This window comes from Geotrypetes seraphini, chromosome 2 (genome assembly GCF_902459505.1).
Source record: "Geotrypetes seraphini chromosome 2, aGeoSer1.1, whole genome shotgun sequence".
Taxonomy (NCBI): domain Eukaryota; kingdom Metazoa; phylum Chordata; class Amphibia; order Gymnophiona; family Dermophiidae; genus Geotrypetes; species Geotrypetes seraphini.
Genome location: NC_047085.1, coordinates 261,120,245 through 261,192,333, shown reverse-complemented (window position 1 = coordinate 261,192,333; position 72,089 = coordinate 261,120,245).

Sequence of the window (72,089 nt, the reverse complement as noted above, 5' to 3'; positions counted from 1 at the left end):
TTCCTTCCTTTTGCCTGTCTCCAACGTATTGATTTTTCCCATTAACTTTCTTAACTTTTTCTTTTCTTTTTTGCCTTTGTCCACTGAAATCTTGCCCTCTTTCTCACCCTTCTTTTTAAATTTTCAGTTACTTCTCAATTCTCCATCTCCTCTCAGTCCCTAGCTCTCCCATTTCCTACCTCACTCCTTTCCCAGACTCCTATTTCCTTCTATCTACTCCCCATTACCACATCTCTCCTCCTCTTTCCCCGTGGTCCAACATTTTGCTCCCTCTTTTTTCTGTTGTTCTTCTTCCCTCCTCCCACCGCCTGGTTTTCTGCATGATCACTCATTTACTGTTCCGTCCATGCAAATAAGCTGGTTAATATTAAAATGCCATGTAAACTACTAGAGTGATTGATGCTCTAACATGGCTTTCCGATGCACTAAAAAAAAGTGATCGCTTTCAGTGATCCAAAAAAGTGACTAATCAAGACCAGTCGTTTACCTGTCAAACCTTTTTTTTAATGGCCACAGATGTGCATGTTACATATACACAATATCTACCCCATTAAAAGAAAAAAAGAATAAAAATGCACCCCCACCCGCCGATGACAGCTTTCGCCACAAACTGGCACCATGAATCGCCCCCCCCTGGCACTAATGAAAACGGCATGAGGAATGCTCACTTCCTCCTGCCATGCCAAACCAACCCCCCCAAGAAAAAAATTGGAAGGAGGGATGCCCACTCCCTCCTGCCATGGCAACTCCCCCCCATAGCAGTAAAATGGCAGGAGGAATGCCCACTTCCTCCTGTCATGCCGACCCCTTACCCTGTGGCAGTGAAATGGCAGGAGAGATGCTCACTCCCTCCTGCCATCAAAGTCCCACCCATGCACCAGGTGCCCCCCAATCATCCCCTACACCGGGGAGTCCCTCTGGATAAACCTGGCAAGAGGCAGAGAAAAATGCCTGTATCTAGGTGTGGTATACAGACCCCCAAGACAACTGGAAGACATGGACGCAGAATTAATTGAAGACATAGAGAATATCACTCTACGAGGAGAAGCTGTACTGCTAGGGGACTTCAATATGCCTGATGCAGACTGGAACTCATTTTCAGCGACAACCAGCGGTAGCAGGAGGCTCTTAACCTCCATAAAGGGAGCACGTCTCAAACAAATGGTAACGGAGCCCACTAGGGCCCAGGCGATCCTCGACCTGGTATTCACCAACGGGGAAAGCGTCTCAGAGGTCTCAGTAGATGATACGCTAGCCTCCAGCAACCACAACATAGTATGGTTCAACCTTAGGAAAGGCTTCCCTAGATCAAACACGAAAACAAAGGTACTCAATTTCCGGGGCACAGACTTCACACGCATGGGAGATTTCGTCCATCAGACGCTGCAGGACCAAGCGGAGACCGATGATGTAGAAGCTAAGTGGTTAACACTGAAATCAACCATACATGAAGCAACTAGCCGCTTCATAAAATCAGTAAATAAAAGACAAAGAAACAATAAACCCCAATGGTTCACCGCGGAGATCTCGCACCTCATTAAGGAGAAGAAAAAAGCGTTTCTCTCCTACAAGCGCACGGAGAAAAGAGAGGCAAAAGTAGAATATAGGACCAGGTCTACAGCGGTCAAAATGGCAGTTAGGGAGGCACAACTTCGAGTGGTAGAAATTCTGGCAAAAAACATTAAAAAGGGGGACAAATCCTTCTTCAGGTATATTAGTGACAGAAAAAGGAACACAGGCGGGATAGTACGCCCTAGAAGACCAGACGGAAGTTACGCGGAAGCAGATTCCGATAAAGCCGAACTACTGAATGAATACTTCTGCTCAGTCTTCACCTGTGAGGCACCGGGACACGGTCCGCAGTTGAAGGCAACACAAAGCACAGAAGACCCGTTTCAGAATTTTGAGTTCACACCAGGTGAAGTTTACAGTGAACTGGCAAGACTCAAGGTGAACAAAGCCATGGGACCAGACAATTTGCACCCAAGAGTGCTCAGAGAATTGAGCGATGTGGTTGGCTGAGCTATTCAATCTCTCCCTAAGTAAGGGGAAAGTTCCCCTGGACTAGAAATTAGCTAATGTCGTTCCTCTGCATAAAAAGGGTTGCAGGGCAGAGGCTGCGAATTATAGACCGGTGAGTCTCACATCAATAGTGTGCAAACTCATGGAAACACTAATTAAAAGCAAATTGGACACGATCTTGAATGAAGGGAATCTTCGGGATCCCAGACAGCATGGATTCACCAAGGGTAGGTCCTGCCAATCCAATCTCATCAGCTTCTTTGACTGGGTAACAAGAAAGTTGGACTTGGGAGAGTCTTTGGACGTCGTGTACCTGGACTTCAGTAAAGCTTTTGACAGTGTCCCACACCGCAGGCTGCTAAGCAAGATGGAATCGATGGGGTTAGGAGAGACACTAACTGCATGGGTCAATGATTGGCTGAGTGGCAGACTTCAGAGGGTGGTGGTTAATGGTACCCTCTCTAAAACATCGGAGGTGACCAGTGGAGTGTCGCAGGGCTCGGTCCTGGGTCCACTCCTTTTCAACATATTCATAGGGGATCTGACTCAAGGGCTTCAAGGTAAAATAACACTATTCGCCGATGACGCCAAACTATGTAATATAGTAAGTGAATACAGTTTACAGAATTATATGGCGCAGGACCTGCTTACATTGGAAAGTTGGTCCTCAACCTGGCAGCTAGGCTTCAATGCTAAGAAATGTAAGGTCATGCACCTCGGAAGCGGAAATCCATGCAGGACATACTTCTTGAACGGAGAAACTTTAACTAGGACTTCAGCAGAACGAGATTTGCACATGCTCAAAGCCTTCTGGTCTCGCTCTCTCTGAGATAATCTCTGAAAAAATATGGTCGAGAAAAAGGACAGATTAAGACATCTGGCTTTTACTTCCATTGAAAGCAATGGAAGTGTAACCTGTGGTTAATATACTGTATATAATTTTTTTTATATATACATAGGAGGCCCAGTGGATGTGAGGGCCTTTTAGGTCACCTCCAGTTGGGAGCTGTATGATTCTGATGCAAGTGTTGGCAGTCCCAGCTCTGCTTGAGCTTGGGGTTAGGTTGTGCTGATGTTCATGCATGCGTGTCATGTCATCACTTATGCACATGCAATGATGTCACTGTGCGCACATGTGTAGAATTCCAAAAATTAGCCAAAGACAGGGGAAGCCTGGGGATAGTAATTTGGAGGTCAGGGGGGCCCAAAATTTAATAAATTATATATTTAAAGGTGGCCTGGTGGCAGGAAAGACTTGAGAGCAGTGTCGTGATTGGCGTGATCGTGCCATAGTGCATGTGAAAAAGACACATATTTTTAGTAAACAAGCCCCAGAGGTTTCTGGGAGTACAAGGGGGGAGCTCGGAGATGCCCACAAGGCCCATTTTTAGTGTAATTTCCTGCCCATGCTCAGTGCAGTCAGTGTAGACTAGCACTGACACCTGTAATTTAAATATTTGAAGTGTTTTAAGAGAGTGGGAAGTGAATTTAATTGAAGAATTTAGGTGTTTTAAGGTGCTCAGTGAGTGTTATAGCCTTAGTTTGGGTCATCTAATGCTGAAAAATGTTAGATCTCTGTTGATTACAATGGGTTTTAAGAATTTAAGGGCTCCATTTCCTAAGGTGCGCTTACATTTTTAGCGCATTGCCGCGCGCGTTAACCCCGCGCTACACGCCAATAACTAACGCTAGCTCAATGCTGGCATTGGCGTCTAGCGTGTGTGGCAATGCAGTGTGCGCTAAAACCACTAACGCAGCTTAGTAAAAGGAACTCTAAACTTTTACATAATTTAAAATGGTTTTGTCCAAAAACAAAGGTTTTTTTTATTAATTTGATGTGATTCTGAGAGTTTTCTGTAAATGTGCAGACAGGAACTTTCCATAGAATCTCAGTGCATGAATCTGTTGAGGGACCTGTTTTTCAGTTGTATGCTGGAAGTGACAGTTGCAGGAGAAGCTTCTGGACTGAGAAGAAGCTTGTAAGAGGTTGTGTGTGTGTGACGTGAATAATTTAAAGTAAAAGAGATAAATTCTGTAGAGTTTTATGGGAATGTAATTGAAGAACACTGTTTCTTATTTGACCTTTGAAATATAAGGAGAAAATTAGGTTTTTCAGTGAAGACTAATACTTCCTGGAAAGGGAATAAGGAATAAGCAGAGTAGTAAGAAAAATTAATTAAAGTTAAATTTACTGCTTCTTTTACTAAGGCGCACTAGCTGATTTAGCGTGCGCTAAACGCTAACATGTCATTTAGCATGCGCTAAATCGGCTAGCACACCTCAGTAAAAGAACCCCTTAGTAATTTGAAACTTTAAAGAAAGGATCTTCTTTTAGCCCCCTTTTATCAAGTCGCATTAGGGTTTTAATCGCCCATCACTGCGGTAAAAGCTATGAGGCTCATAGAATTCGTGCAGTGGCCGGCGATAAAAAAAACCTCTAATGCAACTTGTTAAAAGGGGGCTATAAGTAGGTATTTATGGTGAATTTGGCAGTAACCTTCTGTTAATTTAAAAAGAGAGTTTGCTGATAAGATTACATCTTATTTTTGTGAATTACACTGGCTACCTATAGAAGGGAGAATACTTTATAAGTTCTATTGTATTCTACTTTGAATACAGTTTGGAGAAACTCCTGATTATATACCGGTTCATAGACAAAACCGCGGAAGACAAAGGCGCGCGCCGACAACTGAGCGCAAGATGGAGGCGCGCGCCGAAGAAAATGACAGTTTTTAGGGGCTCCGACGGGGGGTTTTGTTGGGGAGCCCCCCCCCCACTTTACTTAATACAGATCGCGGCGGCGTTGTGGGTGGTTTGGGGGTTGTAACCCCCCTCATTATACTGTAAACTTAACTTTTTCCCTGTTTTTAGGGAAAAAGTGAAGTTTTCAGTAAAATGTGGGGGGTTACAACCCCCCACAACGCCCCCACAACGCGGCGCGATCTGTATAAAGTAAATTGGGGGGGTTTCTCCCCCACACACCCCCGTCGGAGCCCCTAAAAACAGTTATTTTCTTCGGCATGCGCCTCCGCGCTGCGCTCAGTTGTCGGTGCGCGCCTTTGTCTTCCGCGGTTTTGACCTGACACCTTATATACCACATCTCATTAAATTTTCTAATAATCCATCTTTGAACCTAAGAAACAATTATACTTTTTGGTATCCAGTCATTAGCAACATTAGATAGAATAGAACTTTTAACTTCACGTGGGCATATCAAGCAGCAAAACTGTGGAAAGCATTCCCAACTAATATTAACCAGCAATCTAATTTTAAATGTTTCAAAAAAGACTAAAGACATCTCTATTTCATGAATTTGTTACTAATAATTCCTAAATATTGTAACACTAGTTTTTAATTTGCATCACCCTAATTACTTATGTAAACCGCTGTGAACTTCATAGAGGTATTGGCAGTATACAAAGAAAAGTTGTATTGAATTATTTTAATAGAATCTATGGAGAATTCTATTAAAGGTTGAGAAGATAAATATAGATTTACCAGAGAAAAATAATATTTTTTTAAGGAAAGAAATAACCTCCACCCCACCCCCTTTTTACAAAACGGCGAAAGCATTTTTTTAGCGCAGGCTGGCATGCTGAATGCTCTGCGCTGTTCATAACACTCATAGAGTCCCTATGAGCATCGGGAGCAGTGCAGAGCATTCAGTGTGCTGGCCTGCACACACACAAAAAAAACCTTCCATGGTTTTGTAAAAGGGTGGGTAACTTCTGTTAAGGTCATTGGTAAGAAAAAGAGAATTTTTTTTTAAAAATAAATCTTTATTAATTTTCAAATGTTAACAGTGTCATACAATGAATTTACTCGTGTTCTCCACAAACAGTACTTCATAACATATTCATTTATAATTTTTACTTATTCATTGGTCTTCAGAAGTGCCAGTATTAGGCAATTGGTTTGAGTGGCCAAATACTATGTGTCACTAGCCTCCTCATCAGACCGTTATGTTTTATATAAAGTGCTTTAGTGTTTTTATACTTCAGTGCTTGAGTAAATAAATAAATAATCTTTCAACTTATCTTTTTTTCCGAGTTTTCCCTTTGTCAATAGTTATCGGGAAGGGACCTGTCATTCCAACATGTTTAACCCGAAGGCTGTATCAAGAAAAAGTCTCTCCCCCCCCCCCCTTCTGCTTTAGCTCCACACCATCCCGATCATTGGATCTTTGTCACAAAATTACCAATGATCGGGATGATGTGAAGCTAAAGCAGAAGGGGGGGGGGGAGAGACTTTTTCTTGATACAGCCTTCGGGTGAAACATGTTGGAATGACAGGTCCCTTCCCGATAACTATTGACAAAGGGAAAACTCAGAAAAAAAGATAAGTTGAAAGATTATTTATTTAGTTACTCAAGCACTGAAGTATAGAAGCACTAAAGCACTTTATATAAAACATAACGGTCTAATAAGGAGGCTAGTGCCACATAGTATTTGGCCACTCAAACCAATTGCCTAATACTGGCACTTCTGAAGACCAATGAATAAGTAAAAATTATAAATGAACATGTTATGAAGTACTATTTGTGGAGAACACGAGTGATAGCATAACAGTACAAAGGACTGCTGTACACATTACTTATACAATGAATTTAAAAATAAACACTACACAGAACACAATTTAAATGCACAAATAATTCAAAGAGCAATCATTTTCTCCCCCACCTCCTCCCCATAATTAATAGAAGAATTTTAAAGTGTTCTATTTATTGAGGGGAACAGGTTTTAAACGAAAGTTTAAGTGGCCAAAGATGGTCTATATAAGAATAAAATGTCATTGGAAAACATAATTTGACCTGGGGTTTCAGAGAATGTTACAGTCTGTGTGTGAGTGAATGGTGAGAGTGTGGGTTCCAAAGTATGGCAGCCCTGAAACTGAAGCACCATTGAAGATTTTAGCTAGTTCAAGGAAATAACCCTCCCCCCCCCCCCCCTTTTACTAGCTGTGGTAGAAGTTTCTACCATGGCTCAGAGCGCTAAATGTTCCAATGCTCATAGAAGTTCTATGAGTGTCAGAGCACTGTTGGAACATTTAGCGCTTCTAGTCACGGTACAAAAAAAACTCTACCGTGGCTTAGTGAAAGAGGGCCAAAGTTTTAAATAAGAAAAGTTCCTAGTTAAAGATAAAAGAAATGTACTTTATTTTTCAGTAAAAGCACACAGTCCTGTGGATATCCAGTCGCTGTTAGGAACATAATAGAAATCAGAGGCTAAAACAAAGGATTAGGGAGTCAGTTCTTCCTTTGTCTGAAGTTTAAGGTTGCATTTTCTACAAGCTGCAATTGATCTTCAAGGGCCCCACCATTTTCAAGACAGGAGAAGAAATGAAGAATGAGGCATGCAGGAAGATCTTCAGGTAAGTGATCAACATCTGCACAGGACTAACCCCACAGTCAAAGAGTGAAACAAATACAGTATACTTCTCTCTCCATATTTGCAGTTCCTGCACTCGCGGTTTCACATAATCGCGATTTTTTTGTCGGGTGACTCTGCCCCCCAAATTACATCATGATTAAAGTTCCTTTCCTTTTGCTATAATGTATAAAAAGTTAAACTTTTACCAATAATCACTCTGCTTCCATAATTTCTCCTATAAAATTGAAGTTTCAAAATTTTCACCCTGAAAATCACTGGTTCACATCGTGCACAGAGATAAACGCTGCTTCCCAGCAACCGCGAATAAGAATTGTATTTGTTAATTGCGGTTTTAGTAACAAAACCACTATCTTTTACAAAAAACGCGATTAACAAATACAATTCATATTCGCGGTTTTTCCATATTCACGGCTATAGCTGGAACGTATCCCCTGCGAATAATAATAATAACTTTATTTTTGTATACCGCCATTCCCAGAGAATTCTAGGCGGTTCACAGCAATTAATTAAGATTACAGACAGTGAAAAACATTGGAGTTACAATACAATAAGTGTACAATAGTAAGGTAAAAAATTTATTTACAGGGAAAACTGGTCGTTGAAGTTAAATTGGTTTGGTGGGCACAATAAGAGGGGACGGTGGAGGTTCACGTGGATTGAGGGGTATTAAGGACGTGAGAGGGTGTATTAGGGGTTCGGTTCGTGGAATAAGTGAGTTTTGAGTTTTTTTCTGAAGTCAAGGTAGGAGGGGGCGTCAAGTACAATTTGGGCAAGCCATGAGTTTAGTTTGGCTGCCTGGAGGGAGAAGTGTACATACATTTACAGAAATTCTCCAAATGCAGTAATGCTTCATACTTACCTGAGTTAAAAAAAGAAGAAAGCAGTAGTCTCCTGTAAGACAACACAAACAGAGGAAAGAGTCTATTTTCTTTAAAATCTCACACAGAAGAAAATTTGGAAATATAGGTAGCAATGTTGTAATAGCATTTACTTATCTGATATTGAAGTGTGTTGTTCAATAGTCCTGGTATAGCAACTCTAACCCTTCTTTATACTAAGCCGCATTAGAGGTTTCTACCGCGGCCAGGAGCACTAAATGCTCCGATGCTATTCTGATGCTCATAGAACTCCTATGAGCAGTAGAACAGCATCAGAGCATTTAGCGCTCCTGGCCACGGTAGAAACCTTTACTGCGGCTTAGTAAGGAGTGGGTAAAGAAGGTTGTGGTTTTAAAAATATTTTGGGCTGTTAAATTGATAAAAACCAGAAACTTTATGTCAAAAATTTACTATTTTTAGAATTCTAATGTACTTTTAAATTATTTATTGAATTTTAATACTCATTTTAACTTATGTGCACATTTTTAAATTAATCCTTTAAAAGTTCTTAAACCACATTTTTAATTAGCTGGGTTTAAGAAAGGTTTGGACAATTTCCTGGAGGAAAAATCCAGTCTGTTATTGAGAAAGACAGGGGGGAAGCCACTGCTTGTCCTGGATTGGTAGCATGGAATGTTGCTACTCCTTGGGTTTTGGCCAGGTATTAGGGACCTGGATTGGCCACCATGAGAATGGGCTACTGGGCTTGATGGACCATTGGTTAGACCCAGTATGTTCTTATGTTTCCTTGATTTATTGGTAATTTAATAATAAAATATTCAACATCAAATATACATACATTTTAACATCAATCTCTTTTAATGAGATTTCTAGTGCAATGGGTGTGTCATTCTGAACAAGCAGATTATATCCCAATGCTCATGAGCCTTGCAGAAGGAATCCACTCCAGATTTTTTTTTCTGTATCCCTCCTACTTCACAGAGGGCTCTGCTGCCCCCTACTGATTTTTCCTTCTGCACAAGAGCCTGAAGGAATATTTCTGATCTGCTCTGCTTATTTCTGTATTTTTGATTTTTTTTGTGTGTGCGCTTTCTTCATTGAGGGGATTACAGAAGTAAGGAGGACACATTGGAAGTAAAACCCGGATGTCTCAATCTATCCTCCTGAGAAAAAAAGTTACCAAAATTCTTCTGGCCTTAAGTAATCATTTTTTGGATTTGGATTTGACTCATGCCTTTCTTAGTAGCTCAAGGTGAGTTACATTAAGGTACAGTATATAATTTTACTAAACAGCAGGAAAAAGTGCCCTTAGCACTCCCTTAGGTATGCTATTCCCATGTCCTAAGGCCATTGCTACCACTGGGATAAAATGGCTGAAATTCCTATTTTTGGTACTGATGGCCACATATATGCTAATTTTGCCAATAGCATATAGCAAATAAAATAGATTAACATATGAACCTTTACCATCACCCATTATGTAGGTGGTAAGGGCTCATGCTCTATGCATGCACTAATCAATTAGTGGCAAGTATCTGCAACCAATTAGTGCAGAAAACACTCAATTCTTTGGTTAGTTAATGGATTGAGACCTTATCTAGCAGCCACATTGTTTAGGAAGGTGTTACAGTTGATGGTTTTGTCCGTTTTCAACTATTGCAGTCTGGTGTTCTTGGGAGTACCAGAATCAGTCTTGGGGGCGCTTCAGGTGGCCTAAAATTCAGTGGTGCACTCTCTGTTTAAATTGGACAGATGTGAGCATGTAACAGAATATTTTATAAGGTTGTATTAGCTGAAAGTAAAGGATAAGATCCAGTACAATCTATTGGTGAATGTCTTTATGTGCTTACAGAAGTTGGCCCCTATACACCCGGTCCAGAACATCTTGCCGCATGAGCCGGCTCGACTGCTCCGCTCAGTTGAGCATTGTGATCTGTCTGTACCATCTGTGCGGGAATTAAGGCTTTCCTCTTCCAGAAACAGTGTCTTTCACTGCATCGTCCCCTGGGAGTGGAACAATCTTCCAGGATACATTCGCCAGCAGCAAAATGTTCAGAGCTTTAGGAAACTGCTGAAAAGACATCTGTTCTGTAAAATGAAATATAGGGTATGAGTTTGGTTGAGGGTGAAGGAGTGATGACTCTTGAATGCTGGTCACGGAGGTGTTCGATGATCTGGTTTGTTTTATTTGGTTTATTGATGTCTGTTATTGAGGCATTTTCTATGACTTATGGAATTTTATATTTTGATGTATGTGTGGTTTTGGCCAGTTTTGGCCTTAAATTGAAATTTGTCGTTGATGCAACATGTATGTTATATGTAATTTGATTTGATATGTAAGTACATATTTTGTTATAGTGTTTCTCTGAAGTATTTTGTACGATAAATGTAAATTTTTTATTTTGTATGTTAATATGTAACTCGCCCTGGATAAGGGCGGGTGAGAAATAGACAAACAAATATGCCCCTGGGCCAAAAAGTAAATTTTATTTTTTAATGCATGGGTAATGCACACACATGGCAAAATTACCATGGGATGCCATTTTTGTTGCTTCAGTAAGCATGCATTAGTGCTTTATAAAAGGGCCCATAAGTTTGTACCTGAAGCAATGGAGGGTTTATTTATTTATTTTCTATTTAAAACATTTTAATCCACCTTTATCGAAGGCGGCTTACAATAATACATACATATTTCAGGACTTGCACAACACAAAGATCCCCTATGTCAGCAAAAATCATAAGATTATACTATCTCAAACCATAAATTACATCTCAACCGCTCATCCACTACATCAATCAAGCAGTACAAATCCAATAACCTACAAAAAAAATGTTATTCAGATTCTCCCCTATCTCCTCCCCTTCCCCACATCCCTTCCCTCCCCCTGAATAGAAGATGACACATATTACTAGGTATTGTGATGCAATGAATGAATACCAAAGCTTCAATGTAGAATATTAATAATCATACTTCGTGCTTGGGAGGAAAGATTTTGAATATAGGGGTCCCATATTTTCAAAAAGAATCGTGTTCATCTAGGAAACTTACACACTTCCCTAACCTCAAACAAAATTAAATGAGGATCTTTCTGTAACCAATATTGCAAAATACATTTGTGACCAATCATGCATGCCTTTTGAAATAAAATACATCTTCCTTGTCCATATACCCCACAAGCAGCAGCTTTACCAAATAACACCCCCTTTGGGGATTCCACTAATGGACTATTCTATAATGAACCTAAATATAATAGGATGGTAGACCAGAACGACTTAATAAGAGGACATTGCCACAAAGCATGAGCTAGTGTATTAGGAGCTATATCACATGTAATACAATTGGGAGAATCAACTAATCTCACATGGAATGTTTGCACTTGTGAGAAATATGCCCTATGTAGCATTCTAAATGTACATTCCCTCCAAACATAGCCCTTAATAATTTTAGGCAATCGATGGATAGCTTGACTAAAATCATCAAGTGATATTTGAATTCCTAACTCATCACACCATTTTTGTAATATACTATCATAAGTTCTATTGGGAACTAAACTCCACCACCACTTATGTAACAAAGATACAGAGATTGAGACATCCTTACATTGATTAAAAAAATCGAGAAGCCTTTCACGAACACCACAAGAAAGATCCAATCTTCGTATTTGACTAACATAATGTTCTAATTGCATATATCCATATAATGACCCTGGTCCACTTCCTACTTTTAAGGAAAGGTCTGGAAATCTCTTTATCTTCCTTGTCTCATCCATAATCTGTGCAATAAAATGAATTCCTGGAGTACATAAGAACATAAGAACATAAGCAGTGCCTCCGCTGGGTCAGACCATAGGTCCATCCTGCCCAGCAGTCCGCTCCCGCGGCGGCCCAAACAGGTCACGACCTGTCTAATCACCAGAAGGGGCCCCCATGCCTCCTTGGTTTCCTAATTGAGTCCTATCTTCCTATCAAAGTCCTAGCCCTCCGGTCTTGCACCTGCACGACCTGGTTGGGTTTCTACATTTATTTTCTGGTTAACTTTCTCAGTATCCTACAATCCCTTTATCCCTCAGGAATCCATCCAGTCTCTGTTTGAATCCCTGTACCGTACTCTGCCTGATCACTTCCTCCGGTAGCGCATTCCAAGTGTCCACGACCCTCTGGGTGAAAAAAAACTTCCTTGCATTCGTTTTGAACCTATCTCCCTTCAGTTTCTCCGAATGCCCCCTCGTACCTGTTGTCCCCTTAAGCCTGAAGAATCTGTCCCTATCCACCCTCTCTATGCCCCTCATGATCTTGAAGGTCTCTATCATATCACCCCTGAGCCTCCTTTTTTCCAGAGAGAAGAGCCCCAGCCTATCCAACCTCTCAGCATATGGGTAGTGTTCCAGCCCTCTTACCAGTTTCGTTGCTCTCCTTTGGACTCTCTCAAGTACCTCCATGTCTTTCTAGAGGTACGGCGACCAATATTGAACGCAGTATTCCAGATGCGGACGCACCATCGCTCGATACAGTGGCATGATGACTTCCCGCGTCCTGGTAGTTATGCCCCTCTTTATAATGCCCAGCATTCTGTTGGCTTTTTTTGAGGCCGCTGCGCACTGTGCAGATGGCTTCAGTGATGCATCCACCAGCACACCCAAGTCTCTCTCAAGATTGCTTTCTCCCAACAATGCCCCCCCCAATTTGTAGTTGAACAACGGGTTCTTTTTCCCTATATGCATAACCTTGCATTTTTCCACATTAAAGCGCATTTGCCATTTGTTTGCCCAGTCTTCCAGCTTGTCTAGGTCCCTTTGCAGGTCCTCACACTCCTCCCTGGAGCTAACTCTACCGCACAGTTTGGTATCGTCTGCAAATTTTATAACCTCGCACTTTGCCTCCTTTTCCAGGTCATTGATAAATATGTTGAAGAGTAATGGCCCCAGCACCGATCCCTGCGGCACACCGCTCGTGACTCCCCGCCAGTCAGAATATTGGCCCTTTACTCCGACCCTCTGCAGTCTACCCGACAACCAGTGCTCGATCCATCTGTGCACATCCCCTCCCACCCCGTGGTTCCACAGTTTCCTAAGCAGCCTTTCATGTGGTACCTTGTCAAAAGCCTTTTGAAAATCGAGGTAAATGATGTCGATGGGTTCTCCATTGTCCACCCGACTGTTTATTCCCTCAAAGAAGTACAGAAGGTTCGTTAGGCACGACCTTCCCTTACAGAATCCGTGCTGGCTTGTTCTCAGTAGGCCATTTCTCTCAATGTGCTCGCAAATGCCGTCCTTTATCATAGCTTCCACCATCTTCCCTATAATTGAAGTCAGGCTCACCGGCCTGTAGTTCCCGGGGTCACCTCTCGATCCCTTCTTGAAGATAGGTGTGACATTCGCCAATTTCCAGTCCTCTGGTACCTCTCCAGCTTTCAAGGATAGGTTACAAACATGCTGGATTGTGCCTGCTATTTCTTGTTTTAGTTCCTTCAGAACCCTTGGGTGGATCCCGTCCGGACCTGGTGATTTGCCGCATTTTAACCTGTCTATCTGTTTGAGGACATCCTCCTTACTTACCTCTATGTGCTCCAATTTTTCAGCCTGTTCCCCACTCATGAGCTCCTCTGAGTCCGGTATATTAGATGTGTCTTCTCTCGTGAAAACCGACGAGAAGAACGTGTTCAACCTCTCAGCTACCTCTTTATCCTCCTTAATCACTCCCTTCCTATCCCCATCGTCCAACGGCCCCACCTCCTCTCTCGCTGGTCGTTTCCCCTTTACGTAACTGAAGAATGCCTTGAAGTTTTTTGCTTCCCTGGCCAGCCCCTCTTCGTATTTCCCTTTTGCTTTTCTAACCTCTCGGTGGCATTCTTTTTGGCATTTCCTGTGCGCCTGGTGATTTTTCTCCGTTGGATCCTTTTTCCATCTCCGGAAAGATACTTTTTTGTCATTTATTGCATTCTTTACTTCTGCTGAGATCCAAATCGGGTCCTTTGACCGCTTGTTCTTGCAGCCTTTCCTAAAACTGGGGACGTATGTTTTTTGTGCTTCCTGCAGGGTGTCCCTGAATAGGGTCCAGGCGCTTTCCACAGTCTCCATCCTAAAGATGTTTCTGAGCTTCCTCCCCACCATTTCCCTCATAGCAACATAGTTCCCTTTCTTGAAGTTGAGCGCAGTTGTTGCGGTTCTCCTTACTATGGGTGTCCCCCTTTCTAATGTGAATCTGATCGCATTGTGGTCGCTGTTGCCTAGTGGTCCTCCCACTTCTACCCCTCTTGCAGGCCCCCCTAATCCGTTCAGGATGAGGTCAAGGGTAGCACTCCCCCGCGTCGGTTCCCTGACCAGTTGTTCCATGAAGCAGTCCCTCACAGCTTCTACAAATCCTGTTTCCCTAGTGCAGTTGGAGTGACCCGTACTCCAGTCTATCCCTGGGTAGTTGAAGTCCCCCATCACTGTTACACTTCCAGCCCTGCACTCCTGTCTCAGTTCAGCTTCCAGGTCGTGTCCGAGTCCTTCCGGCGTGCCAGGTGGGCGATAGTACAGCCCCAGTTTTATGCCTGCACCCTTGTTTCCCGGCAATTTGACCCATAGTGATTCCAGCCCCTCTGCCTTCGTTGCCATATCCATCCCGACTGAGTAGATAGAGTCCTTTATATATAGTGCTATGCCTCCCCCCTTCTTGTGGGTCCTGTCTCTCCTGTAGAGCTTGTACCCCGGCAGCGCCACATCCCATTGATTCTCCTCTGTCCACCATGTTTCTGTAATTCCAATTATATCCAGGTCTTCCCCCTTGGCCACGACCTCTAGTTCATCCATCTTGGCCATGAGGCTTCTTGCATTTGCGTATAAGCACCGCAGGTCCCGTCGTTTTTCCTCCACCTCTGCATTCACCTCTGCAATCACCTCTGCATTCACCTGGGCCGCCTCTCCTGCTCCCTGTACTTCTGTTTTGCCCTTTGCCTTTACCCTTGTAGCTTTCAGCTTCCCCACATTTCCGCCACCCCACTTCCCCGCTTTTCCTCTGGGTTTTCTTGCCCCCTCCTGGGCCCCGGCCTCTGTTTGGTCCCCCTCGCCTTGTGTAGCCCCTATAATGCCCTCAGCTTTCGCCCTCTTGCCACCCAGTCCCCTTGTGTCTCCATGCCCCTTAGTCTCCACCCAGCAAGCTCCCTTTACCTGTTGTTTCCCTCGCTGTCTGATCCTGAGATCCACTGGTCTCTCTACTTCCTCCGTGCAGTCAGCCCGTTCAGCATCTGTTCTGGATACTGTTGTCCGAAGCGTCAACATCAGATCAGCTGTCGGCTTTCCCCCTCTCCTCAGTTTAAAGCCCTCTCGATCTCCTTCCTCACATTGGCAGCCAGTAGTCTAGTTCCCTCTGTGCTCAGGTGCAGGCCGTCCCGCCGGTAGAGCTTACTCTTTCCCCAGAAGGACGTCCAGTTCCTTACAAAGTGGAAGCCCTCCTCCTGGCACCATCTCCTCAACCATGCATTCACAGCCTGGAGGTCTGCCTGCCTTTTTGCATCTGCTCTCGGCACAGGCAGGATCTCTGAGAATGCTATCCTCCGGGTACTCCGCTTCAGTTTTCGTCCCAGGACCCTGAACTGGTCAGTCAGCGTGGCCATGCTGAAGTTCCTCCGGCTCACATCATTTGTTCCGACGTGGATTATCACCGCAGTCTCCTCTGTCTCTGCTCCGTCCAGGATCCTCTCGATCCTATCATTGATGTCTCGTGTCTTGGCCCCTGGGAGACAAGTCACTAGCCGATCCTCCCTTCCTCCAGCTACGTGACTATCTACCTCTCTCAAGATTGAATCTCCCACCACAATAGCAGACTTCCCTTTCCTCAGCAACCTCCTCTGTCTCAGGTCCGTGTCCTCGGTGTAGTGAGGTGTCTCACCCTCGGGATCTCGGTGAGTCACGGTCTCCTCCTCTTGTGTGGTTCCTCCGCTAGGTCCTTCCCCGGTGTCGCCTTGTGGATCCTGGGTCTCGTCTGCCGACATCCGTCTGTGCAGCTGCTGGTCCTGTCCTTCTGCCTTCCTATAGGCCTCCTCGATGAATCTCTCAAGGTCCCTCACCTGGTCCACAATGAGGCCTGCTCCATCTGTGTCCTTGGTTGACCAGCTCGTCTCCTCTATGTTGCGCAGTCCCTCCAGTCCCTCCAGTTCCTGGACCTTGACCCTCAATCTGCCGACCTCCATCCTCAGGCTTTCCAGTTCCTGACACCGACCGCATATGTATGCCCGCCTCCCGGAGGGGAGGTAGTCATACATATGACACTCAACGCAGTAAACTGGGTAGCTCTGCTGGGTTCCTGTTGCCTCCATTTCTTTCTCCTTGCTCCTACGGTCCCTCGGTGGTTGAGAGTGGCTTTTGGCGTGCAGCTAGTTGAAAGAGTAGAGAGAGAGAGAAGAGTGAGAAGCTGAAAGGGTAGAGAAGGAAGAAAGTGGTGAGAAGAAATATTATTATTATTTTTTTTTTTTGAAGTTAGGTTTGCTGCTGGGTTGCCTGGGCTCCTTCTCAAGGCTCCTTCGCGAAGGCGCTCTCGCTAAGGCGAGCGCCTTTACCGCTCGCCTTCGCCGCGCGCCGAACGGCTGGGCGCCGTTGGCTCCCTTCCTCTTCTAGTGGAGCCCGGGCCGATGCGACCTGTGACGCGCGGGGTGGGCGGAGCTAACTCTCGCCGCAACCCCGATCTGCCTGCCTCCCCAGTCCTCCTCTCCTCAGCGTCCCCGGCTCACCTCTCTGCCTGGAAACTAAAAAGACAAAGAAAAAACAACTCCAACAGCCACAGAAGCGCCGCTGCAGGTCTCCTCGTGTCCCGGCTCCTTTCCTTGAATAGGTAAAAAATCTGTTACACTCGGATGATACTTCCATAATTTCAACATTCTACTCCAAACTGATCTTAATGGAGTCAAGATAGAATTATACCTGAGATGATCTTGTAATCTTGACCTAGGCACTTGAATTAAATATAATAAATGTAATGGATGAAAAAATGCCTTGTCATAAGATAAAGGAGTAACAAATCATCCTCAAGAACCCAATCCCTTATATGTCTTAACAAACAAGTCCAATTGTATATACGAAGATCTGGAAGTCCTAGTCCACCTTTCATCCCTGATTCCAATACGAAATCAAAAGATAACTTTGGGTTTTTACCTGCCCAACAAAATTTTGTAATTATTGTTCGTAACTTCCACCAATCTCAATTATTTTTATTTAATTCCAAAGGAATCATCTGAAAAACATATAACCATTTTAGAAATATAATCATTTTAAATAAAGCTACCCTACCCCCCCCCCCAAAGATAATGGTAAATTCTGCCATTTTTGTAATTTTTGTTTAGTATGACTGAGCAAAATAGGGACATTTACTTTATATAATCTTCTAGGATTCACTGGTAAATAAATACCTAGGTATTTAAATTGACTCTCCGTCCACTTTAATGGAAAATCTGGACCACATTCTCTACTTAATGTTTCATTAGTTGCTATAGCCTCAGATTTGTCCATATTTAATTTCAATCCAGAAAAATCTCCAAATTCTGTAAAACTTTCCAATAATATTTGCAAAAATAAATGAGGATTTGTTAAGTGGACTAAAATATTGTCTGCAAATACAGCTATTTTAAAGGTAAAAGCCCCTATATTTACCCCCTAATGTCATTGTTTGAAATAATATCACGAATTAACGGATCCAAAGTTAAAATAATGGTGATAAAGGGCACCCCTGAGAAAATAAAGGGCACCTCTGAGAAAATTCCATTTACACATACCCTAGCCTGTGCATCCAAATATAAAGTTTTAATAGCTTCTTGAAAAAAGCCCGTAAAACCATATTTAGTCAAAACAGCAAAAAGAAACTCCCATCTGACCCTATCAAACAGTTTTTCAGCATCAAAACTAATAAGTAATGAAGTAATATTCTTAAAATGCACTCATTCCAATGAAGACAAAATTGAACTGATATTCTTAACCACTGTTCATCCCTTAACAAACCCTACCTGAGGTTCTGCATTCAAATCAGGTAAAATTTTAGCTAATCTATTACCCAGAATCTTAGCCAACAATTTTGCCTCATAACAGAGAAGAGAAATTGATCTATAAGACCCAACCCTCTTAGGGTTCTTTCCAGATTTTGAAAATACTATAATTTGAGATTGACGGAGTATATGTGGTAAATTTTTTCTTTAATCTGATTATTAAACATTGAAACCAAAGAGGATGTAATATTTTGTCCCATTATCTTATAAAATTGAGCCCTAAATCCATCAAATACCAGTGCTTTACATAATGGACTTTGTTGAATAGGTAATAACAATTCAACCCTTCCAATAGGACGGTTCAAATTAACTTGGACATCCTGCCCTATACAAGGTAGGTTCAAGCTAGATAAGTAAATATCACTAAATAAACCATCATCATTGCTAGGAGCAAACAAGGAGGAATAATAATTTTGAAATATTTTACTAATATCCTTTTCTTTGTATAAATTTGACCCTGGGAAGATTGGATTTTCAAAATTCTAGTACTGCAACTAGCATCTTTAACCAAACGAGCCAACAAAGCACCTGTCTTATTACCATGTTTGTATAACTTATATTGATAATATTTAAATGATTTGATGGCTCGTTGATGCAAAAGCTCATTCAATTGATGTTGTATTGCAAATAAATTAGCATTATTATCCTCCGTAGGACATCTGGCATGAAGACGTCTAATTTGAATTAATTGTTTTTCTAATTGCAAAATAGCTCTATCTCTAGCTTTCTTTTTTTGGCTTGAAAATGCTATGATTTCCCCCCTCAGAACCGCCTTTGCAGCTTCCCAAAACAGAGTAGGAGTTTCCTTATGCTGCTCGTTATTAATTTGATAATTATTCCAACATCTAAGAATATGCTCCTTAAACTTTTCATCATAATATAAATCTAAAGGAAATCTCCATTGTGGTGTACACAAAGGTTTGGAAGTTAAAGTAAATATAGCCCAAACAAATGCATGATCTGATATCTCTGTTGGTCCAATATCCGCCTCGTATCTTTGAAAATAATATATCTGAACAGAGAATATAATCAATTCTAGAATGAGTATTGTGAACCCTCGAGCAATGTGAATAATCCCTATCTAAGGTATGCATCACCCTCCATATATCTAGTAATTTAAGAGAATCACAAAATAAAGGAACCCCTTTTGAATCATCAAGCCTATCTATCCTCCTAAGAACTGATTTGTCAAATTCTGGGTCTGCCACCCTATTGATAGGACATGAATCTTGTTGAATTAAGTAATTCAATATATTGGCAAAAAAGTTTTTATCATAAGTACTAGGAGCATATAGGTTACAGACCAAAAATTCCATCCCATTGATTTTAACTTTTGCAATAATATATCTACCCACCAGATCAACATGAGTATGTATTTTTTTCCACTACCAAAGATTTATGAAAAAGAATAATTACCCCTGCTTTTCTATTAATAGCCGGGGCTTCAATATAATCACCTACCCCATGTGCCTAAGGCCCCACCCACAGGAGGGACCTAAGCCTACTGGGCCTATTCCAGTTGGCCCAGGCATCTCAGGCCCCATCTGTGGGCGGGATTTGAGCTGCCTGGGCCAATCAGGTCCTAAGGCCAGCCATTCAACGGATGGCTGGCCTGTCGGACAGACGGGCTTGGCATCCGTCCGTCCGACCAACGTTATTGAAGGTATGGGGAGGAGGGGTGGGGTGAGGGGTCGTGAGGTTGGCGGGGGGATTCGCAGGTCGGCGGGGGGGCAATCGGGGTTTGGGGAGGCCCTTGCGTCGAGGGCAGGCGGGCTTGGGCTCCCTCCTGCCCAATCCTGTCAGGGAGTTCGGGGCTTGCCGCGGGGCAGGAGGGCTTGGGCTCCCTCCTGCCCCAATACCTATCGGGGAGGTCGGGGGTGCCGCGGGGCAAAAGGGCTTGGGCTTCTTCTTGCCCCGATCTTCATCGGAGGTTCGGGGCTGCCGCGGGGCAGGAGGGCTTGGGCTCCCTCCTGCCCTGATCATTGTCAGAGGAGGAGGGGAAGGGTGGATCGCGGCAGGAGGAGATGAGCCATCTCTCCTGCCACGATCATTGCTGTATGGGGTAGGCAGGTTGCTGGGGCTGCTGAGCTGATCGCAGCAGCCACGATCAGCTCAGTGGCCCCTTTTCGGCACTTATACCTGTTTTGACTTGGTCTAAGTCAAAATGTATAAGTGCCGACTAGGCAACCTGCCTAAAGTTTTGGTTATACCTGCTGCGCGCCTAGGTCTAGGTCGACTGGTTTCAGATTTAGCTGTTTGAGGATGTAGTTTTCCGCAGAGTGACATCATTCATGACGTCAGCAATGGGGGAGTATTTTAGGGGGTGTGGTCTGCTGGTGTGCAATGCGACACCAGTAGCATTCTGTCTGCTGGACGGAGGAGTCTTCTTCCCGGTAAGCTGTAGGCAAGAATTGAAAGCAGCATTATGAGTATGACAATAGTTATTATAATTGTATGAGTTTGTAAACATAGATTGTTGTGGGTTGTAATGGGTGTTTGATTAGGATCACTTTGTTTTTGTAGTACCCCTCCTGAAGAAGTCAACCAGTGAAACCTAGGTTGGAGGGTCGGTGAAAATGCATCAGTTCAGTTGAAGTGATTAAGGAGGTGCCCGGAGCAGCTGTAATGGCCATATTCCACCATATACCAAGATAAGTTGAGGAGGACTGTCATTGGCAAAATTATATGTGACATTAAATATGAAAAAAAAACAAACCAGGCAGACCTGTCGTTTTTTTCAGATTGCTAAAACCCTTGCTTTTTTATTTTGTGCTTAGGCAAGCGATGTTAGTGCATCAATCACTTGGCTAGTTTGCATGGGGTTTTAGCTAATATGCATGGCCAGATCAGAAAACGGTTAATCGAGGGGAAAAACACTTGGTGAGCCATTTTGTGCATCAGGTCAGCAAATGGGATCATCACTAAAACTGTTAAAACAATCGTTAGCTTTAGTGCATTTGGGCCTAGGTGCCTAGGTGCCTACAATTATTTAAAAGGCTTAATTGGCACTGATAATTACAAATTAACACCTCATAACTGACATAAATTCCGTCCTAGATTTAGTCATACTGCATGTATAACCGAAAGTTTTACAACACTGCCTAGACGGAACCTGGACATTGTGACTTAGGCCATCTAAAACCAGGTCTAAGTCACAAGAAGCTATCCAAAGTGACCAGCTAAGCAATGCAGACACAAAGTACAGACCCCCACACACTGCCCCAGTGATCACTGACACCCCCCCCTTTAATAACAACTTTACATATTTGCCTCCAGAACATCAGCACCTGGCAGTCTGGCATAGGAAAGCCTAGTAGAGCTGCACAAAGGTGGCATAAGTGGTCTTGGGAATGGGTTAGTGAACCATAGATAGGAGGACCCAGGCCCATAAGCCACTCTAATCACTGCATTCATGGTGAAAAATGTGCACCCCCAAAAAAAAATCCCTAACCCTTTTGTATTGCCATATAAGTGGCTCCTGCAGCCATAAGGGCTATTGGGGTGGTAGATAGGTGGGTCTAGTAAGTTCTGGGGGTGTTTTGGGGGGCTCACCATGACCTATAAGGGAGCTAAGGTGAGATGTTTATGTGGGACCCTTTTTGTGAAGTTCACAGCAGTGCCCTGTAAGGTACCCCACTGGTGCCATGTCTGGGTGTCCAGTCCATCACTTTTTATGGCTCCTCCCGCACCGAAAAGGTATTTTTCTTGACATTTGTGAGTTGGATGAATTTTTGGACAAAAATAGGGTATAAAGATGGACGACTTAGTGGTCTGGGCGATCAGATGGCTGGACCTACAGTTGGACGATTTTTTTTTTTTTTTTTAATCTTGGGCGTATTTTTCGAAAATGGACCTTTTCCTGTGCCCGACTTTGGGCAACTTGCGACTTAGGCCCAAAACAGACTTAGATGTTTGTTTTGATTATGCCCCTCTAAGTATGTAAGTGTGAATCCCACCCATCTGACACTCATGCTGTATATGTACGAACCTTCATGTAAAATATACAAGATACAGTAGACTCTGTTAACCAGAACTCAAGCAACCAGCAAAAAAAAATCAAAGAAATACTGTAATACTTTAAATAAAAATGAATATAAAATCAATTTCTGGCGGAAATGTAAGTGTAAACTTGGCACGTCACACCTGAGTACGCCCACGCTTTGTCTACCACATGTCCGGTAGTTTGTCTGGAACAGTTTATGGTATGGCATAGTACGAGTACAGTATTAGTTAGGCCTATTTTTATAGTAACTCTCAAGCAACCAGAAACTGCATTTAGCCAGCATCTATCAATCTCCATGAGTGCCTACTGAGAGTCTACTGTATATGGATATTTACAAAATAGCACTTAGGCAGAACTGTGTCCTTTTATGTGCATATAATCTATTATTGTAATCATTTATACATGCAATTGGCGTGTAACTGTTAGCATTTATTTTAGAGTTATCCCCTTAGTCCATGGCTACCAAACATAAAAGCCCCATTGAATAACAGCCCGATAGCGATGTGTTATCATACTGTGCCTTGCTGTTTACTGTTTTTCTGAAATCAACATGTCATACCCATGTGACCATTTCCAGCTCAGTTTTGCAGAATTTGCATCTGTTTTACCATCTTTTCCTGTGCTGGCTGTGAATCCACTATTCTATATGGGAGTTATCAATCTTTAATCCTTAAGTGTAGTAGATTCACCTCTCCTTTCCTTTCCATTGTCGGCTCTCCATCTTTCTGGCTGTATTTGTGCTTTAGCAAGGGTTTATCTTATTTTGCTTTGCTAATTCTTTAAAGTTTCTTTTCTTGTCGCTTCCTTCCCTAAAAGGTGGATTCAACCTCATTCTTTCTATGTTTGGAATGCTTATCTTAGTTTAAGGATGGTAGACTGAGATATTTACTTCCAATGCTTGTTGTGTATTTGGATCCATAGATGCTGTTAAGATGGCTGGAGACCTATGATTGTGGTGCTGTACGTGTTATCTACAGTATGTCTGTGAAACTCACTCCTCTTTCAGCTCTCAGAATGTACAATCATGGCATGTACTTATTGTTATAGATTACCCAAGATACAGAGGAGTTCTCTTGTTTACATCCAATTTTTCAAGGTCTTTCTGAGGCCAGTGTACAATTCCAAAGCTGTATGAAAGTAAGAGGATTGCACACTGATTAATGGTTTGTATCTTATGCCATACTGTTAAAGCAGTTTTCAGACTCATCTCTTATATAATGCTCTTTGCTGCTCTTTTCTTTCAGCAATTTGAACTAGATTGTGGCTCCTTCCTTTACTTCTAGATATTTATATACAATCCTGTCCACGTTCCTTTGGAGTTGTTAGTTGGTCAATATTTTCAGTTTTACTTAGCTTTCTTGGTATCATCCTGATATCATCTGAAAACCTTTTATCATTCTAAGTTGGTTTGAGTGTTGATTGCTGGAGCTATAAATTTTTAAATCACCTGTAAATACTAGGTGTATTGTTTTCTGAGGGTCCTTAGTATTTTTAGAGGTAAGGTGAAATCCATAGAGTTTATCCCCCTGATATTCAGCCAGCGGTGATATCATTTGTTTAAACACTGATTGCTACCAGCTAAATTATGCACTGATATTCTGTGCCAGGACATGCACTGAACATCAGTGCATAAATCTGGGCGGCCTGACTGCCTGGAGCTTATTCATGCTTGACCGATATTTAGCTGGGACCACATAAAAGTTATGCAGCCCTCTGGCTGAATATCAAGCCAGTGGCCCAATAATTTCATAAAAATAAAATTAAAAAACAAACACCCTTGCAATACCCCTTTTATGCCCCCTCCCATCCATGCCTCCTTGCCTTACCCTTCCCCTCAGCCCATGACAGCAACCCTCCCCCCTGGAAAGCCCCCTACCCTCCAATGTCCAGGTGGGCCCCTGCCAGGCTTACCTGGATATGGTAGGGGGTCCAGGGGGGGATGTTGTCATTGGCTGGGGGTGGGGGACATGGTCAGGGAGTCAGGAGGGAGGCATGGAGCAGGAGAGGGATTTAGTTATTTGGGTGCTAGCCCAATATTCAGTGCTGATACCTTCATAGCTGAGCTGATTTAGGACAGGCTTTGAGTTGTCCTATATTAGGATGCTTTGCTCTGTAGGTGCTGGCACTGAATATTGCTGTCACCCATATAAACTGAGGCTCCTCCCCAGTGCCACTCCCAGCACCACCTTGACTTGCCCACTTTTAATTAGATAGTCTGAAGGGATATTTAGCGGTACTCTCTGGTAAAGTGCTGCTGAATTTCCCCACTAAGTAATTTAAGCAGGAAAAAGATCTTCCTACCTACTTAAATTACTTAGAATATCATTATCTATAGAACTGAGTGGATTTATTGCCATACAAAATAAAATTGTGATAGGGAATTTTCCTGGATTATTTCTCTCTGGATCTTGATGTTAGGAATAATGAATTACCCATGGAATATAGTTTGTCACATTTTCATGGTAATCTTGATGTACTCAATCAGTCCAGGGTTCATTTTGCATATTTCAATGCTATTTATTATCCATAATTGTGAGATGCTGTCAAAAATCTTTCTTGTAGCTTTTCCAGAGATTTTACCCTGCAGAGGAGTGGAGGTGTAGCCTAGTGGTTAGTGCAGCATCCTAAGAACCTGGAGAATTGGGTTCAATTCTCACTTTAGCTTCTTGTGACTCTGGGCATAAGAACATATGAATATCCTTATTGGGTCAGACCAATGGTCCATTAAGCCCAGTAGCTTGTTCTCACGGTAGCTAATCCAGGTACTTAGTACCTGGCCAAAGCCCAAGGAGTAGCAATATTCTATGCTATCAATCCTGGGCAAGCTGTGGCTTCCCCCATGTCTTTAGTTGGTCTGAGAATTAGTGATGATAAAAATTGATTCCAGGAGAGTTGGCTGAAAACACCCCCATACTGTTTGAAACTTTAGTGCCAGCAAAATGGATATGCAAGTTACATGAATATATGGAACCTATGATGTTGGGAAGATGGAAGCAGTGCTTTTCCTCATACAGCTAAAGGTAATTCTTTTTAGAGTCATAATTGTTAGGCATCCTTATTATAAAAAAGGAACAGTGTTTGTGCTTCTGTTCATTCTAGCTGTTATTCTGAGACTGTGCTGTGACATATTCTCCCAAGACTTCTGCTTTTTATTTTTGCCAGAGATGTCTTTGTATATTTCCCCCTATTCTCTTGATTTCAGGTTCCTAGAGTGGCTAATAACTCCCCTTGTGTTTCCCAGAGGCCAGAGCAGGTCTGTTCAAACTGGGTTCAGCACACCAGCTTGCACCTGGCCAAAGCTCAAATACCAAAAGAGAAAGAATAGGTGAGAATGATGTACTGCAACCTTTGTTTGCCCTTGTGATGGATTATATACATTTGTACAATACTAACATGTTTTACTCTTTTTTCCTTCAGAAGGGTGTAGTTATTGATGATTTTCTTAGAGAACAGTAAATTGGTGAGTTTTAGGCTCTCTTTTACAAAGGTGCGCTAAATCAACACATGCGCTATTAATGCGTGCATAGGATAACATGCATGCATTAACATTTACCATGCACTTAAGCAGCAACATTTAGGGTGCCGTCAGCGTGTACTAAATGTTAATGCTTGCATGTCATCCTATGCACGCATTAATAGCGCATGCGTTGATTTAGCGCACCTTTATGAAAGAGAGCCTAAAACTCACCAATAAAGTCTTAATTTGTCTCAATCCATCTTCCTTTTTCTACAGCTTGCCTTCTCCTACCAGGAGCAGATTATGAGACAAATTAAGACTTTATTGGTGAGTTTTAGGCTCTCTTTCATAAAGGTGCGCTACAACTTGGCTCTAGGAGTGGCTTACTCTGCATACCAGTCATCCATCTCATCGAACTGCAGTTGCCTGATATTACACTTGCATGCTGATTTCCTGGACTGTGCAATAAAAATCTTAAATCATTTTTACCTTGTGCTTATTTACATTGAGTAGCAGCTAGGCATTAGTGTTTCCTTAATAAGAACCACTTCAGCTACTTCGTCACATTGACCTTTATCTTATCTAGTGTTCCATGATGCCCAGGCTGCAAAGGGGGGGGGCAAACAGGGTAGCTGGCATATCTCCTGCCTCACAGCCTGTAACCAGCATAATATTTGAGAAAATGAGATTATATGAGAGCTGGAGAGGATGAAAAGGTGCAACGAGGTGCCTCAACTTGATGAGCCAGAAATGGCTTCTTTCAGTCAGGGGAGAGATTTCCTACCCTGACACCATGAGATATGCTTAACTGCAGCCATTATAGCGTGCTTCCAGTACAAAGCTACGGAGCCGCAAGCATGCCGAAGCTAAAGCCATAACGATGCCTACATGGAACAGTATAATAAAACCTGAATTGCTATGATTTTATGGCTTATTGTATAGCACAGTGATTAGAATAAAGGTTGGGGTGTGAGCATGGTCTAGGTTCAACTCCCTCATGTACTTCATCTGACACAATACTCATTTTAATAAAAATTACATGCTACAGACCGATCAAATCTCATTTTCATCTCAAACAGCACAACATTAGCAATACTAGAAGTAATCAATTCCAAAAGTGGAGTATGCATTTGATAAAAACAGCAATATTTGACTCTATGTCACATTTATTGAACCATACTTGAGATTCTGGCTTTTGGGACAATTAAAGCAGTGCTTTAAACCATTGAGCTACCAGTCTTTTGTCTCAGCTAACTGTGATATGATAACTAAGCAGCTCATACATAGGCAGGTCAGTAAGCTATGATATGACAGGGAAATCAGAAAAACTAGAGTGGAAGGTGGTGTAGCTCAATGAGTAAAAGTACTGTGCTCATCTTGCAGAGGTTATGAGTTCAACTCCCGGCCCTTCTTTTATTTGTGGCATTGTACCTTGCAGGTGCACCTTGATGAGCTCACAATGAGGTCAGCATTGTGCAGCTGCTTACCTCCCATTGCAATTCAGGTCTGTTCTGTGTTTTATTCTGTTTTTAAGCTTGGCCAAATGAAGTTAAGGGCTTTCTCTTTGCTTTGAAGAATGAGCTGATTGTAACAATGTTTAATGAGAAAGAGAGTGCTATCTGGAGCAAGGAATCATTTTGGAAACATCTAAAAACATCTCTCAAATAACGTCTATAGGATACCCAGAGAAAGCTCATTAGATGACCTAGGCTGCCTAAATAGCATGTAACCTGCTAAAGCCTTTCTGGAGCTTAAACCATGTCTATCCAAAGCCTATATGATGTGCAAACTCCTATGCTTTACACTTCTTATAGGAGCTAATCTTACTATTACTATGCAAGTTTCTGTGTAGCACATGAGTAAAGCTTCCACCCTTCTATGCTGATGTTTCCAGTTCAGCTCCCACTCAGTACCTCTCAGTCAATAAGTAATCTTATACTTATCCTTTTAAACATGGCATACTTTATGACTTTTTTTGTTTTTATACTATTGAAGTATACAATTCTGAAATAATAAAGAAAAAGGATATAACAGGGCAGTGAGATCTATCCTATTCTGTCTTCCAGCAAAATTAATTGCTATTCACTACCTATAAGGAGCAGTATAATCAAATCAGAATTGCTATTATTGTATGGCTCATTGTCTAGCACAGCGGATTAGAATGAAGGTTAGCGTGTAAGCATGTCACATTTTTTCAAAATTCACACTGATGTTCCCAGATCAACTCCTACTGAAACTAATATATTATAAATATATTTTTAAACATGATATACTGTGTTTCTATTATCCTTTTAATGATGGTATACTTTGGGTTTATTATGTTAAAGCTTACAATCCTGAAATAGTGATAAAAAATCAGTAAAAAACACATTTTTATATATGTAACTAACATCGTAGGGACGTCTATCTGGCGTCTATATGAGAAAAAAGTTGATTTTTGGAAACAAGTATCAGACGCTTTCCCAATGCTTAAGTAACGCTGATTGCAACTTGCACTACGCGGACGTCTAAAGCACGTGTAAAACTAGGTGCAGTTTACAGAATCGGGGCCTGAGTGTATATCGCAGGCCATGTTATAGCTTTTAAAATAACCCCCAGTTAAAGGCTGAGAACATTTGGCCACCAAGTTTCAGCCCAGTGCTTCCAGGCTGTCTCTAAAAGGGTCAGCAGCTGTTTAAAATAAATGTCCCCTGTTTAGCCCCCACTAATCAAGACCCTTCTAATAGTACCCCACTCTAATACTATCCCACAGGTGTGTTCCCCACCCAGAAAGGCCACCCTCCATCAAGACCCCCCCCCCCTTCATGGTTCCCTCTCCCCTAAGTCTGCAAAAAGCTCCTGGGAGTCTAAGGGTTGGGCAGGAGCTATGTTCCCTTTAAGCGCATGAGCAATCATTCATACATTTTCCATGGTTGTTACATGGTTGCTCACAAAAATACTGACCCGACCCAACTTTCAAATAAAATTTAAACTATAAAAATTAAACTAAACTAAATTAATTACCATATGTGTGAGAGGACGTGGCAGTCATTATAGCAGCCACAAGAAGCAGGAGCGAGGAGGCTTTACTCCTGCCCCCAACACCCCCACTAGATCACCAGGGAAGAAAGGTAGGCCCAAAAGGAGTTTCTGACTAATGGCCTGGGGGAAGGGAAAGAAGAGGGGGCTTTTCAGGGGATCTGGGGCTCACATAATGAAGTGGGCTAATTAAGTAATAATAATAATAATAAATTTATTTTGTATACCGCCATAACCATGGAATTCTAGGCGGTCACAGCAGTTGGATTCAATACAAACAGTGCAGTTGCAGTTGACAACAAAAAATGAACAAAGCAATTATAAAAGTTAACATGCTGGTTATACGTCTACAATTTAAGTGAAGGGAACAAGGAAAAATACATGCATATGTACAAAAAGTACATGCAATAAGGACATGCATAAATACATGCAATAAGTACATGTAGCAATAAGTACATGCAGCAGAATACATGCAATAGATATAATAGATACAATAAGTACATGCATACAATTTAAGTGAGGAGAAATGCATACACGCCATAAGGAAGGAGCATACAAGGAAAAATGTATACAAGCCGTAAGGAGTGGGCAACAATCTTAGAAGAGAGAGAGTGAAATACCTGCTCACACTGCTTCCAAACAGACTTACTTCATGATAGGATTACCAGGCATCCGGATTTCCCTGGACATGTCCTCCTTTTGAGGACATGTCCTCCTTTTGAGGACATGTCCTAGGATCTGGACAGCTTTTCAGAACCCAACACTTTGTCCAGGTTTTGAAAAGAAATTGCATTGGGAGGAGGCATCTGCGCATGCACGGATGCCTTCCTGCCCAATAAACCGGAAGCGGGGGTGAGATTGGGGGCAGAGCTGAGGCGGAGCTGGGACATAATGGGGCTGGGATGGGTGGAACTGGGCGGGCCTGAGGGTCCAGATTTTACTGACAAAAAAATCTAGTAACCCTACTTTATGGCATTTTATTGACTGAGAAATGACTAGCAAAGCCAGTTAGTATGTCACATTACGTTGGTTTTTGTTTTTGGGGTTTTTAAAAAAATAATTTTATTGTTAGTTCAATCAACGGCATAACAAGAAAACAAAAGCCATCTCACAAAATAGGCTATAACAGGGCAAACTGTCCATGGAGGAGAACACCACGTCATCAGTCTCCTAAAGTGTCCAACATCAGTTTCTTGTACCCAAAATATTTCATAACAATTTTTTTGTTATGTGATAATAATAATAATGCTATTAAAGATTCCAAACACTTTGAAATATTTTACACTTGTCTTAAAGTTAGAAGTGGATTATATGGCCATGGCCCAGTCAAGGGCCTCATTTTGAAATCTGCATCAGAGATCTTTACACTTTCACCATCCACATGAAATCTTTGAATGACTTATGTTCCAAAATGCAGTCAGGCTTACCAAGCACAAAATGAAGACTCTTCTTAGGCTGCATCTAGAGAAAAATGAGGTGCATGTCATTAATGTGATGATGTCAACCACAAAACAACTTTATATGTCATGCTAAAACATGCAATAACACAGTAAAAGGCAAAAAAGTGCACCAATAATTATGCAGCTTAGATAGAGTTCCATTCAACTGCCGTCTTGAGGCTAATCTGTTACGGCTGCTAATGAAAAATCCAGCATTGTTCTCGTAATGTTAAACATGTAGTCTGTCTCCACCAATAGGCAACATTAAAATCTGTTCAATGACAACAATTTAATCTGAGAAAAATCATGATGTTGCTGTAGAAAATGTTGAACCATAGGGGCTGCCACTGATTTGATGTGGTGTTCAATTAACCATGTCTTTGTTTTTCTAATGGTCTGCTCTACATATATTTTTGACAGAGACAGATAATAACATGAACCACAAAATTAGAGTCACAAGTGCCAATACAAAGAAGATGATAGCTCTTTTTAGTATGAGGATGCATCCACTCTGAAATCATCAATGTAGACATATAAAAATGCCACCTTCCAGAAGGACTGTGCGTACCTTGAGAATTCTGCTGAGATTCTTGCATGAGGGGCTTGACAACATGGTCTCTAATATTCAGACTGTGTTTGAAAGCTATGCAAGGTCCTGCCTGATACATAAGATGCAATTGTTAAACGTGCCAATATCAATAAATAATCCAAACTACTTGAGATGCCTTTACAAAATGATTTATGATACAAACCTCGTTGTCCATGTCTTCATATTGAGATGATTGTAATAATTCTCGATTAACATATACCCACAGATTCTATAAAGGGTGCTTAAACTTATGTGCCTATATTTGAGTACAATTCTGAGATAACATACAAAACTAAATTGGGTAATCAGCTAATTAACATCAATAATGAGGTACTCGCAATCAATTATTGAAGTTAATGGCACCAATTTGGATTTGCCCACACATCTTGCTATGCACTATTCTATACAACTGCATACCCAAATCTCATCATGTGCAACCCAAAGAGGAGCATGGCCATTGGTGGGTCAGGGGCATTCTGGAAATTTGTACCCTTATAGAATACTGTGGATGTGTGCCCAAATTGGGGGCCAAGAATTACACCTGATTTCGGCAGGTATAAATCCTGGTACCCAAAATTGGTTGCTGGAATTGGTGCTGGAAAAGGTGCTCAACTAGGAGTGCCTTTTATAGAATAGCATTGGGTGCTGATTTTTTCCAGAGCCCAAATTTGGGCACCATTTACTGAATCTGGTCCATAATTCTCTCAGATAAGCTGTAGATCTAGGACAGAGGTGGGGAATGAGGGCCGCAATCCAGTCAGGTTTTCAGGATTTCCCCAACAAATATGCATGATTTCTATTTGATGCACAGCCTCTATTGTATGCAAATACATCTCATGCATATTCATTGGGAAAATCCTGAAAACCCGACTGGATTGTAATAAGTCTGCTTGAATCTTGTATTAGTCTACTGTAGATCAGATCCTATTGATCTTCAAATAGTGACACACCTCATCAGAATCTCTTAAACACTGAAGATGGCAACTTGAATAATGTAAATAATTATTTCAATCAGTTGGTTTTAAATACTCTGTAGTAATTAGATTATCTTCCTGTTTATTGACCAATATATCCAAAAAAGCAATTTGTTTGTTGCCATAATGCATCTCAAATTGAAGATCGGGATCCAAAATGTTCAACCATGCAATAAACTGATGAAGACACATTATGGTAGATAATCAAATAATGAAAACATCATCAATGAATGGTAGCCATTCTTTAATATAAATACACCATGATGAAGAATATATAAAGGTATCTTCAAATTAATCCCCCCCCCCTTTTTACAAAGCTGCTCTAGCAGCTGCCACGTGACAGTGGCACCGAAGCTCATTAATTCCCAGTGGGCTTCAGTGTGATCGGCTTTGTAAACAAGGGCCTAAATTGCATACAAATTGGCTACAGCATAATCTAAGGAAATACATTTTTTACAGAAAGGGTGGTAGATGCATGGAATAGTCTCCCAGTAGAAGTGGTAGAGACAAAGACTTTGGGACAGGCACATGGGATCTCTTAGGGAGAGGAGGAGATAGTGGATGCTGCAGATGGGCAGACTGGATGGGCCATTCGATGTCTTGTTTCTATATTTCTGTGTTTCACTAGGAGCTGTAGCTGTCCCCATTGCTGTACTGTGTACATGTAAATAAAACTGGTTAATATACATAAAAAAAATTTTGATGTAGAAATAATTTAGTAAAAACAACCACCATGTCAGTGGGGAGTCAAATAGGGTCCAAATGCTAATCCAAACTTTGTTTGCCGCTAACTGGTAAATATTTATATAATGCATGTAGATTCAAAGCGGCTCATAATAAAAAAAAATTAAAACAGTCAAAAAACAACCTAAGTTGGCACTTGGATGTCCTAATCGCCGATATATCAAAACCATTTTCCTGGACGTCTAGTAAGACTCTTTCTCCGCTATATGTCCAGAGTTCAAGGAGTTGTGTTAGGTCATGTTTTGGGTGGGTTTTGGACGTGATTAACTTGGACAACTTGCGGCAATAAATGAACCTTTTCCAAGACATCCTGGATGAAACTTAGATGTTCAGAGCTAGACCTGTTTTAGAAGCAACTAAGTGCCAAAAAGGTACTCAAACTGACCAGATAAGGCATGACCTCCCCCCCATCCAATCTAAATGAAAGAGTACATACCTGTCTCTAGAACAGCAGCACTTGGTATATGAAAGTCTAGTAGAGTATCATACAGGTGTCTGAAGTAAGCTGGTAAATGGGCCAGTGAACCATAGAAAGGAGGACCCAGGCCCATAAGCCACTCTGGCCAGTAAATTTATGGTGGAAAGTGTGAGCACACTAAAAACCACCAAACCCCTGCTCTGCTGCTATATAGGTGCCACCTGCAGCCATGAGGGCTATTGGGGTGGTAGACAGGTGGGCTGGTAGGTTTTGGGATAGCTGAAGGATTGACCATAAAGTATAAGGGGTATATGGTGAGATGCACTTCTGGTACACTTTTTATGTGAAGTTCACAGCAGTGCCCTGTAAGGTGTCCCACTGCTCTGTTGGCATGTCTGTGTGGACAGTCCAGTACAATGATAGCCACTCCCACGTCCAAATGGTCTGGATTTGGACATTTTCAACTTAGACGTTTCTATGGTCAACATAGAGTATAAAGTTAGGTGTCCTAAGGGTTGGATGTTCTGTCAGCTTAGACGTCCAAGTATATGATTTAAAAAAAAAAAAAAAATTGGGGGAGGGGATGTCTAGTGGTTCGGCATTCAAAAATGGATGTTTCTGTGCTTCCATGGCCCGCGCTGCTCCCAACGCTCATAGGAACTCTATGAGCATCGGGAGCAGCGCGGACCATTCAGCGCAGCTCCCCGCGCTAGAATCTGCTAGCAAAGTTTCTTAGAAGAGGGGATATATATTATATATATTGGTATTAGATTCCTCGTATATGTCGAGTTAGGATAAAAACTTGTCTCAAAAAAATCTTGTACTATAACTATGACAAATTGTAACCTGTTAACTGTATATTATATATGTTAACCTGTAACCCGTTCTGCGCTCTTTAGGGAAAACAGGATAGAAAACAAATTAAATAAGTAAATAAAATATATTCTTAGGGCCAAAATTAGATAACCATTTCAAAAAGGGATGCAAATACCCAAAGACAAAAAAAAACATTTCATGCAAGAACAGAACTTTGCTCTCTGAGCTCTGAACACTATGAAAACGTTTTCTAATCCATAACAATTTGCTGATACATAAATTCAGGTTCAACATGCACAGATGACACCTATCATACGACAGAAAATTTACATAATTGATCATTTTTCTGTCTAGGCTATTCTGTGATCTGTTTTCTGTTTATAAACCATAATGTCCATAGAGACAGCACATAAAGATCATTTGGCCTATCCAGCCTGATTTTCCATACCATCCACTATCTCATGCATCCACCTCCTTTTCTGTAAGGAAGTATTGACTTAGATTACTCCTATTCCCTTTCACCTTCATCCTATGCCCCATCATTCCAGTGCTTCTTTTCAGTTGAAAGAGACCTGCCTCATGTGTATTTATGCCACAGATTTCTTTAAATGTCTCTATCATCTGCCCTCTCCCATCTTTCTTCCAAAGATATTTTGGAAGATGGCTGTTCATTTTGGACATTTTCGGTGCAAGACTATCCTTCTCACATACTTTTGAACAGGAAATCCTGATGTTTTGTTCTTTTCAAAAAGCATTATGAAATGGATGCTTTTTTGGACATTGTGAGTAGGATATACCAAATATGATTAGGACGTTCTTTTGTAGCATGAGGCTTTGTTGCAAGGAGTTGATCAATATCACAGGCTTTATCCTGACTATCTCAAGAAGATTGAATGCTTGAGTGTTTGAAATGCCATTGGTAGATGACTACACCAAAGTGTACATGTTTAGCTATTAGCAAAGATTGTTAAATTTCTATTTTCCACAATAAAGTACAGATATTGAAGCTTCATTTAATACAATACTGCCAGATTTGTTTTACATAAATGTCTTTTTATCATTATTTGATGACAGGAGAATGTTTCCTATTCTTTTGTAGTTGTAACACTGTATTAGTGGGGTTCTAAGGAATCTGACCCCACTTGTTATAATAAGCATATTGGAGACTTTAGTGTTATTTCTGTACCGATTTATTGTTCTGTTTTAATAAAACAGGCTTCACATAAAATGTCTTTTTAGCAATGTATCATTGCTGAGTGTGAAAACTAAAGTTACTCAAGAAATTTGCTCCATTAAGCAAAAATAATAGCAGATTTATGTAATCAGTGGCTTTGAGGGACCCCAGGATGGGCTTTAAACATTTTCTAAAAATAATTTTCTGATCAAGCATAATCAAATTCATAAGAAAAACTTCAATTTGCACAGTTTTTTCAATTTTAGGTTTTTATGGACAATATGATCTGGGCATTTTTTGAGGGAGACTGGGATGGGCCTAAAAAAATATGTATCTGGTCCCCATTTCAGAATGTATATCTGCCCAACAAGACTGATGTTAGGATTTATGCGTTTTACCTAGAATATCTAGGTTTCAGAAAAGTTTCATGATGAACAACATACTACTGGCGGAATTAGAGGAGGTCACTCCCCTAAACTCCCCCCCCCCCCCCCAAAAAAAAAAAAAAAAGCAAAGCTAGCTAGTGGAATAAAATTCTGTGGCAACTTATTTATTTATTTAAAATTATTTATAACCCGCCTATCTACAAATATAGGTGGGGAACAATACAAACATACAAAATCAGCAAATAAACAATAATATACAATAGAAACAAAAACACAGCAAAATTGCAAACCCTCATACTAACACATGGCTGGCACCTAAAATGCATTCGAACAACACAGTTTTTACAGTTTAAACTTAGAAAAATAAATATTTATGTTTCTGAAATGGCCGACATAAACATTTGTGTGACCATTTTGACACTGCTAATATTTTAGACATTTATGATTCTAAAATGGACGCTCTGGACACAGGTATCATTTATGAATGTCTGTTCTCTATGTTTTCAAAACAGGCTTTTGTATTGGCAAATCCTGTTCTAAAATATTAGTAGATCTTAAGAAGTCCCGATCTGGACATTCCAATTCTGATATGACTTGTCAGTGGCTTTTGACACTGTTGATCATTACCTTCTCAGTCGCCCCTAAAATTGCGGAATCTCAGGTTCCATACTTCTCTGGTTCACTTCTTATTTTGAAGACCGTAATTTCAAAGTTCATTTGAAAGAAACCTCCTCTTCACCAATCATTCAAACCTATGGCATCCCACAAGGCTCAATTCTCTCCCATCTACTCTTCAATATCTTCTTGGCCCCTCTACTCACTCTGGCCCAATCTATTGGATTTACAACTTTTGTATAAGCAGACGACATCCAACTTCTTCACCCCATTAATACCGCCAACACCAATGATATACAGGAAATAAACTCCAAACTAGATAAAATCAGCTACTGGCTCCGAACAAACTTTCTCTTAACATAAACAAATCTTGTGGCTTACTTTTCCTGATCAGAAACAATAAAATCATAAACGGATCCTGCCCATTACAAATAGAATCCAAAATAAAACTACTAGGAGGTATCCTAGACAAAAACTTAACTTACCATGATCAAATAAATTCCATCATAAAAAGTTGCTTTTACAAACTCCGTCTTATCCGCTCCTTAACTTCTATTCTCGAAACTGCCTCTATTGAAACTCTAATCCACTCATTAGTCATCTCTCATCTTGACTATTGCAACTCCTTATATAATGGGATCACTCAAAAGAAATCACGTCATCTGCAGCTTATCCAAAACACAGCCATCCAACTCATAAATAAAGCAGGAAAATACGACCTCTTCTTCGAGAATCGCACTGGTTACCCATCTCACATCGCACCACATATAAAAATTCTCTTACTTGCTTTCAAAATTAAACTTACACGCTCTCCAGCATTTCTCGATACACTCATTATTCCTTACTCCTCATCACGAACCTTCAGATCAGCAGATCAAAACTTAATGACTGTCCCTCCAATCAAGGAACTTTATTACACATCGAAATACAAACTTTTCTGGAAACTCTTTCTGGAAACTTTTCTGGAAACTCTCTGGAATGCTATGCTATCTCACCTCCACCAATAAAATTTTCTTGATAAGTTCAAAACCAAACTCAAAACCTTCTTATTCCAAGACGCAGTTCATAGCGCTTGACTGCAACACACTCCACAAAAGAATCGCTTCTATGAAGCGACACACCCATTCCTTGATGTTTTTCCCCCTCCTACCTCCATGTACTATTATTTTTACGATGTATTATAAACTTTCCTTTCCCCACTCTCTCAAGTCCAGGTATGTCACCATCTGGACTTCAGTAAGGCTTTGATTGTGTCCCACACTGTAGATTATTGAACAAGATGAGCTCGCATGGACTAGGAGAAACATTAACTGCATGGGTTAAAGACTGGCTCAGTGGTAGACTTCAAAGGGTGGGTGTAAACGTAACTCCCTCTGAAACGTCGGAGGTGTTCAGTGGAGTACCGCAGGGGCTCAGTCCTGGGTCCAATCCTATTTAATATCTTCATACGGGGATCTGCCTCAGGGACTTCAGGGTAAAAATTGCATTATTTTCCGATGAACGCTGACATTATGCAATGTAGTGGGTGGAGGTACCATACCCGACAATATGACACAGGACCTACTTTTACTGGAGCAATGGTCTACTATTTGGCAGATGAGCTTTAATGCCAAGAAGTGTAAAGTTATGCACCTTGGTAGCGGAAACCCTTGCAGAACCTACACTCTGAACGTGAGACCTTAACTAGAACTGTTACAGAAACGGGATCTGAGAGTAATCATATAGTGAAGATATGAAGGCTGCCAATCAAGTGGAGAAAGCTTCATCCAAGGCTAGACAAATGCTGGATTGCATCCGGAGAAGTTCGTCAGGCCAAAAAGCCCGAAGTGGTAATGCGCTTACAGGTCCATGGTGAGACCACCATCTGTAATACTGTGTTCAATTTTGGAGGCCACATTAATCAAAAGGATGTGTTGAGAATAGAGTCGTTCAGAGATTGGCCACTAGGATTGGTCTCAGGACTCAAGGATCTCCCATATAAAGAACATCTAGGTAAGTTGCAGCTATACTCTCTCAAAGAATGCAGAGAGGGGGGAGACCTGATAGAGATGTTCAAATATGTTACTGGCCGTATGGAGTTGGAAGAAAATATATTTTTCCTTACAGGACCTACGGCGACAATTGGGCATCCGCTAAAAATCAGGGGTGGGAGATTTCATGGTGACATTAGGAAGTATTTCTTCACCGAAAGGGTTGGTTGATCGTTGGATTGATCTTCCACTTCAGGTAGTAGAGGCCAACAACGCAGTGGCGTACCTAGGGTATGTGGCACCCGGGGCCCATCATTTTTTGACACCCCCCCCCCCCCCCCATGTAAAAAAAATTTTTTTTTTTTTTTTTTTTTTGCAATAACCATGAAATGGAATAAATGGTCAGAATAGAAACAGGCAGTGAAAATTTTCTTTTATTGAACCTCATATATGTAACCATTATTCCAAACATAACATAACATAAATTATGTCTAAATTGTCATGACATTAGAAGTACATATGGAGTAGTTGCAGGTGATGCTTGGGACAGTTCTGATTGTGTTAGTTCGGTTTTATGTGTTTTTTGAATAGAAGGGTTTTTATTTCTTTTTGAAGGTTTTGCAGTCTGTGGTTGATATCAATTGGTTGTAGAGTTGGGGGTCGAGTGTTGCAGCTCGAATGGCTAGGAGGTTGTCGAACAGTTTTTTTTCTTTTGACGTTTTTGGTTGGAGGGTGTGTGAATGGTGCACAAGTTCTCCTATGTCTGTTTGAAGTGGATTGAATTATTTAGCTGAAGAAATTAGTTACCCCCCATTCCACACACATTAATTCTCTTCCATTTTTGTTCCCATTATAAAAAACACTGATAAGTTCCCAGAAAAAAAATACATTAAAATAAGAAGTGAAAACAAAGGCCCCTACAGATGAGAACATAACATAAGAATAGCCTAACTGGGTCAGACCAATGGTCCATCATGCCCAGTAGCCCATTCTCATGGTAGCCAATCCAGGACACTAATACCTGGTCAAAACCCAAAGAGTAGCAACATTCCATGCTACCGATCCAGGGCAAGCAGACACTTCCCCCATGTCTTAATAACAGATTATGGACTTTTCCTCCAGGAATTTGTCCAAATCTTTCTTAAAACCAGCTACACTATCTGCTTTTACCATAACTTCTGGCCACTTCATTTTTAAGTTTAGATCTTTCCTTTCAAACAGAGACCTTGCTAGATGTCAAATACAGCACAAGGTAACTTCACATGGACTTAGCTGTGCAGGAAATGTGAATCTCCTCATACACCCACCATATAGTGCAAAAATGTGCAAAGGTCTGTTTTTTTCTTTCGATCACTACATAGCCTAATGCCACACAAGCAGCGCTGTTACAAACATATTCTGTAGGTCAATGCTAAGGATAACAAAGTTTCCTTCCTTGGACCAGAAGGAGATAAACCACTGGAAGAGATCCCAAAACAACACCCAAAGACCCACTCAGTGTGTGAATCAGTTGAGTGGAGTGGACTAACTGGGGGGTGGAAATGGGCCCGGAGTTTGCTCAGCAGAATTTCCCAGACCACCTCTTCCTCTCAACACATTGACACGCTGCCACCATCACCACTAGGAACACCTCACTGGGTAGGCCAGCTATGCTATAAACTTTATAAAACACATTATTATATTTTCTTATAAAGCACATATTTTAACTGACCTCTCTGACATCCTCAGCCTTTCCATTCACAAAAATAGAAGGAAGAAAAGTTCCCATTTCCTGCTGTCTCATGTCCCCGGCCTATACAATATTTTTTTTCTGCAGACCCTTCAAAAGTCTGACCAAATCCTCGTTTCACTTGCATTATAAAGTACTGAGGATGCCATCTCTCCCCAATCCCAGGTCCTAAAGTCTAAGACAGTAGCGCAAACTAATGCTGCCAGATACAGGAAAAAAAAAATTTTGATTCGATTCAGCCCTATTGAATTGGTTTTTCAATTCGATTTTCCTGCCCAGTTGGGTGATTTTTTTTCAAAACTCCTGGTGGGTTTTATAGCTTTTTCACCCCCTTTGGCTTCTCCTAACCACACTGGCGCTGTGGTGTAAATAAAATAAAGAAACAAAAAGGACTTTTCCTCTTTCTGTTAAATCCTAGCTCACGTTTGCAGTCCAACACCAGCTCTGGCAGGATACACATTTCAAATCTGACATGTTATAATCACAAAACAGAAAATAAAATTAATTTTTCTACCTTTTGTTGTCTGGTTATATTTCAAATCTTGTTGGTCCAAGGCTCTGGTTTTCTTCTGATAACTTGCTTGCCAGGGTCTCCTTCTTTCTGCATGCTAACCATCCATCTGCCAACTCTGTCCTCCCTTTCCATTTCCCTTCCCTTCCCAGGAAGTCTGGTATCTTTCCTTTTTTTCATCTCCCTCCACAGATCCACCTTTTCTTAAATACCCTTTCATCCGGCATCTCTCCCTCCTTCCCCACCATCCCAGAGTCCACCATCTCTCCGTTTCTTTTCCTAATTACCCTCCTATCCAGTATCTCTATCCCTCCTCCACACCATCCCTTGTGTCCAATTTCTCTCCCTTTCTGTTCCTTCCCTCCCTAAATCCCATGGTCCATCATCTCTCTCCCTCTCCTCTATTTTCAGACCCATTATTTCTTCCCCCCCCCAAAGTTTGGCATATGCATGTCTCTTTGAACACCCCCTTCCCTCCGTGTACTTCTAAATCATGGTCCCCCCCCCAAAGGCCTGTCCCCCCTTAAAGGTCTGCCTGTCCCACCTTGAAGGCCTGCACCCCCCTTGAAGGCCTGTCCCTTCCCCTTGTAGGCCTGTCCCCCCCTTGAAGGTCTGCACCCCCCGAAGGCCTGCACCCCCCCGAAGGCCTGTCCCCCACTTGAAGGCCTGTCCCCCCCCCTTGTAGCTTCTCCCCCCCCCTTGTAGGCCTGTCCCCCCTTGAAGGCCTGCACCCCCTTGAAGGCCTGCACCACCCCCCTCGAAGGCCTGCACTCCCTTGAAGGTCTGCAACCCCCCCCCGAAGGCCTGTCCCCCACTTGAAGGCTTGTACCACCCCCTTGTAGCTTCTCCCCCCCTTGTAGGCCTGTCCCCCCCTTGAAGGCCTGCCTGCCTGCCTTTCCCCCCCTTGAAGGCCTGCACCCCTTGAAGGACTGCCCCCCCCCCCCCGAAGGCCTGCACTCCCTTGAAGGTCTGCACCCCCCCGAAGGCCTGTCCCCCCCTTGAAGGCCTGTCCCACCCCCTTGTAGGCCTGTCCCCCCCTTGTAGGCCTGTCCCCCCTTTAAGGCCTGCCTGCCTGCCTTTCCCCCCCTTGAAGGCCTGTTTCCCCCTTGAAGGCCTGCACCCCCCCTTGAAGGCCTGTCCCACCCCCTTGTAGGCCTGTCCCCCCCTTGTAGGCCTGTCCCCCCTTTAAGGCCTGCCTGCCTGCCTTTCCCCCCCCTTGAAGGCCTGTCTCCCCCTTGAAGGCCTGCACCCCCCTTGAAGGCCTGTCCCCCCCCTTGTAGGCCTGTCCCCCCCCTTGTAGGCCTGTCCCCCCCTTGAAGGCCTGCCTGCCTTTCCCCCCTTGAAGGCCTGTTCCCCCCCTTGAAGGCCTGCACCCCCTTGAAGGTCTGCACCCCCCCAAAGGCCTACACCCCCCTTGAAGGCCTGCCTGCCTGCCTGTCACCCCCTCCCCCTTGAAAGCCTGCTTGCCTGCCCGCCCGCCCCACCCTGAAGGCCTGATGCCCCGACCCACCCCGAAGGACCGCTCGCCCCCCTGGCCTCCCCGCACCACCTATGAACAGCCGCAGCAGGATCGCGAAGTCAGCGTCAGCGATCCCTGCGCTGCTTCCTGCGCCACGGTCCCGCCCCTCCTCTGACATCAGAGGAGGGGCGGGATCGCGGCGCAGGAAGCAGCGCAGGGATGCTGACGCTGACTTCGCGATCCTGCTGCGGGCTGCTTCACAGGTGGTGCAGGAAGGTCAGTGGGGCGAGCGGTCCTTCGGGGGTGGCGGGGGACTGAACGGCAAGGCCGGGAACACCCCCTTAGGGCTGGTACCCGGGGCGGCCCGCCCCCCCCGCCCCCCCCTAGGTACGCCACTGCAACAACGTGCTCGATTTTAAGAATAAATGGGATAGACATGTGGGTTCACTTTGAGGAACTGCTTAGGGGAGTGGGTTTTTCGAGTGGGCAGACTTGTTGGGCTGATGGCCCTTTTAGAACATAAGAACATAAGAAGTTGCCTCCACTGGGTCAGACCAGAGGTCCATCGCGCCCAGCGGTCTGCTCCCGCGGTGGCCCATCAGGCCTATGACCTGTGAAGTGGTCCCTGACTATTCCTATAACCTACCTCTACTTCTATCTGTACCCCTCTATCCCCTTATCCTTTAGGAACCTATCTAAACCTTCCTTGATCCCCTGTAGCGTGCTGTGGCCTATCACAACCTCCGGAAGTGCGTTCCATGTGTCCACCACCCTCTGGGTAAAAAAGAACTTCCTAGCGTTTGTTCTAAACCTGTCTCCTTTCAATTTCTCCGAGTGCCCCCTTGTACTTGTGGTTCCCCACAGTCTGAAGAATCTGTCCCTGTCTACCTTTTCTATGCCCTTCAGGATTTTGAAAGTTTCTATCATGTCTCCTCTAAGTCTCCGCTTTTCCAGGGAGAATAGCCCCAGTATTTCCAACCTGTCAGCGTATGAAAAGTTTTCCATACCTTTTATCAGTTTAGTCACTCTTTTCTGAACTCCCTCAAGTACTGCCATGTCCTTCTTGAGGTACGGCGACCAGTACTGGACATAGTACTCCAGATGTGGGCGCACCATTGCACGATACAGCGGCATGATGACTTCCTTCATTCTGGTCGTGATACCCTTTTTAATGATACCCAACATTCTGTTCGCTTTCTTTGAGGCTGTCGCACACTGTGCTGATGCTTTCAATGTTGTGTCCACCATCACCCCCAGGTCTCTTTCAAGGTTGCTTACCCCTAGCAATGATCCCCCCATTTTGTAGCTGAACATCGGGTTCTTTTTCCCTACATGCATGACCTTGCATTTCTCTATGTTAAAGCTCATTTGACACTTTTTTGCCCACTCTTCCAGCCTCGTTAGGTCCCTTTGCAGGTCTTCGCAGTCTTCCGCGGTTCTAACCATGCTGCAGAGTTTGGTGTCATCTGCAAATTTAATAACCTCACATTTTGTTCCCGCCTCCAGGTCATTAATAAATATATTAAACAGGAGCGGTCCCAGCACCGAGCCCTGTGGAACTCCGCTCGTGACCCATTGCCAGTCTGAGTAATGGCCCTTTACTCCAACCCTCTGTTTCCTGCCTGCCAGCCAGTGTTTGATGCATCGGTGGACATCCCCTTGCACCCCGTGGTTCTACAGTTCGTGGGGTACCTTGTCGAAGGCTTTTTGGAAGTCAAGGTAAATGATGTCTATAGATTCCCCTTTATCCATCTGGCTGTTTATTCCCTCAAAGAAGTACAATAAGTTCGTGAGGCACGACCTTCCCTTGCAGAAGCCATGCTGGCTCGCCTTCAGCTTTCATTGTTTTCTATGTGTTTGCAGATGCTGTCCTTAACCAGTGCTTCCATCATCTTTCCCGGAACCGAGGTCAAGCTCACCAGCCTGTAGTTTCCCGGGTCACCCCTTGATCCCTTCTTAAAGATGGACGTGACATTTGCTATTTTCCAGTCCTCCGGGATCTCCCCAGTTTTTAAGGAAAGGTTACATATTTGGCGGTGTATCCGCTATTTCGTTTCTCAGTTCTTTTAGTACCCTTGGGTGGATGCCGTCCGGACCTGGTGATTTGTCGCTCTTCAGTCTGTCTATCTGTCGGAGGACATCCTCTTGGCTTACCTCTAAGCGATCAAAAAGGCAGGTATGCTGTGCCGCGGTAATATGCAGTCTCCCTACTGTTAAACTTCATAATTTGTTGGCACAAACAGTTTGAATACTGGTGCCTTTCCTGACGAAGCTCTCTTAATATGAGCGAAACGGAGATCTTCCGTCGTCATGTCATGAAGCTAAGCACTTCATAATCCATATATCTTTGAATGGGAAGTCATGTTATGAAGCTAAGTACCTTATAATCCATATATCTTTGAATGGGAAAGTACTATTTAGTAGATGAAAAGACCAGCATGTTAACTAATTAAAGAATGATTTGCAAGTTTTCAGATGAAGCAAATAAGCAAATAAGTTGTGTATAACATTCAATTAGATTTTAAAATTAAAACAAGAAAAAACAATAAAAAATAAAAAAGTAGGTTTTGATAAAATTGAGAGAATAGGAGAATATACAGGACCAATGATAGCTCACCCTATAGTTATTGGCTTGTAATATACATCAGGCCTTTAGCTGTGAGCGCTTGAGATCCTTAAGTATTTCTCCTTCACATCCAGTTGGATATTTTCTCTTGTGTTTTACCTAATTTGATGATTTTTTAGTGTGTTTCACAAGAATTTTTGAGGTGTACTAAGATTACCTCTAGTTGGACCAGCTTTTCATCCTGATCCCCACTTATGATCTCCTCGGGTTCTGGAATATTGGATGTGTCCTCTCTCGTGAAGACTGACGAGAAGAACTTGTTTAACCTGTCGGCTATCTCTTTTTCCTCCTTTTCCTCCTTTACCACTCCCTTCTTGTCTCCATCATCTGTCATACTCTATGTTTCTATCTTTGTCTACTTTATGTTTAACCTTTTCTTTTTTTACCCCGTTTGTACATTTACTTTTATGCTTTTAGCTTTGTAAACCGGCCAGATACACGCTGATGGTCGGTATATTAAAATGTAAATAAACTTGGAAAACTTAGAAACTATCTAAAATCCTCCTTTATTCTTGCATAAAATGGATCTTATAAAGCTGAGGCAGGCATAAAAGTATGTTTAGTAGTATGCTGCTGGTGGACAGTCTGGGCACAGTTGCGAAGTATGTGCATTGATTATAAAATACACCACTCAATGCACAGACATCTGGAATATACTAAATCACACTTCACTAGCAGATAGGACCTTGTAAATTGGACAAATATGCTAGTAACAGAAGCTCCTGCTTTTTTCTTTTGAACAAATGGGACTCTTTTCCCATGCTCACTAAATCATTGTCTTTTTCTTGGAAGTGTGGGTGTGATCACTTTTGGAGATTTTTTTCTCTCATTGGTGAATCATGAATGCTTTCAAAAGCTAGCAAGTAACACTGCTATGTTTGAGGATACTTTCAGTAATATTTATTTTATTGCCTTACATTTATCATTCTGGAATTCTAGAAGCATAAAAAGTGTTTCAGTTCTGTGTACCACTCTATTATTCCCCTCCCCCCAGGTTGATATTTGCTGCAATAAAAAAATAATCAACTTATAAGACAAATCAAGCCTGTTACTCAGGATGCTAATCCTTTTTTATAGTCCAGTTTGGGTTCTCCACAGAACTATTTAGTATTTTGCAAGGCTGCCTGTGGAACTTCTGACATGAGGCGACCAGCCAGATGCGGCTGATCCCATTGATTAGAGCAGTGTTTTTCAACCTTTTTTGGGCAAAGGCACACTTGTTTCATGAAAAAAATCACGAGGCACACCACCATTAGAAAATGTTAAAAAATTTAACTCTCTGCCTATATTGACTATATATAAAGTAATTCTCTTGAATAGGAATCAAATAAACACAAAGAAAGTATTTTATAATTACTTTATTACGAAATAAAAATTATAAAAATTATAAAATACTTTATTCAGTGCGAAACCTGGGCCTGTTTGGCTGAACACAAAGCTGATATTCTGGCTGGAATCGAAGAAAGACACACACGTAGCTCTTCGTCAACAGCTCTCAGTCTCTCTCTGTATTTGGTTTTTATAGCATACAAAAATAGACAAATATACCCTCCATCCTTTTTATTAAACCACAATAGCAGTTTTTAGCGCAGGGAGCTGCGCTGAATGTCCAGCGCTGCTCTTGACGCTCATAGGCTCCCTGCGCTAAAAACCACTATTGCGGTTTAGTAAAAGGTGACCATATTGTAAAATATAGACAGCAGATATAAATTCAGAACTGTGCATAGTAAGTGAAGGGAAGTTTTCATCTCTGGGAATTTACCCAGTTAACTATTAAGTTATTTGGGCAAATTCCTTTGAAAACTGTGGTAATACTGCCTCCACTTTGCTAAATTTAAAATAAAATCATTTTTCCTACCTTGTCTGGTGATTTCTGGTTGCACTTTCTTCTTCTGACTGTGCATCCAATCTTTCTTCCCTTCTATCAGCCTGTATGCTTTCTCTCCTCCACACCTCATTCCCTCCCCCAACTTTTTCTTCCTCTCTCCCTGACCTTTCTTTCTTTTTTTCTGTTTCTCTTCTTTCCTTCTGTTTCCCTGCCTGCCCCCTTTCTTTCTCCCTGCCGTTCCCCAAGCCACTGCCACTGCCGCTGCCATCGGGGAACAGGACCCACCAATGGATAACAGGCCCCAAAGCCGACGCCGACGCATGCTCTCCCTGACGTCAATTCTGCAATCGGAGAGGAAGTTCCGCCCAGCCAGGCAGCGATTGGCTGGCCCGAACTTCCTCTCCGACTGCAGAATTGACGTCGGGGAGAAGAAGACTTATCGGCTCGATAGATTAGATCGCCAAGACAAAGTGAGTCCTGGGTGATCGACTCACTTTGCCTTGGCGAGCTACTGGCACCCCTGCCTCGGGCCCCCTGTCAGCTCCGGGCCCGGCGGCCCTGCGGCACACCAGGCAACATCTCGCGGCACACTAGTGTGCCGCGGAACAGCGGTTGAAAAACACTGGATTAGAGAACAGTTCAAGCCAGGAAGTGGTCTGCTGCTAAGGCAAAGATTTTGAGGGGTTTGTTACACACCACTCTGTGCTCTCTGGCTTCAACAGAAGTCCCAAGGCCTCTAGGTCAGGGCTTCCAAAATGGCTTGTTACACACCACTCTGTGCTCTCTGGCTTCAACAGAAGTCCCAAGGCCTCTAGGTCAGGGCTTCCAAAATGGCTCTGGTGACCTCATGACTAGTCAGATTTTCAGCTCTCTACCATGATTATTTGTGGGATCAATCTGTATTCACCAGTGTATGTGCGATGGAAATCCTGAAAACCCTAGGTGTCTTTATAAATAGACACCTTTTGCCCTCTCAGTCCAGACAACCAGTTATAAAATTATCCTCTGTAGGGGCAAGTCTCTAAAGGGTTCCAAAAAAAGGCACCAAGAAGCGCCATTTTTATTCCCAATATTTATAATCCACATTATCTCATCTTTCTAAACAGACTACATGCTACATACACAGTAGAACAAATATAAAAAAACATTTCAACATAAAGTTTCTCATACTATACGATACAATTTCAAATCATGTCATCCAGTCCATGCTATGCATTTGTATTATTCATCGAGTATGTTATGTGCCTGCTGAAAGAGAAAGATCTTTAATTATTTTTTAAAATTGTGCTACAATTTGAATTTCACATATATTTTCTGTTACGGCATTCTACATCCTGGGTCCTGTTATAAAAAAACCCATAAAAACTTCCCTGATCTTCATCTGTACCATAGAGCATTAATTTTGCGACAAGAAGCAGAATGGCTCACCTCATCGGTCTCTGTTGACATTCCCAATTGGCTACTACTAGAGAAATCACTCCTTCATCCTGTTCCCCTTATTCATATCCTGGGATCCTCTCTTTCCAGTATTCCCATCTACAATCCCCTTATTCAGATCACTTATAAAATTCTTCTTGATTTGGACAAACACCTAGAACATCCTTGGTTGCAGTCTGCATTTTGTCCTATTTGGGATAATCGTAACTTTTTAATAAACAAACGACCTTTCTCATGGCCTTTGTGGTTTCATAATCACATTTGGATGGTTGCTTCTTTATTCTCCTCAGATGGTTCGTGGCTCCCCTTTAACGAATTGATGGCGAATCACTCTCTCCCTCCTTCACAATTTTTCCATTGGCTCCAACTGAGATCTTCTATCAAGAAATCTAATTTCAACCCTCTTTCTGCGAACACTCCGCCGATTCTTCTTTCCTTCGCTGAGCAATATCTAGCCTTGGGTCATATTGCTTCCAATTTCTATAAACTACTGAAATCTATCTCTCCTAACCCAACCTTACTACTCAAAAATCCTAGGAATCTGATTTCGATTCTCCCATCTCTGATGAGGCATGGTCACACATTATGTCCTCCACTTCCCACATTTCCAGGTCTGCTTCTCTTATGCAGAGTATGTTTTTCCACCTTCACAGGGCTCACTGGACTCCTATAAAATCCCATAAGATCAACCCTTCTTTCCCGCAGACATGTTGGTCATGTAATTCTGATACCGGTTCCCTAAAACATCTCCTTCTCTCATGGCTATGCATACAAAAGTTCTGGGCTGCGGTTTGGGACACACTCTGCTCCATCTTTCATATTGATATTTCACTGACTTTACCAAATGCTCCTGCTGAAATCCTTTGCTCTGATGGATAGGCTATCTAATGAAGAAGCCTCCCTTTTTGACATCTTGCTATCGTTAGCTATGAAAATCCTATTCAGCTCCTGGAAAAACCTTTCTAAGGCATCACACTTACAATGGTGGAACTTAGTTTGTTTGACATACAGATTTGAAGCTTACTTAGCTAAATCCTACAACTGATATCTTTTCTTTTAGAACAAATGGATGCCTCTTAAAATTTTTCTCCAAAGCTCTACTCCATAATTCCTTTTTTCTTCCTTCTTCCTTTTTCTTCCCTTTTCTCCTCCTTTCCTACCCTGTTTTTGTTTAATCTCTACCCTACAGATTCATTCTTGCTGTTTGATGTCTGCCTTAATGGCTCCATTTCCGTAAGTTACATTGCTATTTCGCTGTTATATTCTACTTATTTACTTGATAATGTTTTTATACTACCATGTATTTGCTATATTTCATATCTTTGTAGTTTTCGATGTTCAGCTCATATGTTTGTACCTTTTTGTTCACTATAAATTTTTCAATAAACATACCTTGGCTTAAAAAAAAAAACAAACCCCATAGAGGAACTATATGTTTCTAGCCTAACATTATGAGTGGTACAAACATCAAGCAGTCTCTTATTAGCTGGAAGAGTGGCCTAGTGATTAGAACTACTGCCTTAACACCCTAAGGTTGTGGGTTTGATCCCAGAACTGCTCCTTGTGACCCTGGGTAAGTCACCTAACCTCCATTGCCCCAGGTACCATAGTTAGATTGTGAGGAATGTTTCACTGAGAGGGTGGTAGTAGAGATGAAAATGGTGACAGGATGACAGAATTCAAAAAAAGCATGGGATGAACATAGAGGATCTCTAATTAGAAAATGAATGGTATAAAACAAACTAAGGCCGGTAATGGGCAATTCTGCATGGTCTGTGTCCCGTATATGGTGATTTGGGGAAGCTGGGGAAGGCTTTGCAAGAAGATCCAATGACAGGATGGTTAGGATAGGCTAGAGCGTGAAAATGTGTAATTATCTACCGTTCACATAAATTTATTTTCTTTGAGCCATCTCAACTGACAACCTTTCTCTCAACTTCATATCTGGAGAAAGAGAAAACATGAATGCTCAGTTTAAGAAAGGGTACATTAACCTCATTCAACTAGTCATTACTTTGTAAATGTGATTTTCTTTTTTTCTATTATTCGCTGATTACCCACCTTGGATCCTTTTGAGGACTTGAGTTGAAATTTATGCTTATATTTGATATCTTTTATATAGTTTTATATTATTTGTTGTTATATTAGTTTCTTGCTGAATTTCCTTTCTGTACAAGTTAATGCTTGATTATATTGAAAAATTCAATAAATAAATAATTAAAAAAAAAAAAAAAAAAAAAAGGATAGGATAGAGTGAGCTTCAGAGGCAACTCCAACAGTGGGAACCTAAAGACAATACCAGGTGGACTTCTATGGTCTATTGCTCAGAAATACCCAGAAATACTTCTATGGTCTATTGCCCAGAAAGAAAAGATAATTTAACCATGAATATACTATATAATGAGTGGTGACTATTGGGCAGATTGGATGGACCATTCAGGTCTTTATCTGCTGTCATTTACTATGTGAGCCTGCTGAGATAGATTAACTAATGACTAGTCAATGCATTGTAAACTGGTCTGATAACTATGGAGGAAAGGCGAAATAAAAAAATAACCATAAAGCTCTAGAAGGTCAATACATTTTGCAATTTGATGATACCATTACTGAAACACTGTTATTCATTACTTTATAAACCAACATCAAGATTTCCACAATATTGATGTAATGTGAACTGCCACTGATATTTTTGGCTGACTGGATTGTTGTAGTTGTAACTTAAGCATGCCATTGGTGCCTATCTTTGTTATAGAGTAAAGTCACTCTGTTATAGAATAAGGAAGTGCATGTCTAATAGAAAAATGCTTAGCACATAGGACGCACACTATTGAATGCTTTTCAGCTACTTCACCTGTTCCTGCGTATCTTGGTATTGGTATGCTGTCCTCTTTCTCAATTAGTTTTACATTCTGTGTGTTCATGGCCTGTTTTGTTTATTGTTCCCTAGATGGTACAGCAAGAGCCTAGGACTAATCTGACAGCATATATCATCCTTTTCTCTTGCTGTGCTACTGGCTGGTTCACTATGTGAGAAATAGATCACCAATTTAAGTAGAACTCCAGAAAGTGTTTGGTAAAGTATAAATTAATTTTCTTCTTGGCCAGAAAGGGTGCCCAAAATGCACAAAAATGGAAAGGTAGGCACACAGAGATCAATGCATCCATTAGTTTTATAGTTAGTACAAACATTTCTTAATCCCTCCTGTCTGCCTGCTCATTGGTTGGAGCAGTAACAGTTCACAACCTATCAGATCCCTTTCATCACTTCTTCGGTTTCTCTGCCCCTAATTACTTCTCCCATTACTTATTCTTCAGACCTCCGACCCTATTTACAATTGCTCATATTTGGGCCACTACACCTCCCCTTACATGCTCGCCCCTCACGTGACATCCTCGGGTTATTCTTTAAACAATAGCCCTTATGGTTAGTTATGCTGAGCCATCAGGACTGCTGGGCATGATGGACCTCTGGTCTGACCCAGCAGAGGCATGGATTATGTTCTTATGTTCTTATCAGATTCTGCACTTTTTCTTGACTATACGCATTGTGTTCATAAAGTATCGAATACTATCCCAGGAATGCCCCCGCCCTTCTTCTGATTCAGCAATATTTCTTACTGCTATAGGTGCACAGTGTTAAACGAAGTCCCTCTACTGGAATTATGTGTTATTAGTTTCTGTATTAGTTGATATCTTTTACCATTATTTTATTCAGTTCTCACAACCATACTTTATTAATGCATCCCTGTGTCTGTGTGCACATATTATATTTCCTTTTTCTTAAAGTTTATGTTAACATCTTTATGACATCCTGCAATAATTAACACTATTATAAATATATTAGTAATTTCATTTCTCACAACTACTACCTTCCAAATCTACATGTAGCCTTGCCTTGTCCCTTTTTAATCTGCTCTAAAGTCTAACTTTGCCTTTTCCTATATCCATTCATGGGTAGCCTGTCCTGCATTGTGCTCGGCTTTTCTTCACATTCTGTCTCTTCCGGACCCCCTGACTTTGACCTGTCCAGGACTTTTCTATTACCTTATAGATTTGCCTTGTTGCTATAATATTGTGATAACTTGTCAAACAATAAAAACCATTTGCAAGCTTTCTGGCCAGTGCCAGATTAAGACATAAATAAACTAGGTATGTGCTGTCACACAGCTATCCCCTGCTCTGACCAGCACGCGGCTTAGCTGTGCCGAATCCTGACCTGTCGGCGTGGCTTCCCCAGGAAAAGAGGAAGGCTTTTCAGATAAAACAGACCTAGGCACCTGCCTAGTCTGCCAGGCCACACTGAGATACTCTGCCCAAAAGGAGACACGATTAAGGTCTGTTCAAACAAAAACAGCATATAGTTGTCAGAATTGTCAGAATGGCTTAAAGTTCAAATATGGCATACAATTGCAGTTCCCTGGACTTTCTCTGCTTTAAAGATAGTCCTCTTCACCAGGGTTCAAATAAACAGAAATGCCATGAAAATAAACTTCCAAACAATGAAAGCAAACTGCATCATAAAGCAGATAAATGAAGTGGCAAACTTTAGAAATAAAGTTCCAGGCTTTTCAGCTAACCTAGCTGGGTAACATGTATAGTTTTCAGAGCAGACTCCTAGGCTCATTAGCATCAGCTGAGCTTCCCAGCTGACAGAGCACAGCAGGATATTAGATAAGCTGGTAGGTTTACAAAGGCTTTAACACAGAGGCTTCACACTATCACAGATACAGTCCCTTTAGCAAACCACAACCTCTGGGCAGTCCCAGAGTGAAACAGAGATTTTCCTTCTCTCCCTAATCAGTGACACCTGGGCTCTGGTTACAGAGAGCCAGCACTCAAACGCAGCTTAGTGAGACAGATACTCGGCTTCCCTTCAGCTTATGGACTAACCTCCATTCCCTCTGGGTTATAGTCAGCCTCTGGACACACTTCAGTAGTGTCCATTGCCTCCTCTTTTCCAGCAGCTGGACTCAAGCTTGGGAAGTTCTCTGCCATCTCCACGTCCTCACTACTGTGGGGTTGAGGAGGGAGACTTCTCTCCTCATCTGCCTGTTTGCACTGCTTCTGGTCGTGCCTTTGCCTTGGTTCCTCAGCTTCTCCTCCGTTCCTGCTCCCCTCTCTGTGATTCAGGGCTCTGCTTTTATGTGTGCCATAGCTCCACCCCTCTCTCCTAGGAGCAGGGGGGTTGGGCAGGAAATCCCTAGGGAAATAACTCTGGTTTCTCCTAGGCTGATAATGTGCATACCTTGCAAGACTAGAACTCCACTTCTCAGTAAAAGTCCTGTCAGGCTTTCTGATGAACTTATTCTGATATGGCACTCTCTGCTGGATATTCTTTGGCTCATACCTTTCCTGCTCTACCTCACTGTCTGAGGGGTATTCAGCCAATTCCCTATCCTTACTTTTAACCTGGTCAGCTCTCCTGACCAGGGACCGTGCTCTGCTTTTATCCATTACAGGGACAAAGCTGGCTGCGGGTTTGTCACAGTGTCTAGAGCCCAAAGGTTTAGGAGGGGCCTGTAAAATGTGCCGAGGACTTAAAAATTAGGATTGCAAACTGTCTGAATTATTTATTGATTCTACAACTTTGTAAATTAACTGTCATGAAGGTGGAATGATGGCTAAAATGCCTGGGTGCCTAGATTCCATTATAGAACACTACCATAACTGCTATTTGCGTAACTAATACTTAGGCACCTTCAGTTGCACTTGACATAGCCCAGGTGTAACTGAATGTATCTACATGCTAAAGAGATAAATGTAACTTGCAGTGCTCTGTAAGTTATACGTATAACTGGGAGCCCCACATATGCTCCACCCTTGTGTCCACCCCTCCCCCCAAAAAAAATGTACGTACAATGGTCAAGATTCTCAAAACTAAAATGTGCCTTTAACGTGCTCGCTAAACAGGTTCCACCGGGGAGGGGCCTAAGGTTCTGATTGGCTCAGACACCCTTAGGCCCCTCCCTGGTGCATCCCAGGATGCACCGGGAAGAGGAAGGCCCACCATTTTGTAAGAGGTGGGCCTGCGAGCCAGAGTGAAATAGGTGTCCCTCCGGCCAAACTTCCTGAATAAGGTAAGGAGGGATGGGGGGGTCATCGGGGGAATGGGTGAGTTGGGGGGATTGGGCGATGGCTGGAGGAATTGGGCATCCCTCCCACTGCAGAGGGAGTAGAGTCAGGAGATTGTGAGAGCGCGGCGAGAGAGAGTGGGCATCTCTTCCACTGCCTGGGATGGGTGTCCAGAAGTTGTGCAAGCGCTGTGAGAGAGCATGGACATCTCTCCTGCCGCGATCTTCGATTTGTTTTTTAGGGTTTTTTTAAATATGCCGGTGTATTCTGCGCTTGTGCTGATTACTACCACCAGCGACTCACTTCAAGTAAATTTAGTGAGCCTACGTGAACATCCACGAACGTCATTTGCATGCAGAGGCTTTTGAGAATGACTCGCCTTTTTGAAATCGTTACATTAGCGACCTCAGTAGCAGCCTGTCAGAATTTACTATGAAATTTTGGGAATCTTCCCCTTTTTAAGTTATCTGTGCTGTTTCATAATAGAGTTTAGGTGCCCTCTTCTGCCCCCTCTGCTGTTGTGTTTGCTTTCTTTGCCACAGCGTGCCCTACTCTTTTGATTCAGCTCCCGCTCTGTTGTTGCTAGCGTCACTCTTGCTGCTGTTGGCTGCACTGATATGCTGATTTGTCCCCATAAAGGAAAAAAAAAAAGCCACACACAATAAGACTAGAAAGAAAAAAAAATATTCTTCACTGCCGCTTTCACGTTGTCTTGGGTTGTTCGTCCCACTTTTTGTTCTGCTTTGCCCTCTTTGGGTGCTTTGGACTGTTCATTCCAGTCTAGCTACTGATGCATGGACTGATCTGCTGCTCTGCTATTTTTGTTTGCACTGGTGCATTATGGTCTCTAAAGAAAAAAAAAATTAAAAACACACAAAAAGTTGATATTTATTTTCTATTCTATATTCTTACTAGTTTGTTTATGGGAGATGTGCTGTTGAGCTGATTACAATTATTCTGTTTAATTATCAAATTCTTGGTTAAAAGGGCTAGGGAACTGGAAGTTAATTAAAGCAACACAAAGCAGAGAGTTTGCTTTGTGTTGCTAATATCCTTGCACTGGCCCTTCTTAAATGGCTAATGCATAAAATGTGGAGCCTCAAGAAATACAACAGACTGGTATGTTTAATTAAGTACAGTGGCATGGAAATTTAGAGGACCTACTTCTGATACCCAAAGATGCAGACAGTTCATTTATATTTGCAAGCTATTGAATGTGCTTTTTCTGATATTCCCATCGATGTTTCAAAAGGTTTATAAAAAATTGTTTTGATTGGGGAATCATGGTTGTTCCTAAAGAATCAGATGGAAAACTGATAGTTGAACATTATAATGGAAGTATTCAAATAAGTGCAAACTGAAAGAGTCCATGGGTTTATGCTGCCACACAGATTCTAGCAAAACCATATCAGATCTACTACTGTGTCTAGAAACACAAAAGTTAGATATGAGAAAAGAACAGGCATATTTAATTTGGAGTTGTGGCGTGAGAGGAGAAGGAGGAGGAAGTAACTCTAACCCTGTCTCCTGTCAAGCTAGCAGTGAGCTCAAGAGCAGAAAGGCCATGCAGAACCTTTATAAATATTTTTGTTCTGCTCGTCATGAATTCTGAGCAGATTTCAATAAACAAAAGAAATAATGCATTTAGTTCCATGCAAACCAAGGCCAACAATGCATAACAATGTTTTTAAAAATTAAGAATCATATACAAAAAATAAAAGCAACTCTCTAGCAGAAAGGAATAAAACCCAGACAGTAATGCAATTAGGGCCTGATTCTCCAAAGTGCGTCCCGATTTTAGGCAGCTGTAGGCGTCCTACAGCTGTCTAATCAGCCAATTGGGATGCATGTTTTTTTAAAAAATGCTCCCCAGGCAGGCCGCCTATATTGAAGGCGCTTCTGGGAGCCTAGGGAGACCCGCAAGACGCCTAAGCTCGCCTAAGGGCCTTAGGCAGGCCTTAGGTGAACCTAGGCAGCCCTACACGTCTCCCTAGTAGAGGAAGAGAAGCTTAAAATGTAGGCCAGCAAAATGCTGGTCTACATTGTAAGTAGACGCGGCCGCTATACTTATGGCAGCAAGTATAATCCTAAGGCCTGATTGGGATTAATGGGGATGGGCGGACCTGCTATGCCTAAGGCCTGATTGGTCCAGGCTTCTAGAGCCTGGGCCAATCAGGCCTTAGATTTAGCGGGGATGGGCCGGGAAAGGGCGGGCCCGTCTCATTTCCACGAGGCGGGCCCGTCGGCTGGACGACAGCAAGACCCGTCCAGCCGACCAACATGTAAAGGTTAATTGGGGGAGGGAGGTTAGTTTTGGGGGTGGGGCGGGTCGTTGGGCTTTCCGGCAGGAGGATTGGGCATCCTCCTGCCCGCGATTACCAGTTTGGGGGGGGAGGAGGGTTCCAGGGGGGTTCCGGCAGGAGGACTGGGCATCCTCTTGTCGGCGATGGGACAGGTGGCTGCGACCGCGGCCGCTATACTTATTGCAGCAGGGAGATCCCTTGCTGCCATAAGTATAGCGGCCACGTCTAATTTAACCCGATTCTCTAACCGGCGTCTGTACCATGGACGCCGGTTACAGAATCGGAGTTTAGTGTAGGACCGATTCTGTATAGGACACCTCTCCTGGGCATCCTATACAGAATCAGGGCCTTAGTGTACAATGAGAAGACAAAAGATCAGTTTGAAGTAGAGGTGTTTGCAGGGACGGGGACAACAGGAAACATAAGAATAGTCTTAATGGGTCAGACCAATGGTCCATCTAGCCCAGTAGCCTGTCCTCTCAGTGCTAATCCAGATCACTAGCACCTGGCAAAACCCCCAAATGTAGCAACATTCTATGCTACCAATCCTAATAGTTCATCCTCACGGTGACTAATCTATGGAAATCATGGGAATTGTTGGGATGGGAACAAAAAAGTAATTACTACCATGAGGATGGGAGGGGATGAATCAAAAGGGAATGAGGATGGCAGGGAATGGCAACCAGATTATGTCCCCGTGCACACCTCAACTCAGAAACCTGACACACCAACACCTCAGCTTAAAAAAAAAAAAAATCAAAAGAGGAGCTCAGCTCAATGAAAACTGGTATGTGTGTTCAGCAATTTTGGCAAGGGAGACCACTGATAAACTAGTGAGAACATGATTCATCAATTTCTTTTAGCATTTTGGTAGTGTATAATCTCCACCGAGCCAGTCGCATCTATGGGACTGATAATGCAGCTAATATGAAAGCTAAAATATATATATGAAACTCCCTTATATTAAATGGTGTTGAAATAGGACATTTTTAATACTTATCACAGCCAATGAATTTGTAATTTTGTAGTGTAGAAAAAATATGCTCAAAAAGTGTTTGATGGCGTCTTTTTGCCTGTTTCAAGCAATTTTGAGTGTTCCAATTTTCAAGCGCCTCTAAAATTTACTCAGTACCATCTGTTTCAGCCAGAAGACGATATGATGCTATTCATGAATACTGATGTCAAGACTGTTCGTACTGCAGTGAAGACTTATGATATTTATTTTTACTTTTGTTTCAGAGACGTGATAATCAAAAGTTGAATGGGTTTCTAAGCAATTTTTCTTGGGGTTCCCTGAAGCAGGACCGAAATGTGGCTCACATTAGGAACTTTGAAGCAGATACATGCTTGCATTACTAGTTTTTTGAACATTGAAGACGATGACTGTTCACAATATCAAGAAAATTGACCATTTGTGGAAATAGATGCTATGATTGGGTGGTGAGGCTATACTTGGGGTTTTGTCTCCTTTTGGCCTCCAGGACTCTGAGCATATTTTTTTCTACACTACAAAATTACTAATTCAGTGGCTGTGATAAGTATTAAAAATTTCCACTTACAATACCATTTAATATAAGGGAGTTTCATATATAGTTTAGCCTATTGTGATTTGTTATCCCTTTATTTCATGAAGATTTTCCCCCTTTTTTTGGCTAATATGAAAACAGCATTTCGAGATAGTAAGTCTAGATAGGTTGCTCAGGTCATAATCTCAGTCTCATGCTTCCTCATAGACCCTGGCCATCAAAAATTGAAGTTGATCTGAATGAGCACCCTAGTGAGATAAATGAGCTTATAAAATTGTACAGAGATGGTAACACTAAGGGCTCCTTTTACTAAGGTGCACTAGAGTTTTTAGCGCACGCACAAAATTACTGTGTGCTAAACTGCGCAGTACGCTTCTAGAATAATGCCAGCTCAATGCTGGCATTAAGGTCTAGCGCGCGGGGCAATTTAGCGCACGCTATTCCGCGCGTTAAGGCCCTAACGCACCTTAATAAAAGGAGCCCTAAGTAAGCAAAAGTCAACTGTTCGCTGAAAAAAATGCTCAAGCAATGTGTTTCAACTCAGTGGAACAGCATTCTACAGATATTATGGCAGAGAATATGGAGGTGCTGTGTGCGATTACTCCTGAACAAGAAGCAAACAAGCCTTTCCTGCATAATTAATGGTTCCTTGATGGCAGAAGTCGTTATGGTTTTGGAGCCATTTGACAGGGCTATATGAGAACTGTCAACTGATTCTAAGCCTTCAATACATCTGGTGGTCCCAAATGAATATTAGCTCAGACATCTATTTGATGGTATCCTTAAAAATCATCTTGAAGATCACCTGGATCGCTATTTTACAATTATAGAAATACACTTGGCAGTAATGATGCTGTATCCAAGGCTGAACAGTTGTTCAGATGTGCTGACAGAAGGAACGTAGGAAACTTAAGGTAGATAAAGACCATATGACCTACCCAATCTGCCCATCCTTGTCATCTACAATCCCTTCCTCTCCCTTAGAGATCCTATATATTTGCTCCAAGTTTTCATGAACTCATATACGGTCTTCATCTCCACCAGAAAGCTGTTCCATGAATTCATCACCCTTTCTATGAAGAAGTATTCCTCAGGTTACTCTTCCACCTTTATCCTATACCCCTCATTCCAGAGCTTCATTTCAATGGGAAGAGATTCACCTCCTGTGTGTTTATGTCACCGAGGTATTTAAGTGTCTCTATCATATCTCCCCTCTCCTGCCTTACTTCCAAAGTATACAAATTGAGATCTTTGAGTCTGTTCCAATACGCTTTATGATGAAGACCATTTTAGTAACCGCCGACAAGGAGAGGACACGCAGCTCCTGATTGGTAAGGCCCGACAGTGCAGGAAGAGGCAGTCGGAGCATACAGCGAGTGATTTCCTGCACTCCAGCTGCTCTCTCCTGCCTCTCCCGCTACCCTCTCCAGTCTCCCCCATGAAAAATTATATTTGCAGTTTTTCAAGATTCGCAGGGATTACTGGAACGGAAGCCCCGCGAATAACGGGGGAGTACTGTACTATCATGCCCAAGACTGGCTCCTCTTTCTTGCCCAAAAGGTCTTCACCCACCCATTTCCCCCCCCCAACCCCCATATACATACACACACACCCCACTCCCATGACACTGCTTTTTTTTTTTTAGCATTAAATTATAGCTGCCAAATTCTGAACCATTCTCAAGCTTCACTGGGTCCTTCCTCATGTTATCCACACTATCACAGATGCCTATGCTACTGCATAATTTGGTATCATCTGCAAAGAGGCAAACCTTAACAGATACTCTTCAGCATTATCACTCACAAAAATGTTTTAAAAAAGAGCGGAACAATGCCATAAATGGATTGCAAACTGACAGTAGATCAAGCTGTAATGGAGGTGCAGCCAATTGTTGAACTGCCAGCAAAACATCCAAAACAAAAAGAATCAGAGGCAGAGTTTTGTTTTTTGAGGGGTGGGGGAGAGGGAGACTTATTCAAGAGCCAGAAAACAACATCAGTGATCAATGAAGTGGATACATACATATCAAGCTCAGATAAGGAATTCTGCTCATCTATTACTAGCTATTAGCAATAGAAGTAAAAGACCTGAATGGTCTGCAAACAATTAGTCAGCATGCAAACGGACCAGACCAACAAGTATAGGAATATGAAGTTTATTAAGTACAAGCTCCCGATGTGGCAAAGTTTCACCTTAAAAGGCTGCATCAGGGGTAAGATTACTGAAAATTAGTACACTTCTCCCTCCGTATTTGCGGTTTCAGCATTCACGGTTTCAATTATTCACGGGTTTTAGCTTGCTGGCTCCTCCCCCAAAATGACATCAGCTTGCATTGAGAAATCGCTGAGTCCAAGCGTTTACAGAGAAAATCGCTGATTCCCAACACTTTCTTCTCTGTGTTTTGCCTCTCCTTCAGGAACAGGCCAGGTCTCCTACCATGTTATTCATGGTTTCACCATATTCACGATGGTTTTTAATAGAAAACAACGAATAACATATGAAAAAGTTATTTGCAGTTTTTCTGTATTTGCGGTTCTGTTAATCCCCTATCACAGTGAATATGGAGGGAGAAGTGTAGTATTAATTTATCCACAGTTACCACACTCTGTTTCTTGTGTGGATAAGTTTTGCTTTGGAAACAGAGGGGCTCATTTTCAAAACAGATAGATGTCCAAACGACAGCATAAACCAGCACTTGGCCTTCTTACTAGTCAAAACATCCAAGTGGGCATTTTCAAAACACTTTCCAGACGTCTTTCTGGTCACTTTCTCTCCAGTCTGCCTAAATCTTAAGGGGCTGTGTTAGAGACATGTTTTGGACATTCTGCAGTGATAATCAAACTTTTAACAAAGCGTCTGAGACACCATTTAGACATTTGGGGCTAGACTTGTTTTAGAAATGAATAAGGATAAAAAAGTTGCCCAAACTGACCAGATGACCACTGGAGGGTTTATTGCATGACCCCCCCCCCTCCCTTACTCCCCCAGTGGTCACTGACCCCCCTCCCACCACCCAAATATGTGGAAAAAAAGAACTTTCCAGCCTGCCTTACAGATTCACATGGCTCATATACATCTCCAGACCAGAGCAGAGGGGCACTCTAAGGGTTAGTGCAGTGAATGTCACATTAAAAGTCCCAGATCAGATGTTACTATAATTTGCTTATATTGCTCATATAACCCCAATGTTGAAACAATTGCATTGGTTACCTATGCAGCAGAGAGTACAGTTTAAGATTCTTCCAGTCATATAGCAAATTTTATATCACGTTTCTCCAATGGTACTAAAGGTTGTTTTTTTTTAAATCTATCAACCCAGAAAATGTTTGAGATCTGAAAATAGTATGACACTGAGTTTGAAGGGTAAGATGTTTGTCTCTCATGTTAAGATTGGGGCAACAATGCTGTCTGTGGCTGGTGCCAAGCTCTGGAATGCGCTGCCTGGTATTCAGAACCTCTTATGATATATATCATTCCAAGTTCCTGTCTTGTATATATCATAAGAGGTTCCAAAGACTGATGTCTGTATAATTTATGATATGTCCACCACAAATTTATGTAATTACTCAGAGAGGAAATAAGAAGTATCAAAATATATAAAACAGTGAACATTTGAATATTAGATATTAATTAATAATTTATGTGCTATTATAACGTTTAAATCAGTTTTTGAAAATTCATTATTATAATTTGTTCCTTTTGGAATTTCAACCTTAGGCATTCTAAGGCGCCTCTGTAGATGCGATGAAAGTGTCATTTTTCTAGGTGCCATTAGGCACCTCCTTTTCTTACCTGAGGCTTTATCTACAAAACTGATGTTTCAGCCATGAGCATTATAATCCTATTGTCCTTGAAGCTGTTTTTTGTGTTGGTCAAAAATAGCTCCTTTGTAAGAGGGGAACAGTCTAGATGAACCTTTAGACTGCATTACAATCTTCTTTGCAAAATATAGAGCCATAAGTTCTTTCATGCAATTTTTCTGGCTGTGCTAACAGAAAGTAGGCTCATGATGTCAAATTCAAACCTGTTTATGGGGGACATAAGGATACTCCATTGTGCACACCTCGGACAAGCTCTTTTCCTCACAAAACTCTGACCCTATCTAATACTGTTGGTTCTTCTTGTTCCAATCCTGGTACTTTAGATCCAAAGGAGGTATCTGGATTTTCCCGATGATTAGAGTTCTCAGTGTCTTGAGTTATCCCAGCTTTGCTCCCCCCCTCCCCCCTCCCCCATCATACACACACACATAAACACACTTTTCCTGGTGCTTTGGGATGTTCATTTGGGCTGCTGTGCCCCTCTACTGGTACTTTGGAGTATTCGTGCCTTTTTTGAGATCCCTCTTTGTGTGATTTGTGGTGTTCCTAACACTGTTGATGCTGTATTGCCCTTCTCATGATGTTTAAGGTATTCATGCCACTGGCAGTGCTATTTTTCCTTAGGGTGGTAATGCCACTGTTGATGTCCTTTGCCTGTCTTTTGGGAGATGTGTGGTATTCATGCCACCCTTAGAACTAGATTCAGTAAATGGCACTCAAAAATTGGCACAGAAAAAAATTGACGATCCGAGATGAGCACCCATTATAGACTTAGCATTGAGTACTGATTTTGGCACCCGAGTGTGGGTGCCAGGACTTACACCTGCTGAAACCAGGTGTAATTCCCAGTACCCAATTTCTGTGCCCAATCCCTGTATCGTATAACACTGCACACAGATTTTAGGAATGCCATTGACCTGCCTATAACCTCCCATGGCCACTCCCCCTTTTGGTTTGCGCTATGGAATTTGGGCGTACATTAGTACTTAGGACGATGTGCACCCAGACCCAAATTGATGCCAATTAGCACCCAATTGTGGCACTAATTGGTTTGTCAGCACCCAAATATCGGTGCCCAATTTTGGACGCCATGCACAGAATCTGGGGGGTAGTCTTGTGCTGCTGTTGCTTCTTCTGCTACCACTTGCCAGCATGTTTCAAGCAGATGTCATAAAAACTGGATGGAAAACCCTATTGTTAGCCCCAAATTGGCTTCCCATTGACTTCAGTGGAAAGAAATGGGACAGACTGAACTGAATTCCAGTGCCCCAAATGTGTAAGAACCAAATAAAATTAAAACTGATCGGAAAATGAACTGAACATTTTTAATGTACATCAATACCCTCTTATTCAAGTTTGTTCAGTGCTTCCACAGGGGGTGTGGAGATAAAGTATACTACTGCCATTCCCTACATCATTATGGATTCTGCCTCTTAAGTAAGAGGAGCTGCAAACATCACTATTGTGCTATTCCTGAGCTTTATTAAGTTTATTAATAGGAGTACAGCTGCTTATCCACAAGAGATACACACAATTATTTTAAAATGTTATCCTCAAAATAGATTTCTGAAGATTGTAAACTATGTATTTTTAAAGTTTAGATATCCCTAAATCCCACAGTTAATTAAGAAAAATCAATTTGAACAGGAATAGAACAGTGATTTGAAAGGCAGCAAGAAGATCAAAGTGTGAATTTAATATCCATATGCATATACTACATAATCATTTAAATTACTCAGGTATACTCTCAAGTGAGTCCATCAGAGCCCGAGCAATAAAAACAACTTTTCCCATCATCTGGTGCATTACTAACCCTCTACCCTCATCATCCTCCCCTTTCCACAGGGGCCACAGTAGATACTGTTTCACAAAGAAGACTGATGAGTAAGTTGACCAGTTTGGGAGCTGGAAAAATGTGATCAACTGGATGAGAAGTTGTTTAAGGAATGGGACTCCAAAAGTGGAAGGTGATGAAAGGGAACACAATCAGCAGGGTTAGCTCATGGATCAGCCCTAAGTTCTGTACTCTTTGCTATCTTAATATTGGTCAATTTGGCATTTGACGTTTATTGACACCCACCCATCCTATATCAGCCATTAAAGTTCAATGTGGCTGAGATTCCGGAAGCTTGACCACGAGGGAAATGGCAGTTTGATCACACTGCTCCTCCTTGCCTCACTTATATGAACATTCTGTAGGATTAATTTACATCCTTTTTTATTGAAATACAGCTTAACTAAAGCTGATTATGGCTTCTGAGAAACAAAACAAGGGAGACACTTCTGGTACTTCAAGTGGAAGTGCAAAAAGGCCTATAGCTGATCCTCCTACACCATCTAAGGTTCCTTTGCCAAAGGATTCTCATGAATTAATTGAACAAGTGGTGGCTGATCTCCAGATCATTAAGGAAATGCTAAAGGAGACAACTTAAAAATTAACTAGACTTCAAGGTGTAGTGGATAATCTCTCCCTGCAAATGGCAGTAAACAATACTCGAGGGGATCAGCTGGAGCAGAGGATGACAGCAGTGGAAGAGATGGCTACACAGAGCAAATTAGATTATAAAGTTATTGCTCAGATGTCTGCTCAGTTAGAAGATATGGAAAACAGAGGTAGAAGGGCTAATGTCCGAATTTTCGGTATACCGGAAGGATGGGAAGGAAAGAATCCTGTTTCATACCTTAACTCTTTTATCCCTAAAATTTGATTTGTAATGGTCTGACCAGAGGGAGGGGTGCCAGGCCCCATTTGAGATGTGGATTTCTGGTGTGTGAGGGTGTTGGGTCATGTATGCAGCAATATCAAGTTGGTGGCCTTTTTCATGGGTGGGTTGGGGGTTAAGTATCTGGTAGGATAGTGCTTTGAGGTATGAGAGTATACTTTCAACTTGTTTGGAGGTATGGTCTTCTAGGTGGAGATTTATGTCTCCAAGGAGCAGGTTATGTGTTGATGTTAGAGAGTTCTGGAAGATGATGTCTTCGAGTTCATGTTTTGTGGTGCTCCATTTTCCTGGTGTTATGTAGCAGAGAAGGCAGGTCATGGTGCCTTTGAGTGTGTCATCGGATAGTTGGCAGGTGAGAAGATCCAAGTGGGGTGTAGAGTATTTGTCTAGAACTTTTATGTTAAGGTTGTTTTTGACTAGGATGGCCAGTCCTCCACCACGCTTTTTCTCTCAGCAGACCATCTCTAGTTTGTATTCCCTTGGGCAGAATTCTGTTATGCAGGGGTCTGAGTCGGAGGTTAGCCATGTTTCGGCTAGGAACAGGCAACCTAGCTGTTCCTTAACTACCCAGTCCTTTATTAGGTCTGCCTTTGGACCAATCGATCTTATGTTCATGTACGCACAGGCTATTGAGGTATACTTTGTGTGAGGGTTGGAGGTACTTTTTGGGTGGAGGAGGTTTCTTGGTTGTGTATAGGGGTTGTGAGCTGTTGTCCTTGGCTTGGGAAGTGGTCTTTTTCCCCACATGGGGGGGATGCTTTTATGGGTGTACATTGAGCAGTCTATCAGATTTTTGGGTGAGTGGAGTTTCCTGGATAGTTGGAGAGGTCTGTAGGTTTCTGTCACAACTGGGATTGGGGATATGTAATACCCTGCTGTTTACCAATTTGTTAAGAGCAGGGAGAGCAGTAAGAGGACGTACATGAGTTTTGTTGTACGGGGTGTCATTGTGTTGTTGTGTGAGGGTGTAGTTCTGCCGCAGCCTAAGAGCTGGCCGCGAGGTGGAGGCTAAGGAAAGGGCTAGAGCGATATTAGGAAGGTGATTGGAGTGGGCTGGAAGAGCCTTGGCATAAGAAGAGAGGGTTATCCAGTAGTGAGGTTGTTGGTCTGTTGGGTCTGGTTGGGTTGGTAGAGTTAGGGCCTGATGTGGCTTCTGGCAGTAGAGACTGGAGGGGAGAAGGGAAGAAGGCGGCTCCCTTCCTCTCAACCCTGCTGGGCAGGGACTGAAGCTGTGCTCTCTTGAGGGCTTTTTGCAGGGCTGGTGATTCGACTGCCGGAGTAGTTCGCATTTTCTTGTTCAGCGTCCTCTATCTCTTCGTGCTGTCGCTTCGCAAAAACGTGCTAAGGCGCACGCGCCTTTGCCGTGCGCCGAACGGCAGCACGCCGTTCCCGACGCTTGTTTTTAAAAAAGGTGGAAACTTTAGTAATAATATTTCTAGAAGTTGTGAAATAAAACCTTTGTAACATTTTGTGAAACATAGGATGACCCTTCTGAGATCTATTTCTACAAGTAGCAAATTCAAGTTTATTAGGTTTTTTATATACCACCTAACAAGGTTATCTAAGCAGTTTTTTACACTCAGGTACTCAAGCATTTTCCCTATCTGTCCAAATGGGCTCACAATCTATCTAACATATCTGGGGCTATGGAGGACTGAGTAACTTGCCCAAAGTCACAAGGAGCAGTGCGGGGTTTGAACCCACAACCCCAGGGTACTGAGGCTGTAGCTCCAACCACTGTGCCACTCCACCATTTGGACACTTGAAATGAAAATATAATAGAATGTATGGTTTTATAAATAATTTTCCTACACTTTGGATAATGAAGAGTTAGAAAGCATTGTTTAGCCATTGATTTGAAATCTACTACAAAGTAGATATGTTGGTGAATAAGGGGATAGACAAAATGAAATATGATTTAAAAAAATAATGGACAAATAGTCAAGGATTTAGCAAGTGTTCTTTATCCCCAAACATACAAAATCATGAACTAGAGATGTCCAAATTGAAGAGCAAAATACCTTCTTTTTGGTATGGAGGGCAGTCACCAAACAGTGACTGTACAGTGTTGTGTTTTTCCTGTAGTGCTCTAGAAATAATTAATAGTACTAGTAGTAAAATATCTAGAGCAGGGGTGCCCAAAAGATCGATTGTGATTGACTAGTAGATCTTAAGGGCAACGTGAGCCAATTGCGGAGCCCATCCCGGGCTACACGATAGACTCGCGTTGCCTTTGCGTTCTCATGCTTCCCCAATGCGCAAAAGCCAGGTCCATGCAGCCACTACACAAGCGTTCCCACCCGACGTCAATTCTGACGTCAGAGAGGAAGTTCCAGGCCAGCCAATTCTTGCCTGGATGGCCCAGAACTTCCTCTCCGACATCAGAATTGACGTCGGGGGGAACGTTTGTGTAATGGCTGCACAGGCCTGGCTTTTGCGTGTCGGGGAAGCAGGGCGAAATCAACAGCGGCGGTGCCTGCTTGGGGGGGGGGGGGCACGGAGAGAGAAAGAAAGACTCAGAGCTTCATGCTTCCTGGAACTAAACAGGCTGCTGTTCCTCCATTGACTAACTAACAATGCTGCCTTCTCTGGAGAGAGACAAGAGAGAAAGAAAGGAGGACAGTCACAGTCGGCCGAATCACTCCTATTTAAACTGCACTATCCCCTCTCACTTCAGCTGGGTTCTGGTCACCTCTGCTCCTCTAATACTGGCCCTTCCAACAGCCAGTCAATCTCATGCAGAAATTAGTGCTAGACTATCTCCCAAAAGAAGATCAAAAAGAAGAGAATGGCACAAGTTCCTGCAATGTGCCAAACTTCAGACTGTGCCACAGCTGTCCATGTGTGTAAAACGTTCAACATATGGGGATCTACTAATTCTTTTCTTCTAAGGTAGCATCTATCATTCAGTGCAGACAATGTGAAAGATGTTATGCTGAGGAGACAGGCCAGATGTTAAAGACAAGAATCAATTCATATCAGAAGCTGCACAGCAAGGTGAACGGCATTGATAATAGAGGTATCAGTGCCAAGTAATTATTCTGTTCATTGCGTGGAGAGAGAAGGTTCTCAAGAAATGCCTCAGAAAACCTGAAAATGTGGCAGAAAAAGATACAGCAGTATGTCCCATCATATTGGCCTGATTCAAAGCAAATTCCAAGCACATGTTTAAAGTTGGCAATGAGCATTACATCTTATAAACTCTAGCAGTGAAATGGTGTGCTGGCCACTTTCCAAGGTAGTATAAAGAAATAAAACAAAACAAAGGAAATAAGGTGATACCTTTATTATTGGACTACCTCAATGCATGTTATGATGAGCTTTCGAAGGGAGGGAGGGGTGGGTGGGTGGGCAGGAGACAGCCACCTTTCTGGCTCCTGCCCACCCCTCCCTATCCCTTAAATGCTTTCATGCTTTCCTTATATATACACTGATATTTAGAACATTTGCTTATTCCTGATCTGCAGAAGGGTTACCTTAGAAAACTCCAAAAGGAAACTCTGTTTGGCTTGATAAAAGCATTACAGTGGGAGTATACTCCATATACCCATAGGCAGTCAATGACTCAGTCATTTGAAGGAGCTATAAAGGTGTGGGGCTGAAGAAAGGCTAGGGTGAGGGAGGCAGGGCAAGTTAAAATCCTAGGGGGGTGGCAGCTCTGTCAGCAGTAAATGAACAGCAAGTCACTTTTGAATTGAGCAGGGAATGATCCCTCCACTGTGTCATTCTGGTATAGCAGCATATTATTATTCAACACAAATCCCTACAGAAGTCACTCAAGACAAATAAAGTAATTCTATTTTACCATATACCACTAACTTCCAGGAGCCACACCAACAAGGGCCTGCCTAGAGAAAGACAACACTGAAAACATCGCAAAGGGCAGTAGAACATTAATATACGTACTAGGAAAAATTAAACAAGCCAACTTAGTACCAATTATTCGGTGTCTTTTTCACACTTGCAGAGTACAGGTAGACCCTGACCAAGGACAGAATAAGTAATCCGCAAACTGAAAATAGAAATAAGTAGACAAAAATGAAAATGAACCCCCAGAATGCCAGCCTGCATATAAGGTCTGATTCTATACATGGCGCCTAATGGCACTTAATTTTTAGGCGCCGGTCAGCACAGTTATCAATCAATTATAAGAACATAAGAATTGTCGCTGTAGGGTCAGACCAGTGGTCCATCGTGCCCAGCAGTCCGCTCACATGGCGGCACTTAGGTCAAAGACCAGTGTCCTAACTGAGACTAGCCTTACCTGCATACATTCTGGTTCAGCAGAAACTTGCCTAACTTCGTCTTGAATCCCTGGAGGGTGTTTTCCGGAAGAGCGTTCCAGTTTTCTACCACTCTCTGGGTGAAGAAGAACTTCCTTATGTTTGTACGGAATCTATCCCCTTTTAACTTTAGAGAGTGCCCTCTCGTTCTCTCTACCTTGGAGAGGGTGAACAACCTGTCTTTATCTACTAAGTCTATTCCCTTCATTATGTTGAATGTTTCGATCATGTCCCCTCTGTCTCCTCTTTTCAAGGGAGAAGAGGGCCAGTTTCTCTAATCTCTCACTGTACGACAACTCCTCCAGCCCCTTAACCATTTTAGTTGCTCTTCTCTGGACCCTTTCAAGTAGGTCTCTGCCCTTCCTCAAGTATGGTGACCACTAGGTGTCATTTATAGAATCGTGCCTACCACCACCTAACTCAGCTTAGATGTCACTAGGCATCCTAATGTTAGGCGCTGGTATATTAGACCAGGATTTTCCTGGCCTAATTTACTGGTGCCTAACAGAGATACCTAGAAGTACCTAAGTCATACCATGCCTATTCTCCACCCCCTAACCACGCCTACTTTGCGGGTAGGCCACTCCAAGTTCTCCATGGAACTCTTAATTGATCATTTTTAAAAAATTTATTATGAGCTTTTAATGGTATGATGATTCACCAAGCCACGCAGAACTCGGCTAGGCATCCTCAATCTAGGTACCACTTATAGAATCAGGCCCATAGTGCAACATCAGAGAAAGAGAAAAAAAAGTGATGTATGCCCCTTTCTGCCCTGCAAACTAAAAAGACAACAGATGTCACTTTCAACATTGACACATTCCAATCACTATGGGCTCTGTGGTAGAGGTTTCTACCGAGGGCCAGTGAGGTAAACGCTCCGACGGTCATAGGAATTTTATGAGCATCAGATCATTTACCTCACCGGCCCACAATAGACACCGCAGCTTTGTAAAAGCCAGTGCATATTAAAAAATTTTTTTTAAAAAGACAAAAAATGGAAAACAAGGTGATACCTTTTTATTAGACTAATTCAATACATTTTTTGACTAGCTTCCAGAGACCGGACCCATCTTCCTCAGGTTGGATTTTGGTCTCTAGAAAGTTAGTCACAAATGTGTTGAATTAATCCAACAAACATACATCACTTTATTTTCTGTTTTTTATTTAATTTATTAACCTTTAAACTAGACTAACATTGCACCCTACAACATTACACCCTAAATTAAAAATAACATTACAACATTACACCTAAATTAAAAATAACCCTACATTAAAAATAACATTACAACATTACACCTTACAACATTACATTAAAAATAACATTACAACATTACACCTAAATTAAAAATAACCTTACAACATTACACCCTAAATTAAAAATAAATTTCTCTACCTTTGTAGTCTGGCCATTTAATTTTTCTAATTGTATAGGTTCCAGTCTCCAGTTACAGCATTCTGCTTTCTCTTAGCTCTCTTTCCAGGTTCTCCTGCTCATTTCTTCTTTTTCTCTCTCTTCCTGACCCGGTAAGGCTATTCTTATGAGTTTTCGGGAATAAAATTAATAGCATGGTTTTACTAGAGCTAGGTCTTGTCAGATGAATCTGATTAACTTCTTTGATTGGGTGACCAAATAGTTGGATTTAAGGGGCGCGCTAGATGTAGTATACTTAGATTTCAGTAAAGCCTTTGACACAGTTCTGTATAGGAATTGATAAGAACATAAGAACTGCCGCTGCTGGGTCAGACCAGTGGTCCATCGCGCCCAGCAGTCCACTCACACGGCAGCCCCTAGGTCAAAGACCAGTGCCCTAACCAAAATCAGCCCTACCTGCGTTCGTTCTGGTTCAGTAGGAACTTGTCCAACCTTGTCTTGAATCCCTGAAAGGTGTTTTCCCTTATAACAGACCGGACTAAAAAGTGACTAACTGGATTAGAAACTGGTTAAATGGAAGAAGATAGAGGATGGTGGTAAATGCAGTTCACTCAGAGGAAAAGACTGTTATCAGAGGAGTGCTATAGGAATTGGTCTTTGGCCCGGCTCTTTTTAACATTTTTATGAGTGATATTGCTGAAGGGCTGTCACATAAGATTTGCTTCTCTGTAATAGGGTAGTTACCCCTGATGGTGTGAATAGCATGAGAAGCAGTGGCGTAGTAAGGGAGATGCGGAGGGGGGGTCCACCTTGGGCGTGGTCTTCCTAAGGGTACACTGGCACCCCTCCGCCTCTCTGCCCTCCCCCAGCACACCCGCCCGCTCCCCTGCCCGCCCACTTCTTACCGTATGCGCCCCTTGCCTTTCCCCTTACCTTTTTGGCAATTTCTCCCATGTCACTTCCTGGACCCATGCCTAAGAAGTGACATCATAGGTGATATGGGGAAAGGGAAGGGGGCGTAGTGGGGAGGGGTGCCACCGCCTTGGGCGCCCCTCAGCCTTACTATGCCACTGATGAGAAGGGATCTAGCTAAGCTAGAAGAATGGTCCAGAAATTGGCAAGTAAGATATAATGCTAAAATATATAGGGTTATGCACTACAGGGTTATGCACTAAGGCTACAGAAACCCAAGGGAGCAGTACTATTTAGGAGGAGAAGTATTTTTGTGCTCGAAAGAGGAATGGGTCTTGGGTGTGATCATTAATGATGATCTTAAGGTGGCCAAACAAGTAGAAAGGGCAATGGCCAAAACCAAAAGGATACTTGGATACATAGGGAGAAGGATGGCCAGCAGGAAAAAGAAGGTGACAGTGCCTCTATATAAGTCTCTAGTGAGTACTGTGTGCAGTTCTGGAGATTGCTCCTTCAGAAAGATATAAACAGGATAGAGTCGGTCCAGAAAGTGGCTTAAGGCACCTCACTATCCCAGACATGGACCTAAGGCTCTGACTGGCTCAGGTTGTAAGGCCCCTCCTAGGGGAGGGGCTTCAGGTGCCAGAGCCAATCAGGGCCTTAGGGCCTTCCTAGTGCATCCCAGAATGTATCATGAAGGGGAAGGCCTGCCATTTTGAAGAGGCGATCCTGCTGTCCAGATGGAGTGGGCATACTTCCTGCTGTCCTTCAGCTTAACGGTAAGGCAGGGGGTTATTGTGGGGTTTGGGGGACCCTGGCGGCCTGCCGGCAGGAAGGAGTGGACATCCCTCCTGCTGTCCTTCAACTTAAAGGTATGGGGGCAGGGGGCTGTCGGGGGATTGTCAGGGGCGGGGGATCCCAGCAATAGGAAGGAGGAGTATTTCTCCTGCTGTCCTTCAATTTACAGGTACAGGGGTTAGGGGCTGTTGTGGGACAGGGGACCCAGCAGCAGGTGGGAGTGGGCATCCCTCCTGCTGAATTTCTTTTTTTTAAGTACTGGGTCAGGGGCATTGAATGGCCCTAGGGATGGAATCGGTGAGAGGGAGGGAGGAATCAGGAGTCTGTTTTTTAAATTTGTGGGCAGGATGGGATTTTTTTATGATGAGCTCTGAGCTATCAAGCCTTACTTTCCTGTCGGTGCCTGAGCCAGGCACTGATAGGAAAGTAAGGCTACGACAGCTTAGACCCTGATGGAAAATTTTGCCAATAAAAAGTGGGCAAAAAGTTTAGAGAATCTCCCGGAGTGCTCTTTTAATATTAATGACCTTGTACTACCATTTTAATATTAATGATCTCATTGTACTACATTTGCATAGTACAATCAAAGGCTGCTAGGAAGCCGGAAAAGACCACAGTGAGCTGTTCTGAGATTTGGCCAGTAAAATACTTGGATGCTAAACCAGCTAGGACTGGTTTAACATCCATCGTTAAATGCACAGTGAGTTTTGAGAATCTGGCCCTAGGTATTTTTCTGTCCTTGTAGGACTCATAACCTGAGTTTGTACCTGGGGCAATTATTCCCTCTAAGTTGTGCACTTGTGTGTGTGCACAAAGT